At 35.7% G+C, this 72,089-nt stretch overlaps 2 protein-coding genes across 2 annotated transcripts; one reads left to right on the forward strand and one right to left on the reverse strand.

The window, feature by feature from the left end:
• The first annotated feature begins 25,633 nt into the window (after positions 1-25,633).
• LOC131630291 (E3 ubiquitin-protein ligase RSL1-like) lies at positions 25,634-29,451 on the forward strand. Its single transcript, XM_058901084.1, has 5 exons — positions 25,634-25,782; positions 27,173-27,252; positions 27,707-28,384; positions 28,485-28,577; positions 28,894-29,451. Exons 3-4 carry the CDS (start codon positions 27,741-27,743, stop codon positions 28,552-28,554), a joined length of 714 nt encoding a protein of 237 aa, XP_058757067.1. The 5' UTR covers positions 25,634-25,782; positions 27,173-27,252; positions 27,707-27,740; the 3' UTR covers positions 28,555-28,577; positions 28,894-29,451.
• A 6,575-nt stretch (positions 29,452-36,026) lies between these two features.
• LOC131630268 (uncharacterized) lies at positions 36,027-37,625 on the reverse strand. Its single transcript, XM_058901060.1, has one exon. The coding sequence runs from the start codon at positions 37,284-37,286 to the stop codon at positions 36,141-36,143; it is 1,146 nt and encodes a 381-aa protein (XP_058757043.1). The 5' UTR covers positions 37,287-37,625; the 3' UTR covers positions 36,027-36,140.
• Positions 37,626-72,089: the final 34,464 nt, after the last annotated feature.

A 72,089-nucleotide genomic window follows, 5' to 3' on the forward strand; every position in this document is an offset into this window, starting at 1 on the left:
AGCCTTCACCGGGAAGACATTCTCAATCCTAGGCCATATTCCTATAATATATATATATATAGTTTAACTGTTCTAAGGTTTATACTCAAACGTAGTTCTAAACTAATATATATGCACAGTTTATATTTGACAGTAATTTAAATAAAGACTGTAAATTGAAAGCTTGTAAAGCCTAACCTGGATGGAGTGGAGGCCATTGAAGAAGTATGTACAGAGCCTCAACAGTAATTTTGTTGTTTTGTTGATAACAGTTGAATATATATGATAAACAGTTAATGGTTTTTGAAAACAGAAGAAGTGAAGATGGACAAAGGTCACATAGGTATCTGAAGAGTTTCACCGGGAATATTGCCCTTCAAATACCAGAAGAATGTTTTGAAAACAGAAAGAAGATTTTGAAAATACAGTTTTGAAAACAAGCTAAGAAGAGAAGGTGTTTGGGACTTACACTCTATTAGAGGCCCAGTACTTTACAGTACTGGTGTAAAAGCAATTTGAAAAAAAATGATTTGGAATGATGCAAGGTTTTGTTGTTTGAAAACCCTAATCATCCGTTTAATCAGAGATTGAAAACAATTTTGAATATTGACAAAAGTCAACTTAATTAAGGCAAAGATGAAATCTATACCCAATTAAGACCTAAATAATTAGGGTTTTATCATAAAATTCTTCACAAAGTAATTAGGTTTAAACAAAATGAATATATATATTTTAAAGTATTTAAGAAAACATTTAAAACATACTATTTTAAACCTAATTAAAATACATGAAATAAATAATATTTTTTATGATTTTTTTGATTATTCACAAAGTAGGTATATTAAATAGCAAGTGTGTGAAAAATGAAGTGAAAATGATTTAATTTGATAAGTTTATTAATTGTGTGAAGTTTATATAAAAAAAAGAATAAAAATGGATGCTAAAAAATTGGTTTGGCCCTAGAGAGGTTCGAACCCACGCCCTTCATGATCACATTTCAAAACTTAACCAACTGAGCTGCGCGCGCAGCTTGTTAACTATATACCCTCAATATATTATATTTTTAGATAAGCCAGGAAATTCAAATTTTACGCGCGCCATGTTCATCTTCTTCCTCGAGCTTCAGATTTTCAAATTCCTAACTCTCTGGTTTCTCAACTAAATGGCATGATGTAAACATCAATCTCACTCGTTTTTGGACAAGGAACATGATTATGGGCTCAGAATTCATTTATTCTAAGTGTAACTAACGAATTTCATTATGAACACGAAGAACACATAAACCCTAATTTTAAAATTAAATGATGCACAAGATGAATAAATGAATGATGATAGAGGGTTTTCAATCCTCTGATGATGCTGAACAAGATAGAATCGAGCTTTACCACTAAGAGTACTTAAATTAAAGAGGTGGAGTTCAGAAACTTACCTCTGAAAATGGAGGTCGTGAGGATGATGGAGAGCACCTGGGCTTGAATGAATGATCTCAATAGCTTCCCTGAGACTCAATGATGCTAACTGAATGCTTATTACAACCTGAATCCTTCTGAATTGTTCTATGGACCTCCCTCGATTTCAGCTTCAAGTGAACATGGAGGGTGTTGATTCTTGAGTTACAGATGAGCTGCAGCCATCTGGTTAGCTTCACTATGACCTGAGGAGTGTGCCTGGATGATTGGCTTGGCTCAGAACCTCCTGAATTACTCCATGGACCTCCAACTGCAAATGCTCCAAAGTGAGAGCAACAATGGTGTTCCTCCACTTACAGAAGTGATCCAGGTGCTTGGATCACCTCAAATGACCTCCCTTGAGATGTTAGAATGTTCACTTCCCAAAGATGAGCTCTGGTTTGAAGAAATCGATTCTTCTTGCCAAAGAACTTTGAAAAACAATGAACATGAGAAGAGAAAGAGAAAGCAAGGAATATGGTTGCTTTGGTGTGTTTTTGAATGAGGAATGCATCTGTATTTATAGGCAAATGGATCAGTATAGCTGCAGAGGAGTGAGCTTCCTTAGTGAAGTTGATTTGCTTTCTTAGCCATGAAGGAAGTTTGCAAGTATCTCTTATGCAATGATGAGAATTTTGATTCCATTTGATCAATCCCCTAGCCCTCGATTTTGTTTAATCTTAGGGGACAATTCTGAGCCAGAAATGAGCTCTAATTGGTTGGTGAGAAGATTCCTTGGGTGATTCATCAATTTGCCATAAATTCACAAATGTAATCATTACATAATCACATGTTCTTGTTTTTAGAATCTTCTTCAATTCTTATGGCATGGTGAAAATGAATGCATGGCATGGTTTCAGATGTGTTATGGGTCGTGTAGCATCCATAAGAGAGGTTATTTGCACAAAATTTGCAAAGTCCAAAAGTGTCCATGACCTATAATTTTACTTCATGAGGCCAACTTTGAACAAGCATAACTCTTAGCTCAAATTGAATTTGGAGAAGGTTGAACACAATTTGGAAAGCCCTAAACATCTACTTTAAATCATTAGTTTATGTCTTCTTCAGAATCATTTGGGAAATTTGTGAAAAATGAGCCCAAAGTTGGATGAAAACTAGGTTAAAACACTTAGAAAAATTTCTAAGTGTTTATGACCTAAACTTCAAAATTTCCAAAACTTCATAAATGGTTGATCTTTTGAAAAAAGTTCCTTTGTAAGATGTTGTTTTATTTTGCAAGATCTACAACTTTCATGTTGGAAGTTTTTTGAGTTGTGTAGGTGAAATTTTGAGTTCTCACTATGCCCTCAAAAACCCTAATTCCCGACTTTTTGCTCCTTGATGAATTTCTTTGAATTTCTTTGGTCAAATGACTTTAATATCCATATATTGATGATATTGATCCTTGAAAGTCATTTTTTGACCAAAAACCTTAAAAGTCAATGATGATCCTTCACAGTTGACTTTTCCCTGACAAAGTGAATTTTTGGGCTTTTGTGTAGAAACAATATCTTCTCCTCAAATGAATGATGTAAATGGATTATATTGAGGTAGTAGAGATTTTTGAATCATGTCTTGAGTTTTGGATTCATGCCCTGATTAAAAGTCAACTATCTTGGTGAATTAGGTCAAAAACCCTAATTGTCGACCAGAGGACAATGATGACTGTAGACTTTGAACTGAGATGTAATGTCCAGTGGATCTTGTCATATGAGTTATTTGAAGATGATTGATGTCTTTGAATGGTTCCCTGGGGCTTTTTAGGGTTTCCCAAAAGTGATCCCTGATTTTAGTCCTTGATAGGCTCCAAACCCTAGTCTGTTGATCTGAGTAATCCTGTGCTTAGATGACTGGGTGTCTTAATCAATCATAGGTGTAATAATGAGGCTTTTGAGTCTTATGATTGTATTAGAGACTAATCCCTCTATTGATTGATCCTTTGCCTGAGTTTTCTTGTCTTTGAATACCCTCGATTGAATGTCAGGCTGCTTTGGGTACTTGCTTTGACTTGATGAAAATCCTGAAGATATGTCATCTCAGGGGGGTCAAAAATTAGGGTATGACAGTTAGAACAAGATTTGTTCTGAGCAATTATCTTAGTTTTGATGATAACAATAATATGAATTTTGCTTAAGATAATATGGTACTCTAATCCAATGCAATTTCCTTTTCAGGAAATATATAAAGAGTATGCATAATTCAGCGCTCAGAAGCTTTGTCTCAAAGGGTTCAGCATGCAACATCAGAACATGGTCTGGCAAGACATCAGAAGATGGTCGAAGCAGAATCAGAACATGGGTCTATGGAAGCATCAGAAGAACATGAGATCAGAAGCACTGAAGTTCTGATGGTATCACGCACAGAAGCACTTCAAGGTCAGAAGATCAGAAGATGCTTTGCACCAAGCTGTTTGACTCTGATGATATTCAAACGTTGTATTCACAAACATCAGATCAGAAGGAAGTACAAGTGGCAAGCTACGCTGACTGACAAAAGGAACGTTAAAAGCTACTCTAGGCAACGTCAGTAGACACAGCGTGAACAAGGCTCGAGGTAGTTGACAAAAGCGAATAACATTAAATGCGATGCTGTACGGAACACGCAAAGCATTAAATGCACTCAACGGTCATCTTCTCCAACGCCTATAAATATGAAGTTCTGATGAGAAGCAAGGTTAACGATTCTACACAAAACAACGCCTATTAACTTGCTGAAACTCTGTTCTACTCAAAGCTTAGAATCTTCATCTTCATCAAAGCTCACTACATTGCTGTTGTAATATATTAGTGAGATTAAGCTTAAACGTTAAGAGAAATATCACAGTTTGTGATTATAGCTTTTAAGAAGCATTTGTAATACTCTTAGAATTGATTACATTAAGTTGTAAGGAACTAGAGTGATCGTGTGGATCAGAATACTCTAGGAAGTCTTAGAGGTTATCTAAGCAGGTTGTAACTAGAGTGATCGTGTGGATCAGAATACTCTAGAAAGTCTTAGAGGGTATCTAAGCAGTTGTTCCTGGAGTGATCAGTGTGTGATCAGAAGACTCTGGAAGACTTAGTTGCTGACTAAGTGGAGAACCATTGTAATCCGTGCGATTAGTGGATTAAATCCTCAGTTGAGGTAAATCATCTCTGCGGGGGTGGACTGGAGTAGTTTAGTTAACAACGAACCAGGATAAAAATAACTGTGCAATTTATTTTTATCTGTCAAGTTTTTAAAGCTACACTTATTCAAACCCCCCCCCTTTCTAAGTGTTTTTCTATCCTTCAATTGGCATCAGAGCGCCGGTTCTAAGGTGCAAGCACTTAACCGTGTTTAGAAAAGATTCGGGAAGAGAAAAACGCTTCAGTAAAAGATGGTTGATGAATCTGCAAAGTCTACACCTGCATCTACATCTGGCTCTGCTGAGCAACACAACGGTAACAATGGTTATACTAGACCGCCGGTATTTGATGGTGAAAACTTTGAATACTGGAAAGATAAACTGGAAAGTTACTTTCTTGGTCTAGATGGTGATCTATGGGATCTTCTGATGGATGGTTACAAACATCCAGTAAATGCCAGTGGCGTAAAGCTGACAAGGCAAGAAATGAATGATGATCAGAAGAAGCTTTTCAGGAATCATCATAAATGCAGAACTGTTTTGCTGAATGCTATCTCTCATGCTGAGTATGAGAAGATATCTAACAGGGAAACGGCCTATGACATATATGAGTCCTTGAAAATGACTCATGAAGGAAATGCTCAAGTCAAGGAGACTAAAGCTCTCGCTTTAATCCAGAAGTATGAAGCCTTCAAGATGGAGGATGATGAAGACATTGAAAAGATGTTTTCAAGATTTCAAACTCTTACTGCTGGATTGAGAGTTCTTGACAAGGGATACACCAAGGCTGATCACGTAAAGAAGATCATCAGAAGCTTACCCAGAAGATGGGGTCCTATGGTGACTGCATTCAAGATTGCAAAGAATCTGAATGAAGTATCTCTGGAAGAGCTTATTAGTGCCTTGAGAAGCCATGAAATAGAGCTGGACGCAAATGAGCCTCAAAAGAAAGGTAAGTCTATTGCATTAAAATCCAATATCAAGAAATGCACTAACGCTTTTCAGGCTAGAGAATAAGATCCTGAAGAATCAGAATCTGAAGAAGAAGATGAACTGTCCTTGATCTCCAGAAGGCTAAATCAACTCTGGAAGAACAAGCAAAGGAAGTTCAGAGGCGTCAGAAGTTCAAAGAAATTTGAACGTGGAGAATCTTCTGATGACAGAAGATTTGACAAGAAGAAGGTCATGTGCTATGAATGCAATGAGCCTGGACACTTCAAGAATGAATGTCCAAAACTTCAGAAGGAAAATCCCAAGAAGAAGTTTCATAAGAAGAAAGGTCTTATGGCAACCTGGGATGAGTCAGAAGATGATTCAGACTCTGAAGATGAGCAGGCTAACTGTGCGCTGATGGCGACAGAAGATGACGGATCAGAATCTACATCAGAATCAGATTCTGAAGAGGTATTTTCTGAACTTACTAGAGATGAGTTAGTTTCCGGTCTAACTGAACTTCTGGAATTCAAGTCTCAGATTAGTCTCAAATACAAAGAGCTGAAAAAGCTATTTGAATTTGAAACAAAGAAGCTTGAGTTGGAGAATTCTGAATTAAAAGAAAAACTTTTAAAATTATCCAATAATGTTGGATCTCCTTCCGATTCAGAAAAATCCACTCCTAGTCTAAACCATATTCTGAAAGAATATGATTTAAGTTTCAGGAAGTTCTTATCTAGAAGTATTGGCAGAAGTCAGCTAGCTTCTATGATATATGCTGTGTCTGGAAACAAAAGAGTTGGCATTGGTTTTGAGGGTGAAACCCCATACAAACTTGAACCGGTTGATGAAATGAAACTCACATACAAGCCATTGTATGATCAGTTCAAGTATGGCCACTCCCATGATATTAGGCACACTTCACATGCTCAAAGTTTTCACATAACACACACCAAAAAGCATGTGACACAACCTAGGAAATATCATGAAACTCACATTAAGAATTATCATGCTGTTCCTCCTATTGCTTACAATGTTAAACCCAAGTTCAATCAGAACTTGAGAAAATCTAACAAGAAAGGACCCAAGAGAATGTGGGTACCTAAGGATAAGATTATTCCTATTGCAGATATCCTTGGCTGCAAAAAGGACAAAGCACAACATGTCATGGTACCTGGACTCTGGATGCTCACGACACATGACAGGAAGAAGGTCTATGTTCCAAGACCTGGTGCTTAAGTCTGGAGGAGAAGTCAAGTTTGGAGGAGTTCAGAAGGGCAAGATAATTGGCTCTGGAACTATAAAGTCTGGTAACTCTCCTTCCATTTCTAATGTACTTCTTGTAGAAGGATTAACACATAACCTCTTATCTATCAGTCAATTGAGTGACAATGGTTATGATATAATCTTTAATCAAAAGTCTTGCAAGGCTGTAAATCAGAAGGATGGCTCAATCCTATTTACAGGCAAGAGGAAGAACAACATTTATAAGACAGATCTGCAAGATCTTATGAGTCAGAAGGTGACTTGTCTTATGTCTGTTTCTGAAGAGCAGTGGGTCTGGCACAGAAGATTAGGTCATGCTAGTTTGAGAAAGATTTCTCAGATTAACAAACTGGATCTTGTCAGAGGACTCCCTAATCTGAAATTCAAATCAGATGCTCTTTGTGAAGCATGTCAGAAGGGCAAGTTCTCCAAACCTGCATTCAAGCCCAAGAATGTTGTTTCTACCTCAAGGCCATTAGAACTCTTGCACATTGATCTGTTTGGCCCAGTCAAAACAGCATCTGTCAGAGGGAAGAAATATGGATTAGTCATCGTAGATGATTATAGCCGCTGGACGTGGGTAAAATTCTTGAAACACAAGGATGAGACTCATTCAGTGTTCTTTGATTTCTGCATTCAGATTCAATCTGAAAAAGAGTGTAAAATCATAAAGGTTAGAAGTGATCATGGTGGTGAATTTGAGAACAGATTCTTTGAAGAATTCTTCAAAGAAAATGGTATTGCCCATGATTTCTCTTGTCCTAGAACTCCACAGCAAAATGGAGTTGTAGAACGAAAGAATAGGACTCTGCAAGAAATGGCCAGAACCATGATCAATGAAACCAATATGGCTAAGCATTTCTGGGCAGAAGCAATAAACACTGCATGCTATATTCAGAATAGAATCTCTATCAGACCTATTCTAAATAAGACTCCTTATGAATTGTGGAAGAATAGAAAGCCCAACATTTCATATTTCCATCCTTTTGGATGTGTATGCTTTATTCTGAACACTAAAGATCATCTTGGTAAGTTTGATTCCAAAGCTCAAAAATGTTTCCTTCTTGGATATTCTGAACGCTCAAAAGGCTACAGAGTATACAATACTGAAACATTGATTGTGGAAGAATCAATCAATATCAGGTTTGATGATAAGCTTGGTTCTGAAAAACCAAAGCAGTTTGATAATTTTGCAGATTGGGATATTGATATATCAGAAGTTGCTGAACCAAGAAGCAACGCATCAGAAGCAGAGCTTCTCAGAAGCAAAGAATCTGAAGATCAAGTATCAGCTTCTCTAGAAAATCTAAGCATTTCTGAAGAACCATCTGTCAGAAGATCATCCAGACTCATCTCTGATCATTCAGAAGATGTCATTCTTGGAAAGAAGGATGATCCAATCAGAACAAGAGCATTCCTTAAGAACAATGCAGACTGTCAATTAGGCCTTGTATCTTTGATCGAGCCAACTTCTGTTGATCATGCTCTAGAAGATCCAGACTGGATAATTGCTATGCAAGAAGAACTGAATCAGTTTACAAGGAATGATGTTTGGGATCTTGTTCCTAGACCAGATGGATTCAATATAATAGGTACAAAATGGGTCTTCAGAAACAAGCCCAGAATGAGAAGATGAGAAATTCTTACGTATGGGTATCTTCTGAAATGAAATTTTTGTTAGAACAAGATTTGTTCTTATCAATTATCTTAGTTTTGATGATAACAATAATATGAATTTTGCTTAAGATAATATGGTACTCTAATCCAATGCAATTTCCCTTTCAGGAAATATATAAAGAGTACGCATAATTCAGCGCTCAGAAGTTGTGTCTCAAATGGTTCAGCATGCAACATCAGAACATGGTCTGGCAAGACATCAGAAGATGGTCGAAGCAGAATCAGAACATGGGTCTATGGAAGCATCAGAAGAATATGAGATCAGAAGCACTGAAGATCAGAAGATGGTATCACGCTCAGAAGCACTTCAAGGTCAGAAGATCAGAAGATGCTATGCACCAAGCTGTTTGACTCTGATGATATTCAAACGTCGTATTCACAAACATCAGATCAGAAGGAAGTACACGTGGCAGACTACGCTGACTGACAAAAGGAACGTTAAAGCTACTAAAGGCTACGTCAGTAGACACAGCGTGAACAAGGCTCGAGGTAGTTGACAAAAGCGTATAACATTAAATGCAAAGCTGTACGGAACACGCAAAGCATTAAATGCATTCAACGGTCATCTTCTCAACGCCTATAAATATGAAGTTCTGATGAGAAGCAAGGTTAACGATTCTGCACCAAAACAACTTATATCAAACTTGCTGAAACGCTGTTCAAATCTAAACTCAGAATCTTCATCTTCATCAAAGCTCACTACATTGCTGTTGTAATATCTTAGTGAGATTAAGCTTAAACGATTAAGAGAAATATCACAGTTGTGATTATCGCTTTTAAGAAGCATTTGTAAACTCTTGAATTGATTACATTAAGTTGTAAGGAACTAGAGTGATCAGTGTGATCAGTATACTCTAGGAAGTCTTAGCAGTTGGCTGAGCAGTTTGGAAGTCTTAGGAGTGAACTAAGCCTAGAGTGATCGTGTTGATCAGTAGACTCTAGAAAAGTCTTAGGAGTGAACTAAGCAGTTGTTCCTGGAGTGATCAGGTTGTGATCAGAAGACTCTGGAAGACTTAGTTGCGGCTAAGTGGAAAACCATTGTAATCCGTGCGATTAGTGGATTAAATCCTCAGTTGAGGTAAATCATCTCTGCGGGGGTGGACTGGAGTAGCTTCGTTAACAGCGAACCAGGATAAAAATAATTGTGCAATTTATTTTTATCGCCCAAGTTTTTAAAGTCACACTTATTCAATCCCCCCCTTTCTAAGTGTTTTTCTATCCTTCAATTGGTATCAGAGCGCCGGTTCTAAGGTGCAAGCACTTAACCGTGTTTAGAAAAGATTCAGGAAGAGAAAAACGCTTCATTTAAAAGATGGTTGATGAAAGTGAAAGGACTACACCTACACCTGCATCTACATCTGGCTCTGCTGAGCAATACAACGGTAACAATGGTTATACTAGACCGCCGGTATTTGATGGTGAAAACTTTGAATACTGGAAAGATAAACTGGAAAGTTACTTTCTGGGTCTAGATGGTGATCTATGGGATCTTCTGATGGATGGTTACAAACATCCTGTAAATGCCAGAGGTGTAAAGCTGTCAAGGCAAGAAATGAATGATGATCAAAAGAAGCTTTTCAGGAATCATCATAAATGTAGAACTGTTTTGCTGAATGCTATCTCTCATGCTGAGTATGAGAAGATATCTAACAGGGAAACGGCCTATGACATATATGAGTCCTTGAAAATGACTCATGAAGGAAACGCTCAAGTCAAGGAGACCAAAGCTCTAGCGTTAATCCAGAAGTATGAAGCCTTCAAGATGGAGGATGATGAAGACATTGAAAAGATGTTTTCGAGATTTCAAACTCTGACTGCTGGATTGAGAGTTCTTGACAAAGGATACACCAAGGCTGATCATGTAAAGAAGATCATCAGAAGCTTACCCAGAAGATGGGGTCCGATGGTGACTGCATTCAAGATTGCGAAGAATCTGAATGAAGTTTCTCTGGAAGAGCTTATCAGTGCCTTGAGAAGTCATGAGATTGAGCTGGACGCAAATGAGCCTCAAAAGAAAGGTAAGTCTATTGCATTAAAATCAAATATCAAGAAATGCACTAACGCTTTTCAGGCCAGAGAAGAAGATCCTGAAGAATCAGAATCTGAAGAAGAAGATGAACTGTCCATGATTTCCAGAAGGCTAAATCAACTCTGGAAGACCAAGCAAAGGAAGTTCAGAGGCTTCAGAAGTTCAAGGAAATTTGAACGTGGAGAATCTTCTGATGAAAGAAGATTTGACAAGAAGAAGGTCATGTGCTATGAATGCAATGAGCCTGGACACTACAAGAATGAATGTCCAAATCTTCAGAAGGAAAGTCCCAAGAAAAAGTTTCATAAGAAGAAAGGTCTTATGGCAACCTGGGATGAGTCAGAAGATGATTCAGAAGATGAGCAGGCCAACTGTGCGCTGATGGCGACAGAAGATGACGGATCAGAATCTACATCAGAATCAGATTCTGAAGAGGTATTTTCTGAACTTACTAGAGATGAGTTAGTTTCCGGATTAACTGAACTTCTGGAACTCAAGTCTCAGATTAGTCTCAAATACAAAAAGCTGAAAAAGCAATTTGAATTTGAAACAAAGAAGCTTGAGTTGGAGAATTCTGAATTAAAAGAAAAACTTTTAAAATTATCCAATAATGTTGGATCTCCTTCTGATTCAGAAAAATCCACTCCCAGTCTAAACCATATTCTGAAAGAATATGATTTAAGTTTCAGAAAGTTCTTATCTAGAAGTATTGGCAGAAGTCAGCTAGCTTCTATGATATATGCTGCGTCTGGAAACAAAAGAGTTGGCATTGGTTATGAGGGTGAAACCCCATACAAACTTGAACCTGTTGATGAAATGAAACTCACATACAAGCCATTGTATGATCAGTTCAAGTATGGCCACTCTCATGATATTAGGCACACTTCACATGCACAAAGTTTTCACATTACACACACTAAGAAGCATGTGACACAACCTAGGAAATATCATGAAACTCACATTAAGAATTATCATGCTGTTCCTCCTATTGCTTACAATGCTAAATCCAAGTTCAAACAGAACTTGAGAAAATCTAACAAGAAAGGACCCAAAAAGATGTGGGTACCTAAGGATAAGATTATTCCTATTGCAGATATCCTTGGCTGCAAGAAGGACAAAGCACAACATGTCATGGTACCTGGACTCTGGATGCTCGCGACACATGACAGGAAGAAGGTCTATGTTCCAAGACCTGGTGCTTAAGTCTGGAGGAGAAGTCAAGTTCGGAGGAGATCAGAAGGGCAAGATAATTGGCTCTGGAACTATAAAGTCTGGTAACTCTCCTTCCATCTCTAATGTACTTCTTGTAGAAGGATTAACACATAACCTCTTATCTATCAGTCAATTGAGTGACAATGGTTATGATATAATCTTTAATCAAGAGTCTTGCAAGGCTGTAAATCAGAAGGATGGCTCAATCCTATTTACAGGCAAGAGGAAGAACAACATTTATAAGACAGATCTGCAAGATCTTATGAGTCAGAAGGTGACTTGTCTTATGTCTGTTTCTGAAGAGCAGTGGGTCTGGCACAGGAGATTAGGTCATGCTAGTTTGAGAAAGATCTCTCAGATTAACAAACTAAATCTTGTCAGAGGACTCCCTAATCTGAAATTCAAATCAGATGCTCTTTGTGAAGCATGTCAGAAGGGCAAGTTCTCCAAACCTGCATTCAAGTCTAAGAATGTTGTTTCTACCTCAAGGCCATTAGAACTCTTGCACATTGATCTGTTTGGACCAGTCAAAACAGCATCTGTCAGAGGAAAGAAATATGGATTAGTCATCGTAGATGATTATAGCCGCTGGACTTGGGTAAAATTCTTGAAACACAAGGATGAGACTCATTCAGTGTTCTTTGATTTCTGCATTCAGATTCAATCTGAAAAAGAGTGTAAAATCATAAAGGTCAGAAGTGATCATGGTGGTGAATTTGAGAACAGATCCTTTGAAGAATTCTTCAAAGAGAATGGTATTGCCCATGATTTCTCTTGTCCTAGAACTCCACAGCAAAATGGGGTTGTAGAACGAAAGAATAGGACTCTTCAAGAAATGGCCAGAACCATGATCAATGAAACCAATATGGCTAAGCATTTCTGGGCAGAAGCAATAAACACTGCATGCTATATTCAGAATAGAATCTCTATCAGACCTATTCTAAATAAGACTCCCTTTGAATTGTGGAAGAATAGAAAGCCCAACATTTCATATTTCCATCCTTTTGGATGTGTATGCTTTATTCTGAACACTAAAGATCATCTTGGTAAGTTTGATTCCAAAGCACAAAAATGTTTCCTTCTTGGATATTCTGAACGCTCAAAAGGCTACAGAGTATACAATACTGAAACATTGGTTGTAGAAGAATCAATCAACATCAGGTTTGATGATAAGCTTGGTTCTGAAAAACCAAAGCAGGTTGATAATTTTGCAGGTTATGATATTGATATATCAGAAGTTGTTGAGCCAAGAAGCAATGCATCAGAAGCAGAGCTTCTCAGAAGCAAGGAATCTGAAGACCAAGTATCAGCTTCTCTGGAGGATCTAAGCATATCTGAAGAACCATCTGCCAGAAGATCATCCAGACTCATCTCTGGTCATTCAGAAGATGTCATTCTTGGAAAGAAGGATGATCCAATCAGAACAAGAGCATTCCTTAAGAACAATGCAGATTGTCAATTAGGTCTTGTATCTTTGATCGAGCCAACTTCTGTTGATCATGCTCTAGAAGATCCAGACTGGATAATTGCTATGCAAGAAGAACTAAATCAGTTTACAAGGAATGATGTTTGGGATCTTGTTCCTAGACCAGATGGATTCAATATAATTGGTACAAAATGGGTCTTCAGAAACAAGCTCAGAATGAGAAGATGAGAAATTCTTACGTATGAGTATCCTTTGATATGAAATTTTTTTAAGAAGCTCTGATAGATATCAATTAGAAATTGTGATTCAGTTATTACTAACGTTTCAGTGTCTAAGTTGATTCAGAATCTCTCTAAAAGCAAAACAGCTGTAACTGGCTATCCAGATGGTAAACACGTGTTCACTATTCCTGGACAAGCGTGCGTGCAGTTGAGGGGACGTCTACTTAGGTAACTGTGCAAATCACGTCTTTTGTCATTATTATCTCTCCTCATGTCACGTAACATTAAATGCTTTTCATCATTTACTCTCTTTCAGTTTTTTATATATTCTCTTCAATCGTTTCTTTTCCCTCTCATATTTCTCTCTCTCTGCATTCGGTTTCTTTTTCATCTCTCTCTCTTTTCATATCATAAACCCTAGCAGTTTCCATTATCTAAAAGTTCATCATGAATCCATCGTCAAGCTCTGGGAATCAAGACAATGATAGGAAACAAAAGAGAAAAGCATCTGCTGAACCAGAAACCAAATCTAAAAGAGTTAGGATCTCCTATGACCCTCTCAAAGTGTATCAACCCTTTGACGGTTCCCGTCAATCACCTCCCTCTTCAAAGACCTCCACCACCTCTTCCTCCTCATTCATCCTCTCGGAACCACCTTCTTCACCATCTGATATCTCCTCTCCTTTAACCCTTCCATCAGATATTTCTTCATCCCTCTCATATCCTTTTCCCACCAGAACACCTAATCCCTATAGTGTTGTTCTTCCCGACTCAAGGTTCACTGTCAACCCTCCAACCCCTACCACTCAAACATATCTGGAGCTTTTACATGCTGATGTAAATGGCTGGTTGGAGATTCTAGGTGCTGCTCACCTTAATCATCTGGATGAGTATGCTACAAACAACCTCTGGAATACCTTTCGTCAGGATTTTCTGGATAAGGCTACAGACACTCAGAGAAGGATTATGTCTGAAGCTCCTGGTGTTCGTGGTCTCCGGTTGGAAGTTGGTGAGAGCAGCCATCACTGTCTCATCAGGAACAGAAGCGTTCTTGAAGAGAAGGTACCTGCAGATGAGTTGGAAGAAGAAAATCCCTGTAGAGATATCGTGGTGTGGAAACCCCGGTCTTCTGTGCTCTGGTTTCCTGTGCTGACTGGAGATTTTCAGTGGCTGTTCAACTGGTTCAGAATGAACCCTTCTGAAAAAGCACCTCACATGGTCTTTCCAGTAGTGGTTTATCGTGCTGAAGTTGCTGGTCCTACTCCTCCAACAAACCTAGCAGCTATTCTTCAAGCATTGGAAGATGGAACTTCTGAGCTGCCTGAACCAGAATATGCTAAGGCTCCTTCTGAGTCAGACTCAGATGAGGAAATGGGAGATGCACAAGCTGAAGATCTTCCAGAAGATCACCCTGCTGAGATTGCTGTCCCTCTGGGCAGAAATACTGGTGCTTCTTCTTCTGGTGAAACCTCAGCTCTGATGGAGACCTTGGAAACTCTTCATCAGAATCAAGCTATGCTGGCTTCTCGTTTGGACGCGCAAGAAGCAGCCAATGCTGAGTTTCGTTCCTTCATGACAAGGCAAGCTACAAGCACTGACGGGATTCATGATGTTCTGGCGCGGATTTTGCGTAGGCTAGGATCTTAGTCTTTTGGTCTTTGTAGTTTCCTTTCCTTGTTGCATCTGTTTTCCTGCATTCTTCTTGTAATCATCTTTTGATTATCAATGAAAAAGTTTCTTTGTTTCACATTCCAGTGTTTCTATTTGTCTTATGCATCTGAATCTTTTTAAATATTCTTTTTGATGTTATGACAAAAAGGGGGAGAAAGATAAATGATAAATGATTTGATTAAATCTATCAGTTGCTGGGTAACAAGGCTCCCACACATTCACTAACAAGAACTGCAAGTTCTATATGGTTTAAGTGTTTTGCAGGTACAGAGAAGTGAAGTGAATCTTCAGAAGCAAACACAAGAAGCAGAAATCAGAAGCAAGAAAGAAGAATGAATCAGAAGCACTGATAATAGAATTTGAATATCATTGTCTATCCTGTTCTGACAAAATTCTATTTGCTTTGATACATATAATGTTATGGCTCTGATACATTATTTGCTCTGATACACGTTTTTAGCCTAAATGCTCTGATACATTTGGCTCTAATACATATCATGTATTTGAATATACATTTTATGTTCTAACTCGTTCATGCTGACTTTTGTCGTTTAGTTTTTGTTCTGTAACATTTCAGGATGTAGAGATGCTCTGATGATGCTCTGGTACATTCAACAATGTTCTGATACAAATCTAGCATGAAGTGATGTTGGTAGACATTCAAAGTTCTGAAGCTATCCGAGGGAAGCAGAAATCAGAAGATGTGAATGTTCTAAAAGATCCAGAAATTCAAGTTCTGAAGCTGTCCTGAATGGAAGCAGAAGTCAGAAGCTGTGAATGTTCTGAAGATCAAAGAAATTCAAGTTCTGAAGCTGTCCAATGGAAGCAGAAGTCAGAAGCTATGAATTCTCTGAAGGCAGAAGCTTATATGATCGTCTCTACCGAAATAATCAGGGAAGTCTTTTATCAAAGTTCTTCGAGTATTTATTTCAGGGGGAGATTATTTATCTCAGGGGGAGATTGTTAATCTCAGGGGGAGACATATTCATATGCTTATGCTATAGCTGTGTAATTTGTCTTTTGCCGTCTACTCTTTCTGATCGCAAATTCATATCATTTATATATGTTTTTGTCATCATCAAAAAGGGGGAGATTGTTAGAACAAGATTTGTTCTTATCAATTATCTTAGTTTTGATGATAACAATAATATGAATTTTGCTTAAGATAATATGGTACTCTAATCCAATGCAATTTCCCTTTCAGGAAATATATAAAGAGTACGCATAATTCAGCGCTCAGAAGTTGTGTCTCAAATGGTTCAGCATGCAACATCAGAACATGGTCTGGCAAGACATCAGAAGATGGTCGAAGCAGAATCAGAACATGGGTCTATGGAAGCATCAGAAGAATATGAGATCAGAAGCACTGAAGATCAGAAGATGGTATCACGCTCAGAAGCACTTCAAGGTCAGAAGATCAGAAGATGCTATGCACCAAGCTGTTTGACTCTGATGATATTCAAACGTCGTATTCACAAACATCAGATCAGAAGGAAGTACACGTGGCAGACTACGCTGACTGACAAAAGGAACGTTAAAGCTACTAAAGGCTACGTCAGTAGACACAGCGTGAACAAGGCTCGAGGTAGTTGACAAAAGCGTATAACATTAAATGCAAAGCTGTACGGAACACGCAAAGCATTAAATGCATTCAACGGTCATCTTCTCAACGCCTATAAATATGAAGTTCTGATGAGAAGCAAGGTTAACGATTCTGCACCAAAACAACTTATATCAAACTTGCTGAAACGCTGTTCAAATCTAAACTCAGAATCTTCATCTTCATCAAAGCTCACTACATTGCTGTTGTAATATCTTAGTGAGATTAAGCTTAAACGATTAAGAGAAATATCACAGTTGTGATTATCGCTTTTAAGAAGCATTTGTAAACTCTTGAATTGATTACATTAAGTTGTAAGGAACTAGAGTGATCAGTGTGATCAGTATACTCTAGGAAGTCTTAGCAGTTGGCTGAGCAGTTTGGAAGTCTTAGGAGTGAACTAAGCCTAGAGTGATCGTGTTGATCAGTAGACTCTAGAAAAGTCTTAGGAGTGAACTAAGCAGTTGTTCCTGGAGTGATCAGGTTGTGATCAGAAGACTCTGGAAGACTTAGTTGCGGCTAAGTGGAAAACCATTGTAATCCGTGCGATTAGTGGATTAAATCCTCAGTTGAGGTAAATCATCTCTGCGGGGGTGGACTGGAGTAGCTTCGTTAACAGCGAACCAGGATAAAAATAATTGTGCAATTTATTTTTATCGCCCAAGTTTTTAAAGTCACACTTATTCAATCCCCCCCTTTCTAAGTGTTTTTCTATCCTTCAATTTTTTTTAAGAAGTTCTGATTGAAATCAATTAGAATTGTGATTCAGTTATTACTAACGTTTCATTGTCTAAGTTGATTCAGAATCTCTTTAAAAGCAAAACAGCTGTAACTGGCTATCCAGATGGTAAACACGTGTTCACTATTCCTGGACAAGCGTGCGTGCAGTTGAGGGGACGTCTACTTAGGTAACTGTGCAAATCACGTCTTTTGTCATTATTATCTCTCCTCACGTCACGTAACATTAAATGCTTTTCATCATTTACTTTCTTTCAGTTTTCTTTTTATATTCTTCAAACGTTTCTTTTCCCTCTTATATTTCTCTCACTTTGCATTCAGTTTCTTTTTCGTTCTCTCTCTTCCCATTCATATCATAAACCCTAGCAGTTTCCAATATCTGCAACTTCATCATGAATCCATCGTCAAGCTCTGGGAATCAAGATAATGATCGGAAACAAAAGAGAAAGGCAACTGCTGAACCAGAAACCAAACCAAAAAGAGTAAGGATCACTCCCTCTTCAAAGACCTCCACCACCTCTTCCTCCTCATTCATCCTCTCGGAACCACCTTCTTCACCATCTGATATCTCCTCTCCTTCAACCCATCCATCAGATATTTCTTCATCTCTCTCACACCCTTTTCCCACCAGAACACCTAATCCCTATAGTGTTGTTCTTCCCGACTCCAGGTTCACTGTCAACCCTCCAACCCCTACCACTCAATCATATCTGGAGCTTTTACATTCTGATGTAAATGGCTGGTTGGAGATTCTGGGTGCTGCTCACCTTAACCATCTGGATGAGTATGCTACAAGCAACCTTTGGGATACCTTTCGTCAGGATTTTCTGGTTAGGGCTACAGACACTCAGAGAAGGATCATGTCTGAAGCTCCTGGTATTCGTGGTCTTCGGTTGGAAGCTGGTGAAAGCAGCTATCACCATCTCATCAGGAACAGAAGTGTTCTTGAGAAGAAGATACCTGCAGATGAGTTGGAAGAAGAAAATCTCTGCAGAGACATCGTGGTGTGGAAACCATGGTTTCCTGTGCTGACTGGAGATTTTCAGTGGCTGTTTAACTGGTTCAGAATGAACCCTTCTGAAAAAGCACCTCACATGGTCTTTCCAGTAGTGGTTTATCCTGCTGAAGTTGCTGGTCCTACTCCTCCAACAAACCTAGCAGCTATTCTTCAAGCGTTGGAAGCTGGAACTTCTGAGCTGCCTGAACCAGAATATGCTAAGGCGACTTCTGAGTCAGACTCAGATGAGGAAATGGAAGATGCACAAGCTGAAGATCTTCCAGAAGATCACCCTGCTGAGATTGCTGTCCCTTTTGGCAGAAATACTGGTGCCTCCTCTTCTGGTGAAACCTCAGCTCTGATGGAGACCTTGGAAGCTCTTCATCAGAATCAAGCTATGCTGGCTTCTCGTTTGGACGCGCAAGAAGTAGCCAATGCTGAGTTTCGCTCCTTCATGGCAAGGCAAGCTACAAGCACTGACGGGATTCATGATGTTCTGGCGCGGATTTTGCGTAGGCTAGGATCTTAGTCCTTTGGTCTTTGTAGTTTTCTTTCCTTGTTGCATCTGTTTTCCTGCATTCCTCTCATGTAATATCTTTTGATTATAAATGAAAAAGTTTCTTTGTTTTTACATTCCTGTGATTTTATTTGTCGTTTTATTCATCTGAATCTTTTGAAATATTCTTTTTGATGTTATGACAAAAAGGGGGAGAAGATAAATGATAAATGATTTGATTTAGTCAGTTGCTTTTACTAACAAGAACTGCAAGTTCTATATGGTTTAAGTGTTTTGCAGGTATAAAGAAGTGAAGAGAATCTTCAAAGCAAACACAAGAAGAAAAACCATAAGAAGTGTTATTCTGTAAACAGAATAAGCTCATGGAAACTGAAGCAAGCTGAGTGCTGTCAAGCTTCAGAAATCAGAAGCAAGAAAGAAGAATGAATCAGAAGCACTGATAATAGAATTTGATCCATATTTGTCTATTTGCTCTAACAAAATTCTATTTGCTCTGATACATTATTTTAGCCTATATGGCTCTGATACATATCATGTGTTCGAATATACATTTTATGTTCTGACTCGTTCATGCTGACTTTTGTCGTTTAGTTTTTGTTCTGTAACATTTCAGGATGTAGAGATGCTCTGATGATGCTCTGGTACATTCAACAATGTTCTGATACAAATCTAGCATGAAGTGATGTTGGTAGAAATTCAAAGCTCTGAAGCTATCCGAGGGAAGCAGAAATCAGAAGCTGTGAATGTTTTGAAGATCAAAGAAATTCAAGTTCTGAAGCTGTCCTAAATGGAAGCAGAAATCAGAAGCTGTGAATGTTCTGAAGATCAGAGAAATTCAAGTTCTGAAGCTGTCCTAGATGGAAGCAGGAATCAGAAGCTGTGAGTGTTCTAAGGATCTAAAGAAATTCTAGTTCTGAAGCTGTCCAATGGAAGCAGAAGTCAGAAGCTATGAATTCTCTGAAGACAGAAGCTTATATGATCGTCTCTACCGAAATAATCAGGGAAGTCTTTTATTAAAGTTCTTCGAGTATTTATTTCAGGGGGAGATTATTTATCTCAGGGGGAGATTGTTAATCTCAGGGGGAGACATATTCATATGCTTATGCTATAGCTGTGTAATTTGTCTTTTGCCGTCTGCTCTTTCTGATCGCAAATTCATATCATTTATATATGTTTTTGTCATCATCAAAAAGGGGGAGATTGTTAGAACAAGATTTGTTCTGAGCAATTATCTTAGTTTTGATGATAACAATAATATGAATTTTGCTTAAGATAATATGGTACTCTAATCCAATGCAATTTCCTTTTCAGGAAATATATAAAGAGTATGCATAATTCAGCGCTCAGAAGCTTTGTCTCAAAGGGTTCAGCATGCAACATCAGAACATGGTCTGGCAAGACATCAGAAGATGGTCGAAGCAGAATCAGAACATGGGTCTATGGAAGCATCAGAAGAACATGAGATCAGAAGCACTGAAGTTCTGATGGTATCACGCACAGAAGCACTTCAAGGTCAGAAGATCAGAAGATGCTTTGCACCAAGCTGTTTGACTCTGATGATATTCAAACGTTGTATTCACAAACATCAGATCAGAAGGAAGTACAAGTGGCAAGCTACGCTGACTGACAAAAGGAACGTTAAAAGCTACTCTAGGCAACGTCAGTAGACACAGCGTGAACAAGGCTCGAGGTAGTTGACAAAAGCGAATAACATTAAATGCGATGCTGTACGGAACACGCAAAGCATTAAATGCACTCAACGGTCATCTTCTCCAACGCCTATAAATATGAAGTTCTGATGAGAAGCAAGGTTAACGATTCTACACAAAACAACGCCTATTAACTTGCTGAAACTCTGTTCTACTCAAAGCTTAGAATCTTCATCTTCATCAAAGCTCACTACATTGCTGTTGTAATATATTAGTGAGATTAAGCTTAAACGTTAAGAGAAATATCACAGTTTGTGATTATAGCTTTTAAGAAGCATTTGTAATACTCTTAGAATTGATTACATTAAGTTGTAAGGAACTAGAGTGATCGTGTGGATCAGAATACTCTAGGAAGTCTTAGAGGTTATCTAAGCAGGTTGTAACTAGAGTGATCGTGTGGATCAGAATACTCTAGAAAGTCTTAGAGGGTATCTAAGCAGTTGTTCCTGGAGTGATCAGTGTGTGATCAGAAGACTCTGGAAGACTTAGTTGCTGACTAAGTGGAGAACCATTGTAATCCGTGCGATTAGTGGATTAAATCCTCAGTTGAGGTAAATCATCTCTGCGGGGGTGGACTGGAGTAGTTTAGTTAACAACGAACCAGGATAAAAATAACTGTGCAATTTATTTTTATCTGTCAAGTTTTTAAAGCTACACTTATTCAAACCCCCCCCCTTTCTAAGTGTTTTTCTATCCTTCAGGAGTCCATATGTCGAAACCGTATAGGTTAGGACGCAACCCCTGAGTTTCTCGACCCATGTAGCAGTACACACGTTCGAATGATCTTGCCAGCATTTCATCATAGACTGCCCCACATCTGGGGCATAGTGCAACTTCAGTGTTCCCTTTGTGGCATCTGACCAAAAATCCTACTAAGCTTTCCTCCATCCTTGGGTACACTTGTAGTAGGGGACTTGGTTCTCTCCCTGGGTGTTCCCATCTTTCGCGTCGAGCCCTTTCGAAGTTAGCTTCGACCCTTCGATTCAGCATGATCGAACACCTTGGACACATCCATTGTTTTCCACCATTCCTCTCATGGCAATTCCAAAGGTAGTCTTTGAGGCTTTCACCTTTTGGAGGAGCTTCGATGCCCCCATTTTGCCTCGTCAGCCATGTCTCTAATTCGCCAAATTCAGACACTGGACGTCTGGCGCTGACCATGTTAACAACTGCTGGAGGAACTTCAGAGATTTGGATTTTCTGGAGTTTCATTCTGAGGTCTTCAGTGGCCTCACTGTTCTCTCCCTTCGACCCTTCAGGTATCTCTATCTTGGAAGATTCTTCAACATCAGTATTGAAGACTATATCATTATTTAGGCTCTCAGTAGCCTGCTTTCCATTGAACATTGTTTTGGTTTCCGCAACTTCGACTTCAGATGCCTCCACCATGTTGATATCTTCTAGCTCACAGAGGCTAGCGTCAGCAATGTTCAGGGGATTGGTATCAACCTTCATGTGACTCTTGGTCTTGTCAGCAAACTTCAACCTTCCATCTTTGATAGCATTTTGAATTAGATCCCTGAAAAGAAAACATTGTGAAGTTTTATGGCCTAAAAACCCATGATATTTACAAAAACCTCTTTTCTTCCGTTGTTCCAACGGAGGAATTTTGGAATTTGGAGGCAGTATCATTTGGCCATCTTTTACCAGTAAATCAAATATTTCATCACACTTGGTAACGTCGAATGTATAAGTTTTCTTAGGGAACCTATCATTCTTATCGTTTTCTACTGGATTTTTTCCATTTGCAGGATTTAGCAATTTGCAGGCATAAGGTGGCGCTTCTTTCAACTCAGCTAAGTCTATTTCGACTTCTTCAAGGTTATACGAGTCATTGAAAGACTCATCATCAGCGTCTTCGGCTTCGACGTACGCTACCCTTTCCTTTTTATAACTTTTATTTGCTCTAACCTTTTCTGCCTTCAAGCGTTCGACCTGTCGAACCCTATCTGCCAACTGGGCCATATCCCTAAGGTATTGGGTATCTAGTTTCTTTCTAATTGAATAATCTAGACCACCCGCAGCCATTTCGACTAGTTCATGCTCTGGGACTGTTGTAAAACACCTTGATTTCAACAGACGGAACCTATTCAAGTAATCATCAATTGGTTCTGTGAACTTTCTTTTAATACTGACCAATTCTTTCAGACTTATCTTAGTTTGGCCTATGTAGAATTGTTCATGGAACAGCCTTTCTAAGTGTGCCCATGCATCTATTGAATTTGGTGGCAGGGTAGTGAACCAAATGAAAGCATTCTTTGTTAGCGAACTAGGGAAATATTTGATCCTTAGATCTTCGTTTCCTGCTAAGTCCCCTGCTTCTGTCAAATATCTAGCAATATGTTCCACCGTTGACTCGTTAGTTTCGCCTGAAAACTTTGTAAATTTGGGTACCTTAGTGCCCCTAGGTAACTCTGTCTGCATGATATAATCTGATATGGGGGATGTATAATTTGGACGTCGAAGTCCAGTACTAAGGCCATTATTGGCCATAACCCTTTCTATCATGGCAGTTAAGTTATTTTCTGTAGCCAGATTTTCTCTTCTGACTCTTTGGACAATCTCATCTGGATGCTCGTCCCTACCCACGATCCTTAATCTGGGTCTCTCTTCTTCCGTTTCCTGTCGAACGGGAACGGTTCTTTGATTTGAAGCCTCTAAGTTAATTACTGGAGTTCCTTCGGTCATTTCTGTTCTTCGTGAGGGGCCTACATCTCTAGTGGCTGTCCTAGATGGTGGAACCACATCTTGTATACGTTCCAAAATGGGCCTCTCTTCTTGATTCGAAGGCTGTTTGTCTTTCCTTCTTGGTTGTGGCACTCCCATGAAATCTGCCATTCGATTCATTTGGGATGATATCTTTTGGAAAGTCTCCACATTATCCCGATTTGTATTAGCAATATTTGTCGCTAGTGGGTTCAAAATTGAAGCCAATTCTTTGGCCAAGACCCCTAACATATCATGGTTGCTTGCATCCATTTCTTGCCGAAATGCTGCTTGGTTATTTGTGGTAAAATGGGGCATCTGGGTAGAAAAACTAGTGTTGTGTGGACTTCGACCAACTGAACCAACATTCGGTGAAAACGTCGCATTGTTAGTTGTGGCATATGTGGGCCCTGCCCCTCGTACGCCTGTTCCAAATGGATATGGCATTCCGTATGGATTATTTGGCCTCCACTCGAAAGTAGAATTCGTGCCTTGACCAAACAAGTTATTTGCAGCATTTGTCGAGGAAAACGGTATTTCCTCTGCGCTTGTGGATGAAGGTGCGGTTGTCGATACTGAAACTGGAATAGTCCCTGAAGGTCCTGTATTATTTTCAGGCATAGCCTGGGAATTATCTGCAGGTCTCGATCCATTTGGACCCGGTGTATCCCGTGTTCCCTGACTAGAAGTCGAATTTGCCGCTCCTGATCCTGAACCTTGTGGGGGACCTTGGTCACCCCCTGCACTGGTCGTAACGACCATTTTCTTGTTGTACCTTCGTTTGGGAATCGGTTGTGCACTGTTCGTTAACTTACCGTTCCTAAGGTTCATACAAGGTTTTCATATTGTCTAGACAAAAATAAAACAATTGATTAAAAACAATCTGCTTGACACTGTCCCACTGGGCGTGCCAATTTGTTTACGGTGATTTCCGGTAAACAACCGCTAGTCTTCCAAACTATAATAAATATGATTTGGTTACTCGCAGGATCGACTAGATTGATCCTAGGACACATAGTCAAAAAGATTGTTATCAATGGTCATTCGAACCATAGTCATGATTCGTCTTCGTTAATAAGAATTGTTTCGAATAAAACGAGTAATCTTGACAATCACTTGGTTATACGTAAGTATAATTTCAGTGAAAGGATAAGTAAAATAACATATGAAACGAAAGTATTGTTAAAGCGTAAAGAATCTTAAAATGCAGGAATATTAAATACTTCAAAAGTAAATGACATGAAAGTAAAAATACAGAAATGTAAATGGCAAGAAGTAAATGAAATGCAATAATACTGAAAGATATTTGAAAACGAAAGAGAATACACATGTATTAAAATGGTGGTGTCATACGTACATTTTCTCAGCGAACTCTTTCTCTTAACACTTGATACTTGAGTAATATGTGAGTGATTTGTACAAAATGAACACACAGAATCCTAACATTAAGACTCCTATTTATACTAATTTCGACCTTAACGGCCCTACGCTAATCTAATGCCACGTTTCTCATAAGAACTCCAGGGACGCCATCTGTTATTTAGACAGTTACGAAACCGTCTTCGAATTTCAAATCTTCCCGCCTGAGTCCTTCTTCGACGCGTGGCAGTGTATTTAAAAACATTACGAAAACACGCTAAGTAGTAATACTTGAACATATTTCATAAATTTTGTCTAAGTCCTCGAAGACATACACTTCTACTAGCTTCAGTATTCATTATCTTCATAACGAACTTAGAAGTCTTCATTCTCGAAGCATGACCATCAGGAGCCATTCTTTTATTTTTAAGGGATGGTCATCAGTAACCATCTTTCCTTCGAATTTTTACTTCTTCGAAGAACCAAATTTGTAAAACGAAATCTTCAGCTAACAGGAAGATGAAGAAGTCTGTTTGAATTTTTTCCAAGCTAAACATAAATAGAGCTTGTGAGGCTATGGACCAAATGGAAGGATTTATGGGAAGTTGGAGAAGTGATTCAATTCCAAGGTGGCTTTTCATATCTCAATACAAAATTACTTTTTCAATACAAAAAATGACATTTATTTATTATAATACACCAATAATATAATATAATAACTATTATAATAAGAAAAAATAAAAAAAAATAAAAATGAAATATACCAATCAAAATGTGACACATAATACAACATTTATTGCCAAATAAATATTGTTGAGTTTTTCATCAAAATGACCAATTAAACCATGAAATATGAACAGTTTTAGTTATTTAATCAGAGGGCTTAAAGTGTAATTATAAGGTATTTTACTTTTTATATATTATAATAGATTTTAAAATTCTTTGCTCACCGAAAAAAAAAATTCTATTTTATAATTAATTATAAAACACAATAGGAAATAAAAGCCTCCTTTTATTTGATTGAAATAGAAAGCTTCTCCACTAAGCATTACGGCATGAGTTCATACAAACTTCACTCTCCACCATTCCTCTAACCGTCCCTTCTCTTCTCGTTTCAAGCCACCACCACCGCGAACCCGATCCGCCACCGGAAACTCCCGATCACCACCGTGAGCTCATGCACCACCGGTTGGGTCCCATTTCCTCTCATTCTCTCCTTATTTCTCTGTTAATGACTGTTCTTGCACTTCGTTCTTTCACGATTTTAACGTTTTACTTACTCTTTTCTTTAGCTTCTTTATCTGTGTTTTCTGTTGTTTCTTCGCTTGAGTTTAGGTTTCATTGATTCAACATTTCAGCTACTCTGATGCTTAATAATAGTTTTGATTTTAGTTCATATCCTGATTTGAGCGGAAGCTACATTCTTGATAAAATTATCAAGATTTTAGAATCATAAATTAATACATTTTATCATGAAGATTATAGAAAATAATAACTATCACATAGATGTTGATATTTTCGTATTTTTCTTGGCAACATTAGTTCAGATAGGTATATTATGGACAATAATGCATATATAGAGGAAAGAACATTAATGGAGTAGGTACACAAATTTTACTAATGATTCAAATTAGGGTTTCATCCTCTCCCAAACCCTTTCTAAATAAAAAAGACAACTACTAAGCCCGAATACAGACACGACACTGACAGTGACGCATCGACGTTAGTAATAATTCGCATCGACGTTAGTAATAATTTTTTTAAGTCATGTAGCCTAGTGACTGAAGTTCACTTTTTAAAGATGAACAAGTGGAATGTCAGAGGCTTGAACCCGCAACCTGTATCTGATGTCCTTGCATAGCTACCAACTGAGTTCACATTGATAATAATTTGAAAAAAATAAATAAATTGAATGTAATCACAAGTAGCCGTTTCGTATAGGTATTCGACACAGACACACTTTTTTAAGGTGTCAGGTGCTACAAAACTAAACTACTTCTATCTCTAGTTTAAAATCTAAAATATATTAGTATAGTAAATTTTTCTTAAGATATCTCAAAATGGTCAATTTATTCTCTAACATCTCAGTGGTATTGACTAAATTGATTGATTGATTTAGATATTAGATTAAAGAGAAGATGATAGTTTAGTGATTAAGTAATTGTTTATTCTTTTCATTTATAGTTTTTATTATTATGAGCCCAAAAGCAGACTCAGATAGAGGGAGCAGTGCACAGTGATAAACTAATGAAATAAAATTGAAAAGAGAGAATCTGGTGGGACCATAATATCCACATAAGGAGAATAAAGTTGAAAACAGATGGTGGGCCATCAGATATCTACAAAAGACAAAGAAGACCCAAAAGTAGGACTCTGTCATTGTCTATGTTGACCAAAACAAAAACAAAAACAAAAGAAAACTCAGTGTCATGTGTGTGTCTGTAATATCATTTTGAGTGCTAGTTGGTTGCATTGCATTTTATTCTTAGTATGAGTTTGGATCAATACTCCATCTTCTTATTTTGTTGTGTTTTTTAGTCAAATTAAACTAATGACTTCATTGTTGGTGTTGTTGAAGGCAGGAGAGAAATCAACAGCACAGCTGTAAAGCCAACATTTCATGTCCTCTTCTTTACAAACTTCATTAGCACAAAAAAGGTATCATGCTTTTGCTTTCCCACTCTAAGTATGCATTACTGTTAAAATTTGTTGCATTGCACATTGTGTTTATACTTTTTGTGTTTGCGACTTTTTAGAACCAATCTGTCAACTAGTGTTATGGTGACTTTTGTTTTTGGTTTTTGTTTCTTGTTTCAATCTCAAATTGATTCTAGTCAGGGAGTCTAGTACTATGAACCAGTTTTTGTTCTGTTTTTCTGTTGTATCGGTTGTATGGCAGGGGATTGATGTTTTTAGCAGTAAAAACTAAAGTATTTTCTTGTTGTCTCGATTCAAATCCGATAGATACACCCATATGATCATGTAGTAACTCGTCACAGAAAAGAAGGGCTAGATGCATAGAAAATATTTGTACAAATTGTATTAATAACAATAATAATGCCAACTTGGTCTTGTTTCTTTCTTAATTGGAAGTTTTTATGAGATATTCCAGGAACAAGTGCAGAATTAACCAAGTGGATTGAATCATGAAGCTCTCACTCTTCGGAAAAAAAGATTCGTCGAAACAACTTTCCTCCCATACCCATGCAGAAAACAAAACATGTGGTATATGCTTTGATCAGAAAACAGATTCTGATATGTTCAAAATAAGGTCCAAACTTTTCCAAAGAAGAAAGTGCAAGCACCTCTTTTGTGTTGATTGCATATGCAAGTATGTAGCTGTACAAATAAATGATAATGCTTATAAGGTGATGTGTCCAGGTCCAAATTGTTGTGTGAAGTTTAAGCCAAAACATTTGCGACACATTTTGCCAAAACAACTTATTGCTAAATGGGAGAATTTAATTTACAAGTCTTTGGCTCCGACGGAGCCAAAGACTTACTGCCCTTATCAGAATTGTTCTGTTTTGTTGGTGAAAGGTAATGACATAAGAGGAGATTTTGCCAACAGTTCTAAGTGCCCTTCGTGTCACAGAAACTTTTGCGCCCGGTGCAAAGTTCCATGGCATTCAGGAATGAATTGTCAGAATTTCCAACAAATGAAAAGGAACGACAAAAATGATTTGGATAACAAGTTTTTGGAGTTGGCCAGAATAGCGAAGTGGAAAAGATGTCCAAATTGCTCAATGTATGTCAAGAGAAGTAGTGGATGTAGTTACATGAAATGCAGGTTTATTTTATTGTTAATCCTCTCGATAATCCTTAATCATTGTAGCATACATATGTTTAAATTTGCTATTGATTATATTAACTATAATCTCTCTTTCTAGGTGTGGATGCAAATTCTGCTACAAGTGTGGGAAGAAACGGCAATATGCACATTCATGCGGTAGTAGATAGTTTATTATCCTACTGTTTCAGAGGTAATTCATCTTGCATGTATAAATATATATTTTTTATAAGAAATGAAATATTTTGAATTTCATGATGATCAATTTTTTTCACCGAATGGTCTGACATTGAACGCATGACAACCCGAAAGAAGTGAAACAACTTCTCTGCATGCAGCAGCAGTAAGTGATAATGAAGTGTGGAACTCTACTGATATGTGAAACACATGTTCTAGTTTTTCATTAGTTACATGAGTCAAGAATCAAAGTAGTGAAGGTGTGTTTATGGTTTAGAAATCTATAGGTGATGATGAGTCATGAATGCTTTTTATTTTTCACATTGTTGCAGCTTGCAGGATCCAAAATGTTCGTTCCACGTATTTGTCAGCCATTTCTGGATCGACTGCTGATACAGTAGTAGCTAATTCAATAAGAAGTCAATTGATTGGTTTCTCCTTGGCTGTATGGTTTATGAATCTCTTAATACAGTTTTTCTATAAAATAAAAAAATTGGGATATAGATTATTAGTTAAATATGAGGATTAAATATATACTTCTATTGGATGATTAGTTTTCGACCAATACTAAATTTTCGCAGTTGTTTGTATGAGAAGTTTCAAGGAATTAGCTGCCATTGGTACTTTTGTTCTGTGATACTCCGTTGGAACGAGATGCTTAGCTTCATATGTTAATATGAGGCTAAGATATATGTGTTTATATTTAATGGGGATTGATCTTGGTTTGCTAATACAAATTCTACCGTTGAGTTCTTGGTGTTAGAACCATCATTTCAATCTTTTTTGGTAATGAAATTTCTTAATACTGTTCTATGTGATTTTGAAATGGATAAAAGACATAATTTGTTAGATATGTCATTGGTGTGCACAATTTTGATGCAAGGGAAGTCCTTAGGGAGAAATCCTTGGGATAACTTTTCTCATGATGTGGTTAAATCTGTATTTAAAGAGTGTATCCATTCTCTCTATGACATCATTAATAATATTATTTATATACTTTTTTTCAGAAATTGATTTTAACTACAAAGTTTTTCAAAAGTTCTTGATAAGTCGTAAAACCTCACATGAACTATGCATAGTGCATTTTTTGAGCCATTTGACATTTGTATTGAATTTGTTCAAACAAAAAGATAAATCGAGGAGAGTTGATAAGTGGCAAAATTACTTAAGATACATAAATATTTATTAACTTAATTCACAAGTAATAAATGGAACCCCTCCCCCTAATTTATAAAAAAAACAAGATACCCCTAATTTATCAAAAAAACAAGATAAAGTACTTGGATGAATATGTTAATTGCGTATTCATAAAATATAGATAAAATAAACAAAGAAAATCACAATGCAATAAACAAAGATCTAGCCAGGCAAAATAGAGGTTCGCCTAGTGGAACAAGGGAAAACAAAGTAAAACCTTCCATAAATGTTCTTGCCACGCAGAGACAAGGTCTCTCTAAGCGAGCAATGACAGTTCAAAGGTTTCTTTAGAGCCAAGTTACTTAATAAAGAAGAAAGACATTCGCTAAGCGAGACACCAACCTCTCTATGCGAAGCAAGGTGGTTAAAGATTGCTTAAAGGCCAAGTTACTTGATGAGGAAGTTAGGGTTGGCTTGATGGGTGAACTAACAACCTCGGTAAGCGAGCTATGGAGGTTTAATGACTTATTGGCTAAGTTTCTTCTAAGTTAAGGAAGGGTTCTCTCTCTAAGAGAGATTGGAATGCTCACCAAGCAGAGGTATAGAGGCAAAGTCCACTTTAGGATGAGCTGGACATGACTTAGATGGGAAGAAAAATAGGCTCATTATTGAGCACAATGCCTCGCTAAGCAAGGGTGCCTCAAAATTAATTCTATAAATTGTAGTCCAAGACAGTCAATAAGAAATAATACATTTGGTGGATGAGACTTTTATATATATATATATATATATATATATATATATATATATATATATATATATATATATATATATATATATATAGGGCGACAGCTCGGGACCGTTGTAACACTCTGATTTTTATTTAAATTATTTAATTAATTGAATTGTGTATCATAAACTGAAAAATAATATGTTTGAATGATTTGTATATTTAATTAAATGATTAGATAATTAAATTAGTATTAAAATATTAAAAAATAGAGGTGTTTGGTGGAATTTAGAAATAATACAAAAATAAAGGAATAATGAGGTGAGAAGTAAAGTAAGTTGGGTCAAAGTAATATAATTTAAAAAGATTATATTAGATTTTAGAATAAAAAGGGGATTAGGAGAGCCTAATTGTGTCATTACATGAAAAAGAGATTTTGAAGAAAGAGACCAGGAGAACAGGGGTTCAGAGAGGGAGATAATCCATTGTTAGAGCTTGAAGGTGCTTTTAGTGGAAACTTAAGGTAAGGGGCGATGATTACTCTAAACATAATGTCAATTGCATGATTGGGTAGGGAGAAGTCCTTAATCTCTATTAGGTTTCTTCTTATTTTTCTTCCATTGATGAATGATTGATGATATGGATGGAGCTGCTGTGATAACATGAATTATCATATGTAATTCTGTGATTTTCGTGTACTAATTTTATCATGGAAATTGTATGCGATTGGTATGTGATGGATGTATAAGTTGGTGTTTATATGTGTATTATGATCATGATGAATAAATTACCTAAAGTCATGATTAATCAAAGAAAATACATGTTAATCGATAGATAATTGTTGTTTTGATGATAAAATGTATTTTCTTAATGTTGCTGATCGATTTGAGGGCGGGGAATGAAAAATCGGAGTTCTGAATTGAACACTATAATAGAAGCGCAATTCTACTTCTACTGACAGGGTGACGAGCATCACCCGCATGACGCCCAGATCGTCATACCCTTTGAAGACGCTGACGAATGTCAGCTGTCTGACGGGGTGATCGTCATGGTCTATAGGCAAGTGTGGCGCCTTGCTGGTCATCACAAGAGTGACAGGATTGAGAAAAAGGGGATGACGGATGTCACCCAGGTGACGACTTTCCTGTCATCGTGTCAATGGTTTCATTGTTAACTTCTAGTGCAGTTTTATGTACCGTTTTATCATGCGGTTGATGTTAACTGTTGTTGGGTGTATTTTGGTGACATTAATTAATTAAATGCATGATTAAATTGTGCGAGTTGATGATGCAATTATGTTGTTGTGTGATAATTATGAGATAATCATATAATTGGGATTTATGATGTGCAGTTCAGATGTGGGAACTACTTTGCTATTGTTGTGCGGGATTATTTACAGTTAGATGTGAGACTGTAAAATTCATTATTGAGTTGTTGTTGTTGTGCATTATATTATACATGCATCATATGTTGTCGTTGTTGTAAAAGAGGCGAGTCACGAGTCCATATGAGGGGACTAATAACTTGTCTAGAGCTTAGATGAGGGGGCTCGAGGTTCAGATGTTAGGACCTGGTTCGTATGAAGAATCTTTGTTGAGTTGGTACCACATGCATGAGTTGAGTCGTTGTTTGCATTGAATTACACAAAGGTTGTGTAAATGAGTGCTTTAATGTTGTTGTGCAATTAAGTTGTTTTGGCTAACGCAGGTGAGTTATGCCAATTGATGTAATTGAAATGTATGAAAGATGATATCTTTGTTTTAGGTTACCTTTGCATTTCTTTTGCACCATTATATATTTTAAGCGTATTCTCACCCCTTTGTTGTTTGTGGTGTTCTATGGTCTTTCTTGGGGTACAGACGAGCAGGTAAATGACTAAATGCATTAGAAGTGAAGGACAACGTTAAGGCTATTCTTCCTTTTCCCATTTTCATGTGTTTTAGATTTCGTTACTTTGATATGTAACACCGGGCGGACGAACATTTATGATTTATGTTTATTATGTGTTGTTGTTGCGAGAGTTAGATGTTATGACTCCTGATATTTTATGTTGATTTGATGTTGGAGGCATTTTGCCATAACTCAGTTTAACTTTAAAAGGAGTATTATTATGAAACTTATTTAATTGATGAGTTACTTTATTAATTAATTCCACTCCGATGAACCTATGTAAAGACGAGCATGTGATGACATGCATTTTATGATATGATATGTTTTATTTAAAAATTGTTATAGAACACGTTTATGATGAGATTATGTGACATCTTAAATGTGAATGTTTGAGTACGTCGATGCTTCTACATGTCTCACTAATAGTCTTGTTGGTTAGTCGGAATCACATTGGAATAAGTTATTCTAATGTGGCGTTGGAGTTTGTCAAGATGAGCACCTCAGTTTATGTGGCTTTGGGCCTAACCACGGGACATGTTTTATAGTTTGAGTTATAATATTTTGAGAATTTCTTTCCTGACCCCCCTATGGGGGTGACCTCCAGTGAAATTTCAAACTTGCCCCTGCTTCGGAGATGTATCTCCGAAGTAATTTTTTTTAAAATTTTTCCAGACTTCGAAAATGCATCTCCGAAATGCATGAAAATTCGGTTTTAACAATCAGGTATTATTTCAGAAGTACATTTTCGAAATAATCTGAGAAAATTTCTTATCACAAAATTTCAACCCCTTTTCATCTCCTTCCTCGTCACTACCAATGCGAATAACATCAGCATCTTCATGCAACACAAAAGACTCTTCATTTGGCTTCCCTTTTTTAGAGCTCAAACCCATAACACTTTTTATACCCTTAGATTTCAATGAACACGAGCCAGGAAATGAAATATCACCATTATCATCACCATCAGCATAAACACAACCCTCAAAACTGTTCATTTCACAATCTCCTAACCCTTCTTCACCACCAATATCAACAATATCTCCACTTTGTTCCTCATTTTTGACATCAATGTCGTCAACCTCATCAACATCACCATCAACATTTTCTACTTGTTTAACACATGCCTCATAAAGTTTCTTATCAAAATACTGCAACCCCTCTTGATCTCCTTCCTTGTCACTGTCAATGCAAATAACATCTTCATGCAACACAAAAGGCTCTTCATTTGGCTTTCTTTTTTTTAGAGCTCAAACCCATATCACTTTTTATACGCTTAGATTTCAACGAACACGCACATGAGCCATGAAATGGAATACTACTGAAGAGTGAAACATTCCTACTTCGAGTACGACTTGAAACACCAGCCATTGTGACAAACACAAGAACAATAACAAAAGAAAAAAAAATTAGCTTTGTATGGGTTTAATTGGTATCAGTTTACCTTTGCTTGCATTAGTGGAGAGAGAGAGAGAGAGAGAGAGAGAGAGAGAGAGAGAGGAATAAGACAGAGCGTTAGGAATGTGATTTGATGAGATACTTTAAGAATGAAAGAGAGAAAGGCATGTTGGTAAGAGTACTAAAAAGAACATAGAGAGAGAAGGAAGTATGACGCCAAAGAAGAAGAAGAGGAATCAATCAATCACTCTACACCAAACAAATTGTACGCCCGATTCAAACCGACCGACCGTTGGTTATTTTGTGCAATCAATCGTGTTGGAGTGGGTGTCGGGTTAATTTAGTTGTTTAATTTGGATATTATATGGTTGTTTCAGTCGGACTCGGATAATTATTTTAGATCCGTCAAAATCCGAATCTAACCGAACTCATCGTCAATTACCCGTGTTTAACAATATGTAATTTTAATTTTATGTAATGTGATATTTGTAATCTTCATGCTTTAAATAAATTGAATCGTTGTTGTTTGTTATTTTTTTCTGTATCAGACATTATTTCGGAAGTACATTTCCGAATTCTTCTAAGGAGGTGAATTCGGAAATGCACTTCCGAATTCACCTATTTTTCTGAAAAATCACTTTATTTCGAAAGTGCATTTTCGAAATCATATTTTTTCTCATAAAAAGGTGACTTCGAAAATGTATTTTCGAAGTTTAGGGACATTTTGAGGTTTTTGCCGCGGGTGACCAAGAAAGTAGGAGGTCAGGAAAAAAATTCTCTAATATTTTTTTAATGAGTGATCCTCTTTGTATTGGCCGCTTAATTTCATATTATTTCAGAAAGTCATGTGGCTAATTATGAAAGAGTCATCACTCAAATAAAAATAACCTTTTAAAGTTAGATTTATGTTAAGAACCGCTAGAAAGCACTGCTACTGATTCTGAAAGAGTCACCCTTAAAAAAATAGTAACTTTTTAGGGTTGATTTATGTTAAGAACAAGTAGAAAGCATTGCTGCTAATTATGACTGCGTCACCACTCAAATAAAAATAACTTCTTAGGGTTGATTTCGGTTAAAACGTTGCCTATATTAGTTTGTAAATGCAATAGGGTGTTTGCCTATGATTTTCATATCTATTTGTTTTTGCATTTACAAGCATCCAAACGCACGTATATGTCAAAGTTAGGATTTGAAGCTTTACAAAACCAAATTGAAAATGCATTGAGACATTAAATGAGTCTTAAACCTGTAGCCAAGCAGATTAATAGATTTACTTGTACAAATGCAAATAATTTGGAGTACCCTTACACTCTTTTTAGAACAATGCATGTCAATGTTTTAAAGTTTTGATCACAGCTTAATATCTACTAGATTTATGTCTACTAGTCGAGCGATACTAAAACAAAACAAAATGTTTTCCTTATAAAAAATTATGTAAGTAAAAGTCATTAACAATCAAAGCATCTTAAGCCACTTGAGAAAGTGGTTTTTTCTTTTCAGCCTCCAACTTTCTATTCTACCGTTGAATTTGATTAAATAGTCACCCGCATATAGGGGTGGCAAACGGGCATGCCCGCCCCGTTTAGGCTCGCCCCGCAAAAGCCCGCGAAAAAACGTGGTGGGGCGGGGCGGGCTTTTTTAAGAATGCGGGTCTAAAATCTTGTCCCGCCCCACAAAAAAATGAAGGCGAGGAAAGCCCGCGGGCATTCGGCTTTTTAGGCCTAAAAATAGTAAAATTTTATGAAAAAACAAATGCCCACAAAAAAACGGGGCGGGGCGGGGCGGGGCGGACACATTAAAGAGAGCGGGCCTAAAACCTTGCCCCGCCCCGCAAAAAAGTGCGGGTAAAACGGGCTTTCCCCCGCGGACCGGACCCGTTTTGCCACCCCTACCCACATATTTACATCCAAAACAAACTCTATCATATCAAAACTCCCCTACCCACATATTTACATCCAAAACAAACTCTATCATATCAAAACTAAATAGTCACCCGCATATTTTCATCCAAAACACATTCTATCATATCAAAACTCAAGTCCATTCGAAGTTCACTTAAATCTAATTCCACAAGGAACAAGTAAGATTCAACTAATGGGTCAAATCTACTACCATTGAACCTAACAAATACTAGCCTCTAACTTAATGCAAATAGAATCACATGATTAACTATAAGCTCAATTAAGAAAACCATAAGTTTAGCAAAAGGTAACCTTAATCACACACAATCAAGTGATTCACCTCAAAAACACACACACAAACTATAACATATGGCTTATATCAATTTAATCAACAAGTTCTATGCACATAAACTTTCTCAAAAAGACATACATTCCTTAACTATAAAATACCACTTAACCAAAATTAAAATTACAACCCATCATCACTTGACCATTCGATCAAGCTCATAATCATCCTCACCGTTCATCACACACTATACACAATCACAAAACAAGGAAGCACAGCCCTAGGATTAAAAACCACCAACTCACTCTCTCCATGCGCCATCACCGAATCAAAACCCCCATCAGTTTTATCCATCTCATCATCCGAATCGGACCCAACCCGACCCGCAATAACCCGACAAACAAGCATGGCCCGCTTCACATTCATGAAGCGAAATTCACGTTCGATGTCATCGGGAATTGACATGTTTGCCCTCCAGCTTGTTGACAGCGTGGAAATTCCATCTAATTTTTGTGAAAATCCTGATTTAATAATTCCGCAGATATTACAAAATTGCTGAGAACAAATTGAAGAATCCCCGTTATGTCCTAACTCGCATAGAAACGTGGAACAGTGGAAACGCATGAGTTCGTTACCATCGGCGATGCAGCGTTCGTCGCGGCGGCGCGTGTTACGCGTGGCTTTGGATTTTACGGATTCGCGATATTCTTCGAATTTGGAGAGGATTTTCTGGCTGTTGTGGATCTTTAGGATTCGGTGAATAGTTGGAAATGGAAACTCGTTTGCTTCGGGCCAACCCGATTTGAATATGATTTGGACTATATTGTGACCCGGGTCGGATCCGGTGAGTTCCGATACGGCGTGGTTTGTGGATTGGTGACTCTCGAGGAGGTTTGGTTTCTGGAAAATCTCGCCGCAGACGGTGCATGGGTAGATGTCGTTGCGGAGGGGGAAGAAGAGGTTATTGTTGTCGGCGGAGATTTCTGATTCGGGTTGTTTCTTGCGTGGGGGATCCGTGAAACTCGGGTCGGATTGAACCAGTGAGATGAGAGTCTGTTGGGAGGCTTTTGCGGTGGTTGATGTGGATTGAGGTGATGCATGTGTGGTGGCGGCAGTGATGGCGGTTTTGCAGGATTTAGCGGAGAAGAGGTGTTTGACGAAATGCCAAGACGAAGAAAGGGCTTTGTGGGTTTTGAATTTAGGGTGGGAAGGTGAAGAGGGTTGTGATAAAGGTAAGATTTTTCGTTTCTTGGATGGTAACAAATGGCGGGTGTCGTGTTTTTGTTTTCCGGTGATGGCGGCGGTGGTGAACATGAAGCAGCCAAGGTGGAGAATGAGGATGAAAAGATAGCAAAACTTGTTGAAGAAAGTAGCAATGGATGCCATAAGTTGAGTGAGTTCCAAACCAAAAATCAATCTTTTTTAAGTTTCTTAGTAAAAGGTGCTAGCTATGAGTGTTGCCATGGGAGATTATGGAAATGGGTTGATTAGATTGTGGTTCATTTCATTGGCATGCATTGATTTGTGAGAGAATGATGATAAAGTACAATGATGATGATGAAAAAGAAAGAAAAGAGAAAGAAAGAATGGGAAAAGAAGATTGATAGATAGGTAAGGTAGTGAGGTTTTTAGGGGGACATTAGAAGAAGAATAAAGGTAAAGAATATAAAGAGTAGTTGGAACGCAACTTCATAGCGTTAAGTAAGCAATTTACATTGATCTTTTTGTTTCGTTTTGGGTCAATGTATATGTATATCTAATAATGTAATGTATATGTACAAGTAGAGTGTAATGTACTCTACAAATGGATTATTATAAGATGAGGAATGAGTGAGAGAGTTAATAAAGAGAGTGTTTGGTTGATGATGCATCATCCTCTTTAACCGCATGTAACGGTATTTCATTACTTTGATAGTTTGATATGCTAATTTTTCCTTAAATTTAGGATTGAAAATGATGAAGAAAGTATGAAACAAGAAATCAGCTCAAATTTACCTATATCGTTTGGAACCATCGCAACAAAAGATTTAAGAACTCTTGAAGCAAGAAATTAGTTCAAGTTGGTTGATTATTTGATTAAAACAATTAAGAAAAAAGTTTTTGGAGTCTACTCACTTTATTAGAGGACGAACTACTTGACTAGAATTTTTTTTTTGAATTTTATCGATTAGATAGTTTCCCTAATCGATTAGATGACGTTGAATTGAGTACATAATTAATTATGAAAGTCTCTTACTTATTGGTAACGGCTCTCCATCAAAACCCTTTTAATTTCGGCACAAATAATCGATTATTTGCATTACCCTATCAATTAGCTAATCGATTAGGTCATTTATTTTGTCCATGGATTGTTTTTAAAATTACACAATTTCTTGGCCTATAAATAAATAGCCTCTCATTCATTTCAAACCATTTAGAAAACATGAAAACCTCACCTTTTGTTTCTCCTATAATATCTCTAAAAAATTTCTACCTTTTCACATATTTTATCCATAGTGCTTTGAGAACGTTCTTGAGTTTTGTTAGGATTTTGTTTTAGGTGAAGGATTTATTGTTAATTTACCAAGATTAGTATTTTCTCTTGAGTAAATCATTCTTTCTTAGGTTAATTTGGTTTGGAGCTAAATCATTGTAAAATCTCTTTGAGGAACTAGTATAAGTCTCTATCTGGTTTGTGAGCTCCTCCATTGAAGAAAAGCTCTCTTTCGGGTTCTTGAAGAATACCTAGTAAAAAATCTTCACAATAGTTCATGAGCTCATCTTGGTCCAAATATTTATTGGTTCGATATTAGCATGGCATAAAATCTCACTTAGGTTTTGAGTTCAGTATGTGTAAAAGCTCAATAGGTTTGAGATCAGTCCGATAGAGATCTTAATTCGGTTTGTGGTCAACCCGTGTAAGACTCACTTCAGTTTGGAGGAGAGTCACTCAAAACTTCATCTTGGTTCGAGATCAACATGTACAAAATCTTAGTTTTTCTTAGAGACTAACCACTTGAAGCTCTTTTTGTTGTTTGGTTTGGAGACTAACCGCTTTAAGCCTCAGATTGTTGTTTGGTTGGAAGTTAGCTTGAAACTTCGTTTCCTTGTATAAGAGGGTTCATGGGCTTAACCTTCCAAAAGCTCTCAAGAAATTGAGAATACTCTCAAGATCAATTTTTGGGGAGAGGAGTAGGCCACTTCTTTAAGCAAAGACCTCTATAAATTTCTGGTGTCATCCTCTCTTCCCTGATCACTTTTACTTCCAACTTATTTTTCTTTGATTTTTTGCTACATATTCAAACGCCTTTGATAAAAAGTTTTCAAACTCTGATTTAGAAAATTAATTTGTTTTAAATCAACGATTTTCAAACCTCTATAATTCACCCCCCCCCCTCTTGTGTATGAAGTCACATATTCAATACTTGTTGCAAATTTAATAAAGTTATGCAAAACATGTGTATACTTTGAGTATACTAGAGAAGTCTAATGATTTGTGATGATCTTGATAGTTATTGGATCAAAGTTGATGACATTGATGGTGGTGCTCAACAGTAGTGTTTGATCGAGCAGGTCGTTAGAACTAATGGTGGTGCTAAATGAGCGTATTTATCAAGTTGTTTGTTAGCATTGATGGTGGTGTTCAACATTCATGTTTGACCTATATATCTGTTGGCATTGATGATGGTGTTATCGTGATGGTCATGACGATTTTTGAGTCTATGGTTATTTGATGATCACATCACCCCTGAAGTTGTTTTAGCCAACTCTCATATCAAGCGATCCATAGAGATTTACTTTTTACAAGTGTTTGTTTTTTCCTCCTGAGGTGGAGTTTTCTCACGAATTTTTGAGATTCTAAGGTAAAACACTTGACAAAAACTAAATCAGAAAACTCTGAGGAAATTGTCTAGGGAGTGACCTTTTCATGCATAATGATTATTATTTTATCACTAACATATTTTTGGTTTGTGTTAATTGTGGCTTAAGGAAGTATGCATGAAAGAAGTTAAAAAATCTAGGCAAATGGGTGCATTGATGAAGTTTAGGGGTGTCAAAAGTAATAAATCAAGCCCAAAATCATGCATAGGCTGAAAAATAAAAATAAAAGGTTGGAATCTCCCTAATTAATCTATTAGACTTGAGAATAATCGATTAGACGATATTTAAAATTCAAATTTCAAATTTTTGCTCTACATAATCGATTAACCTTAAGTAATAATTAATTATGATCTTGATCAGTGTGTGTCATCATCGATAAAATCAATTTGACTTGAATGTTTAACCTTTATAATTGATAATCCTCTCCCCATTTCTCTTCATTCCATCTTGTATTCTTCATTTTTGCTATGTCGTTGCTTTTTCGCAAATAGTGTGCAAGTTCTGCTCCCAATTCTCATATATCCTCATGCCATGACACCAAAGAGATTTAGAACTTCATCAGCCTTATGCTACAACTTACTTATCTAAAGTTTTTTCAGCCATGGAGCAAGAGGTTCAACCAAAATTTCTCCACTATTGAGATATTTCCTTCCTACTTCGGAGACAAAAGTATTAAAAGATTGTGAATTCTTTAAATTGTTCAAAAAAGCAAATTTGAAATACTTCATCTGAAATGCATCAGTGGATATTTTTCCAACCGTGGTGAGTATTTTCTTCACCGACCTAAGATATGTAAATGGCATCATGAAGAGTTGTGGAAATATGCATCAGATCTCTTAAAGAGTTGTTTAAATATGCAAGCTTCCATGTTTTGGTCCTCATTATGAAAATATTGTTGTCCGGGATCGAACTTATGACCAACTAAATATTTTCCCTCAGGTGGCAGTTCAAACAAAGAGAAAAATGACACACTTTCCATAACACTCTTTTTTACCTCGTCCAATAAACCGATGTAAAAATCATTTTCTAACTGAGCGGAAATCACTTATTTTTAATAGTGTGGGTGGGCTAATCTATAATGATGTGTCCAAGATATTAGCATCATTTGAAACATGGTTATTGAGCAAAAGGAGGGTAATTAAGGATGTAGATGTTATGAATGTGATTCACAATCCCAATCATCTTCATGCTTATCATATTTCAAATATTATTAAAGTAAAGGGAAAAATGAGTTTACATTTTCAAACATCTGAGTTAACCTAGATTTGAAAATAAGAGTAAATTTAAATTCAAGTACATAAAGAGAATTATGAAGATAAAGTTTATCCGTAAAAACAACAATGCTAGAATATTATGCATAACTATTGTTACCATTGGAAAAATTTATCAAAATATATTTGATTTGTCGTTATAATAAATTTATCAAAATTTATTACGATCTTATGGTGGAACTTTGTAAGTTTGAGATTGGTAAAGATTATTCCACTTCTTTTTAGGAAGCTAGATGGGTGGAGGGTATTATTTTAAGGGATGAATTTCAGGGTCTTTATTTGTTGTCTTGCCTTAAAAATGTGTCGGTTGGTGGGATGGGAGGGTGGAGTAACGGTGAGTGGTGTTGGGGAGATTTTGGTATAAAACATATTTTTTTGACACCCGACATTCTTCATGCAATTTCTTCTCTTCGCTTGAAATTATCGACGGTTGCTTGTGACTTAGAAGTTGGTGACAAAATCAAGGGGGTAAAGGAGGTGAGTTTTCGGTAGCTTCTTGTTACAATTTTTATGCTTCTTTTCGCATTCCTTTTGGTCCTCGTAATAGGAATGATGCGGTTTTGGCCAAGATTTGGAAGATGGAGGTTCCTTTTAAAATAAGGGTTTTTGGGTGGAGGCTTTTTGTGAATAGATTACCTACTAAAGATCTCTTGAAGAATAGAGGTATTTATTTTCCTTTAAACTATTTAAAATGTTTTTTTTTTTGTGAAGTTAAATGGGAGAGTAGAAATCACTCCTTTTTTAATTGTAAAGTGGTGGATATTATTTGGAATGTCATTGCGTTGTGGATTGGTAAACCGGTAGGTAAGGAGGAAGATTGTTTAACGAATTTTTTGGATTGGTATATATATTGTAACTAGTTAGAGACCCGTGCTGTCGCACGGGTGCATTATTTATGGTGTAGTATTTTTTTAATGATATGAAAAAAAAAAGAAATAAAAAGTTTGACCAAATTGTATATATATAATGGAAATTAACCATTAGAAAAAAATTTATTAATAAGATTTTCATAGTCAATTTCATAATGCTTTGCAATTTCAACAACATATATTTTGAGGATGGTAATTTAATTATGATATTGTGTAAATAACTAAAAAAAAATATGTAGTAATTTAGAATCTTAAAATAATAAACATGAATATATTTGGGGGCGACCGTTGTTGAACCGTCGCAAATTTCTTTTAAGAGCAGTTGGGCCTACAACCGTCGTAAAATGTTTCAGATTTTTAAAGATTTTGTCTCTTGAATTAAAATAATGATTGATTAACTAAAATAAATATTGTCTTGTTAGTGACCCGTGAGATAAATACATTTTTCATCATGCTAATTAAATTAAAAAAAATACATTATACAAATAAATCTAAAATGAATTACTTAATTATTAAATAATTATACAAAGAAAAAATGATCCATGAGATGGAAAGAGAATAAAAGGAATTTTAACATTTGAAAAAATAAATAAAATATGTATTATGTTGATAGTGACCCGTAAAAAAGAGAAAGAGAATGAGGTAGCTAGTGTATTATGTTTTTAAAATTAAAAGAATACATTATACAAATAATTTTAAAATGAATTACTTAATTATTAAATAATTAAGCAAAGAAAAAAATTGATCCATGAGACGAAAAAAGAATAAAAAGAATTTTAAAATTTGAAAAAATAAATAAAATATATATTATGTTGATAGTGACCCGTAAACTACAGTCTAATATCATGTAAATTTATTTAATATTGTATAAAATATATTTAAAAATATGCAAAATTAAAATGAATGATTCAATTATAAATGAATGATAATCATAAATATGCAACTATATTATATTTTCAATTGAAATTGTACTTTATAAGGAGAGAGAAAATGAGGTAGTGTATTATGTTGTAGAAAGTTGGTGGGCCAATGAGAGTGAAACACTTGGTGCAAAAGATAAAAAGGTGAAGAGTTATTTTGTTAGTTACCAAAATGTCCATTTTGTAGAGTAAATTTATTTTGAGGAAAGGGCAATTTAGGGAGTTTGGTCAATCTTTTAATATATGTTAGATAGTAGAAGACAAGAAGATTATGGAGGGTAAGTGGGGACTTGTTTGGTTAGCAACTACGTGGTCGATATGGTTATTACAGAACAGTATTTGCTTTCGGAATGACGGTTGGAATGTTGATAATACAGTGTGGAATGTAAAGATGTTAGTTTGGAAGTGGTCCTTTTTGAAAGAAATTACTAACTCCAATTATAGTTTTTATGAATTTACTAAGAATCCCTTGTATTTCCTTTCGTAATGATAATTGGTTGGTAATTTCTCTTTGGTGAGGACTACGTTACCCCATCAAAATTAGGGGTAAATTACCCATCTCTATATGGACAAATAAGATAATGCCATCTGTATTTTTTTTAAATGATTATTATTATTATTTTATTAAATGTTTAATTTATATTTTTATCATAAATTGGGACTACTCTTTGAAGACTGTCGTAGTATATCAATGCCAATAACTCATGTATCTCGCACCGCATATAAAATAATTACACAAAAAAAGGTTAAACACAGTATTTGAAGAGATATACACTTTCAATACCTAGGAATATATTCCCATACAATAAGCAAACTCCTTGGTTATAACATATAACATTTCTTTCTATAAAATCACCCAATTGAAAATAAAGAATTGATAATTAAAGAATTGTCAATATCAGTTTCAGATTGAGAAATAATTGAAGATAATTCGTCGGCAAAAATTTATCCCAAACAGAATTTAATTTTGAACATATCAGGAATGGTTTTTTCTTCTAGTGTGATTGGAATTGTTCTTTTTTCCACATTAATTTTAGAGAAATAAATAATAAATCCCAAATTGTAAAAAAATAAAAGAAAAAGGAAGACAACAACAAAAGAGGGAGCGATAAAATAAGAACTAGGGATGAAGATGAAGTAATAAGAATGAAGAAGATAAAAGTTTTTTCAAAAATATATCAATAAGAAAAAATCAAAAAATATTAATAATCATTATTAAAAATAAATATAATTTTTTTAACATTATGCCACATCACTATGGGTAATTTACCCATCCTTTTTTTTCAAGGCAACCAAGAAAAAACCTTTCTCTTTTTTATTTTGAAGGGTTTTGACCGCTTCTTGATGAAAATTTTATTTAATTTATTTAGTTAATATTTAATTTTTAATTTAATTTATAAATATAATCAATTAATTTTGATTATAAAAAACGCTTGTTAAAATTAAAGAACAACTACAATTATACATGACAAGACGTGTAAAACAAGGATGTCAGGATTGACACATTAAGAATACAACAAATCATACTGCCACCATGTGTGGATCATTAGAAGCTCCATTGGATTTTGATCCTTGCACTGATTTCTTCAACTAGAATCAATAAAAAAACCAAATTTTATGACTCATTAATACTACTTCCAACATATGACAAGGATGTAAGTATCTCACGTGGAAAGTCCTCATTAAGCGCTTAATCCATTTGGATAACTAATTCCATTCACAACATTTCATTTCTCAATGAGAATCCAAAGTACACACATGGTTTGTCTCTGATCTGAGATCTCTTTTTCTAATTAATGAGTGCACATGTGTGTTTACCTTAACTTATTGTTTATATTTATATGAATATGGTTACATTGTATTTATACTACTAATTATAACGATAAGCACTTACTCGCATGCATGTTTAGATTAATTTGTATAGTGTACTATATGCAGTGTTTTTAGAACACAGACAAATGTTCCTGTCTTTAATGGACGTGGAGCACGTGAAATGATATATTAACCATTTATTACTAGTTCTTTTTCTTGGTAGATTTATTTTGTACTAAGAGGGGAGAACTAATTAGAAGAAAGTGTGTATAAAATTTTAATGTATTTTTGGCTAATTATGTATATGGGGAGTAATCCCATATATTATCATGAGAATGATTTTGTTTTGATGGAATTTTCAATTTTGAGATCTACTACTTGTTAATTTTTTTCCTCATAAGAGAAGCACACTCTCAAGACTATTCAAGTTTCCACCACTAAATTAACTCCTAGGGTTTCGCCATTACTTAAATAGTATCACAAAACTGTTAATGTATAAATGAAATATCACGAAATTAGTGTCTAACAAGTCCCGAATAAAATTATTTTAAATGGGAGAATTAATAAAAAAATTAAAAGACTTAATTACTTAGAGGTTAAGTAATGAAATTTCACTTTTTTAGCAACTATGTCTTGTGGCAGTAAAGTTAAAAAAATTGTTGGCAGTCAGTCACAAGAGCAATAAAAGCTGGAAAATGCTGCTAAATAGTTAAAGTGTGAAACCTTAAATCACTTTTGGAAAAACTTCTCTTTGTGAAAGCCTACGGTACAAAATGTGGCCAAAAACTACGACAAAATTACTTCACAAGAGAGTGAACATGAAGACTTAATCAATTTGTTTGTTCACACTTCACATGCAGTTCTGATAATACATTCCACAATCCTCCTCGTGAGTCCTAACTATTTTTTGTTTTCTTAAACAAACTCAAAAATAAAAAAAATAAAAAAATAATCCAATTTCCTATTATCACATTCTTAGTTAATCTATAAATTAGAGGTTAACTTGAATATGATGTAAAATTGTTAGAAGTAGTCTTTTAAATGTCACTTTCCTTTATAACTATCTCATCTACTATATCTTCTGCAGAGACCTTGTGAAAAAGCTTGTAATAATTGTAAAATGTAAGTTTCTTTGACGATTTTTCTTTATACACAAACAAACATACCCTATTGCTCCATTGTGTATTTCTAATCATAACGAAAGTGGGCTCCAATTAGACAAAGATTTCCTTGTGGGACATAGATATTTAGGCTTTGTAACTTTGTGTTTGGCGTGAGTAGGGGTGTAATCGGATCGGTTTGGATCGGTTTTTGGTTGAAAAAAGGTCCGAACCAATGATATTTCCATCGGTTTGGTTTGGTTCGGTTTTCAACATTTTTCAAAAATGGAACCGAACCAAACTAACCGGTTTGGTTCGGTTTGGTTTGGTTTGGTTGATCGGTTTACAATATTTATTTTTTAAAATATTATATTCATCCGTATATTCTCCATTATCGTGTTTTTTGGTGTATTTTATACTATTATTTTTTTAAACATTATATTCATCTGTATATTCTCCATTATCGTATTTTTGGTGTATTTTATACTATTATTTTTTAAAATAATATGTTTCATGCTATATTTGTTCAAACAAATTACATGTTGCTCTTATTCCATACGAAATAGTGACATCATTTCCTTTGCAAGTTTCCTATCAAATATAAAAGTTAACACTTAGTATCAGAAAGTTGGAAAGGGATTTCAAAGCTTAACATATAGAATATAACAAAACACACATTCATTAACATGTTTCACACCTCAAACACACATCAAAACTATTTTGTAACAAGATCTAAATGAGTTTTGATGAAGAAAAAGAAGAAAAAAAAGGTACAAAAATATATGAAAATTAACAAAGAGAACTTGAATACGAAGAAGACGACCATAACATATCATAATGACAGTAGTGAAAGGAACAATAGTTGTGGGCAGCAAGAGCAGCAGTTCTGTGAAAGCATAACTTTAGTGACTTATGGTTTCTATTGTCTATGCTTTAGAGTTTGATTCTAGATGCGTGTTTTGCTTAAAGGAAGGAAGTGTAAACAAAGATGGATAATAGTTGGACCGATAAAAAAATTGAGTTTAATGATGGGTAGAATAAAATATTTAAAGCGTCATTATTTCCATTGGTTCGGTTCATCGGATTGGCGGTTCCTAAAAACTAAATCCGAGAACCGAACCAAACCACATCGGTTTTTATTGGTTTGGTTCGGTTTTTAAACCAAACCAATAATAATCGGTTTAATTTCGGGTTGGTTTGGTTTGGATTGTCGGTTTAATTGGATTTTTTTGACCCGCTTACACCCCTAGGCGTGAGTTCAAGTGATCTTCTATTGGCTAAGTTGATTTAGAAATGTTTTTTTATTTTACTGAAAGCATGCCACCAAATGTGTAATATTTATGTCTTGCATTATTTTCGTTTGGCCATTGTATTCTATTTTGCATATAAAGGCTTTTGAATGCGCTTTTATTTTATTTTTTTTATATAAAGGCTTTTGAATGCGTTTTTTTTTTTTTAAACTTTCATAAGACAAAGTTATAGACTAGGCTTTTTAACAATTATATTGTTTTTATTGGAAAGTTCAATCCTATAAAATTGATTTTAAAAATAAGAGATTTCTAACTTTCACATTATGAAAGATTTTGGGCTAATTGACAGTATTTTGGGGACCAAAGTAAAACGAAACAGTGGTAGTTATGAATTTAATCAAAGATATTATGCGGAGAAAGTGTTTGATAAAGTCAAACACTTACGTTTTAAGGAAGTGAGTACTCCATTTGATCTTAGTGTCAAATTTCAAAAGAATGATGGAAGAAATCTGGCTCAATTGAAATATGCAAATGTAATTTATTGTTTAATGTATTTGAAGTAATGTACTAGACCCGACATAGCATTGGCAGTTGGTAAAATGAGTAGATTTATTAGATATAAAAAAGGTGAACATTAGAAGGTCATCACAAGGATTTTTGGTTATCTATTGAAAATCAAAAAATTTGGCCTCTAGTGTGGTAGGTTTTCTGTCATATTAAAAAGATATACCGATGCGAGTTGGATATCGAGTTTTAGAGATCATAAATCTGAAGGATAGAAAAACACTTAGAAAGGGGGGGTTTGAATAAGTGTAGCTTTAAAAACTTGACAGATAAAAATAAATTGCACAGTTATTTTTATCCTGGTTCGTTGTTAACTAAACTACTCCAGTCCACCCCCGCAGAGATGATTTACCTCAACTGAGGATTTAATCCACTAATCGCACGGATTACAATGGTTCTCCACTTAGTCAGCAACTAAGTCTTCCAGAGTCTTCTGATCACACACTGATCACTCCAGGAACAACTGCTTAGATACCCTCTAAGACTTTCTAGAGTATACTGATCCACACGATCACTCTAGTTACAACCTGCTTAGATAACCTCTAAGACTTCCTAGAGTATTCTGATCCACACGATCACTCTAGTTCCTTACAACTTAATGTAATCAATTCTAAGAGTATTACAATTGCTTCTTAAAAGCTATAATCACAAACTGTGATATTTCTCTTAACGTTTAAGCTTAATCTCACTAATATATTACAACAGCAATGTAGTGAGCTTTGATGAAGATGAAGATTCTGAGCTTTGAGTAGAACAGAGTTTCAGCAAGTTAATATGAGTTGTTTTTTGCAGAATCGTTAGAATCATTAACCTTGCTTCTCATCAGAACTTCATATTTATAGGCGTTGGAGAAGATGACCGTTGAGTGCATTTAATGCTTTGCGTGTTCTGTACAGCATCGCATTTAATGTTATACGCTTTTGTCAACTACCTCGAGCCTTGTTCACGCTGTGTCTACTGACGTAGCCTATAATAGCTTTTAACGTTCCTTTTGTCAGTCAGCGTAGCTTGCCACTTGTACTTCCTTCTGATCTGATGTTTGTGAATACAACGTTTGAATATCATCAGAGTCAAACAGCTTGGTGCAAAACATCTTCTGATCTTCTGACCTTGAAGTGCTTCTGAGCGTGATACCATCAGAACTTCAGTGCTTCTGATCTCATGTTCTTCTGATGCTTCCATAGACCCATGTTCTGATTCTGCTTCGACCATCTTCTGATGTCTTGCCAGACCATGTTCTGATGTTGCATGATGAACCCTTTGAGACAAAGCTTCTGAGCGCTGAATTATGCATACTCTTTATATATTTCCTGAAAAGGAAATTGCATTGGATTAGAGTACCATATTATCTTAAGCAAAATTCATATTATTGTTATCATCAAAACTAAGATAATTGATCAGAACAATTCTTGTTCTAACAATCTCCCCCTTTTTGATGATGACAAAAACATATATAAATGATATGAATTTGCGATCAGAAAGAGCAGACGGCAAAAGACAAATTACACAGCTATAGCATAAGCATATGAATATGTCTCCCCCTGAGATTAACAATCTCCCCCTGAGATAAATAATCTCCCCCTGAAATAAATACTCGAAGAACTTTAATAAAAGACTTCCCTGATTATTTCGGTAGAGACGATCACATAAGCTTTTGTCTTTAGAGAATTCATAGCTTTTGACTTCTGCTTCCATTGGACAGCTTCAGAACTAGAATTTCTTTAGATCCCTAGGACACTCACAGCTTCTGATTCCTGCTTCCATCTAGGACAGCTTCAGAACTTGAATTTCTTTAGATCTTCTGAACATTCACAGCTTCTGACTTCTGCTTCCATCTAGGACAGCTTCAGAACTTGAATTTCTTTGATCTTCAGAACATTCACAGCTTCTGATTTCTGCTTCCATTTAGGACAGCTTCAGAACTTGAGTTTTCTGGATCTTTAGAACATTCACAGCTTCTGATTTCTGCTTCCCTCGGATAGCTTCAGAGCCTTGAATTTCTACCAACATCACTTCATGCTAGATTTGTATCAGAACATTGTTGAATGTACCAGAGCATCATCAGAGCATCTCTACATCCTGAAATGTTACAGAACAAAAACTAAACGACAAAAGTCAGCATGAACGAGTCAGAACATAAAATGTATATTAGAACACATTATATGTATCAGAGCCATATAGGCTAAAATAATGTATCAGAGCAAATAGAATTTTGTCAAAGCAAATAGACAAATATGGATCAAATTCTATTATCTGTGCTTCTGATTCATTCTTCTTTCTTGCTTCTGATTTCTGAAGCTTGACAGCACTCAGCTTGCTTCAGTTTCCATGAGTTTATTCTTTTTAGAGAATAACACTTCTTATGGTTTTGCTTCTTGTGTTTGCTTTGAAGATTCTCTTCACTTCTTTATACCTGCAAAACACTTAAACCATATAGAACTTGCAGTTCTTGTTAGTAAATGTGTGGGAGCTTTACCCAGCAACTGATAGATTAATCAAATCATTTATCATTTATCTTCTCCCCCTTTTTGTCATAACATCAAAAAGAATATTTCAAAAGATTCAGATGAATAAGACGACAAATAAAATCACTGGAGTGTAAAACAAAGAAACTTTTCATTTATAATCAAAAAAGATTACAAGAGAGGAATGCAGGAAAACAGATGCAACAAGGAAAGAAAACTACAAAGACCAAAGGACTAAGATCCTAGCCTACGCAAAATCCGCGCCAGAACATCATGAATCCCGTCAGTGCTTGTAGCTTGCCTTGCCATGAAGGAGCGAAACTCAGCATTGGCTACTTCTTGCGCGTCCAAACGAGAAGCCAGCATAGCTTGATTCTGATGAAGAGCTTCCAAGGTCTCCATCAGAGCTGAGGTTTCACCAGAAGAGGAGGCACCAGTATTTCTGCCAAAAGGGACAGCAATCTCAGCAGGGTGATCTTCTGGAAGATCTTCAGCTTGTGCATCTTCCATTTCCTCATCTGAGTCTGACTCAGAAGTCGCCTTAGCATATTCTGGTTCAGGCAGCTCAGAAGTTCCAGCTTCCAACGCTTGAAGAATAGCTGCTAGGTTTGTTGGAGGAGTAGGACCAGCAACTTCAGCAGGATAAACCACTACTGGAAAAACCATGTGAGGTGCTTTTTCAGAAGGGTTCATTCTGAACCAGTTAAACAGCCACTGAAAATCTCCAGTCAGCACAGGAAACCATGGTTTCCACACCACGATGTCTCTGCAGAGATTTTCTTCTTCCAACTCATCTGCAGGTATCTTCTTCTCAAGAACACTTCTGTTCCTGATGAGATGGTGATAGCTGCTTTCACCAGCTTCCAACCGAAGACCACGAATACCAGGAGCTTCAGACATGATCCTTCTCTGAGTGTCTGTAGCCCTAACCAGAAAATCCTGACGAAAGGTATCCCAAAGGTTGCTTGTAGCATACTCATCCAGATGGTTAAGGTGCACAGCACCCAGAATCTCCAACCAGCCATTTACATCAGAATGTAAAAGCTCCAGAAATGATTGAGTGGTAGGGGTTGGAGGGTTGACAGTGAACCTGGAGTCGGGAAGAACGACACTATAGGGATTAGGTGTTCTGGTGGGAAAAGGGTGTGAGAGAGATGAAGAAATATCTGATGGATGGGTTGAAGGAGAGGAGATATCAGATGGTGAAGAAGGTGGTTCCGAGAGGATGAATGAGGAGAAGGAGGTGGTGGAGATCTTTGAAGAGGGAGTGATCCTTACTCTTTTTGGTTTGGTTTCTGGTTCAGCAGTTGCCTTTCTCTTTTGTTTCCGATCATTATCTTGATTCCCAGAGCTTGACGATGGATTCATGATGAAGTTGCAGATATTGGAAACTGCTAGGGTTTAAGATATGAATGTAAAGAGAGAACGAAAAAAGAAACTGAATGCAAAGTGAGAGAAATATAAGAGGGAAAAGAAACGTTTGAAGAATATAAAAAGAAAACTGAAAGAGAGTAAATGATGAAAAGCATTTAATGTTACGTGACGTGAGGAGAGATAATAATGACAAAAGACGTGATTTGCACAGTTACCTAAGTAGACGTCCCCTCAACTGCACGCACGCTTGTCCAGGAATAGTGAACACGTGTTTACCATCTGGATAGCCAGTTACAGCTGTTTTGCTTTTAGAGAGATTCTGAATCAACTTAGACAATGAAACGTTAGTAATAACTGAGTCACAATTTCTAATTGATTTCAATCAGAACTTCTTAAAAAAAATTTCATTTCAGAAGATACCCATACATAAGAACTTCTCATCTTCTCATTCTGGGCTTGTTTCTGAAGACCCATTTTGTGCCTATTATATTGAATCCATCTGGTCTAGGAACAAGATCCCAAACATCATTCCTTGTAAACTGATTCAGTTCTTCTTGCATAGCAATTATCCAGTCTGGATCTTCTAGAGCATGATCAACAGAAGTTGGCTCGATCAAAGATACAAGACCTAATTGACAGTATGCATTGTTCTTAAGGAATGCTCTTGTTCTGATTGGATCATCCTTCTTTCCAAGAATGACATCTTCTGAATGTCCAGAGATGAGTCTGGATGATCTTCTGACAGATGGTTCTTCAGAAATGCTTAGATTCTCCAGAGAAGCTGATACTTGATCTTCAGATTCTTTGCTTCTGAGAAGCTCTGCTTCTGATGCGTTGCTTCTTGGCTCAACAACTTCTGATATATCAATATCCCAATCTGCAAAATTATCAAACTGCTTTGGTTTTTCAGAACCAAGCTTATCATCAAACCTGATATTGATTGATTCTTCTACAATCAATGTTTCAGTATTGTATACTCTGTAGCCTTTTGAGCGTTCAGAATATCCAAGAAGGAAACATTTTTGTGCTTTGGAATCAAACTTACCAAGATGATCTTTAGTGTTCAGATTAAAGCACACACATCCAAAAGGATGGAAATATGAAATGTTGGGCTTTCTATTCTTCCACAATTCATAAGGAGTCTTATTTAGAATAGGTCTGATAGATATTCTATTCTGAATATAGCATGCAGTGTTTATTGCTTCTGCCCAGAAATGCTTAGCCATATTGGTTTCATTGATCATGGTTCTGGCCATTTCTTGCAGAGTCCTATTCTTTCGTTCTACAACCCCATTTTGCTGTGGAGTTCTAGGACAAGAGAAATCATGGGCAATACCATTTTCTTTGAAGAATTCTTCAAAGGATGTGTTCTCAAATTCACCACCATGATCACTTCTGACCTTTATGATTTTACACTCTTTTTCAGATTGAATCTGAATGCAGAAATCAAAGAACACTGAATGAGACTCATCCTTGTGTTTCAAGAATTTTACCCATGTCCAGCGGCTATAATCATCTACGATGACTAATCCATATTTCTTCCCTCTGACAGATGCTGTTTTGACTGGGCCAAACAGATCAATGTGCAAGAGTTCTAATGGCCTTGAGGTAGAAACAACATTCTTGGACTTGAATGCAGGTTTGGAGAACTTGCCCTTCTGACATGCTTCACAAAGAGCATCTGATTTGAATTTCAGATTAGGGAGTCCTCTGACAAGATCCAGTTTGTTAATCTGAGAAATCTTTCTCAAACTAGCATGACCTAATCTTCTGTGCCAGACCCACTGCTCTTCAGAAACAGACATAAGACAAGTCACCTTCTGACTCATAAGATCTTGCAGATCTGTCTTATAAATGTTGTTCTTCCTCTTGCCTGTAAATAGGATTGAGCCATCCTTCTGATTTACAGCCTTGCAAGACTCTTGATTAAAGATTATATCATAACCATTGTCACTCAATTTGACTGATAGATAAGAGGTTATGTGTTAATCCTTCTACAAGAAGTACATTAGAAATGGAGGGAGAGTTACCAGACTTTATAGTTCCAGAGCCAATTATCTTGCCCTTCTGATCTCCTCCAAACTTGACTTCTCCTTCAGACTTAAGCACCAGGTCTTGGAACATAGACCTTCTTCCTGTCATGTGTCGTGAGCATCCAGAGTCCAGGTACCACGAGATGTTGTGCTTTGTCCTTTTTGCAGCCAAGGATATCTGCAATAGGAATAATCTTATCCTTAGGTACCCACATCTTTTTGGGTCCTTTCTTGTTAGATTTTCTCAAGTTCTGATTGAACTTGGGTTTAACATTGTAAGCAATAGGAGGAACAGCATGATAATTTTTAATGTGAGTTTCATGATATTTCCTAGGTTGTGTCACATGCTTTTTGGTGTGTGTTATGTGAAAACTTTGAGCATGTGAAGTGTGCCTAATATCATGGGAGTGGCCATACTTGAACTGATCATACAATGGCTTGTATGTGAATTTCATTTCATCAACAGGTTCAAGTTTGTATGGGGTTTCACCCTCAAAACCAATGCCGACTCTTTTGTTTCCAGACACAGCATATATCATAGAAGCTAGCTGACTTCTGCCAATACTTCTAGATAAGAACTTCCTGAAACTTAAATCATATTCTTTCAGAATATGGTTTAGACTAGGAGTGGATTTTTCTGAATCAGAAGGAGATCCAACATTATTGGATAATTTTAAAAGTTTTTCTTTTAATTCAGAATTCTCCAACTCAAGCTTCTTTGTTTCAAATTCAAATAGCTTTTTCAGCTTTTTGTATTTAAGACTGATCTGAGACTTGAGTTCCAGAAGTTCAGTTAGACCGGAAACTAACTCATCTCTAGTAAGTTCAGAAAATACCTCTTCAGAATCTGATTCTGATGTAGATTCTGATCCGTCATCTTCTGTCGCCATCAGCGCACAGTTAGCCTGCTCATCTTCAGAGTCTGAGTCATCTTCTGACTCATCCCAGGTTGCCATAAGACCTTTCTTCTTATGAAACTTCTTCTTGGGATTTTCCTTCTGAAGTTTTGGACATTCATTCTTGAAGTGTCCAGGCTCATTGCATTCATAGCACATGACCTTCTTCTTGTCAAATCTTCTGTCATCAGAAGATTCTCCACGTTCAAATTTCTTTGAACTTCTGACGCTTCTGAACTTCCTTTGCTTGTTCTTCCAGAGTTGATTCAGCCTTCTGGAGATCAAGGACAGTTCATCTTCTTCTTCAGATTCTGATTCTTCAGGATCTTCTTCTCTAGCCTGAAAAGCGTTAGTGCATTTCTTGATATTGGATTTTAATGCAATAGACTTACCTTTCTTTTGAGGCTCATTTGCGTCCAGCTCTATTTCATGACTTCTCAAGGCACTGATAAGCTCTTCCAGAGAAACTTCATTCAGATTCTTTGCAATCTTGAATGCAGTCACCATAGGACCCCATCTTCTGGGTAAGCTTCTGATGATCTTCTTTACGTGATCAGCCTTGGTGTATCCCTTGTCAAGAACTCTCAATCCAGCAGTAAGAGTTTGAAATCTTGAAAACATCTTTTCAATGTCTTCATCATCCTCCATCTTGAAGGCTTCATACTTCTGGATTAAAGCTAGAGCTTTAGTCTCCTTGACTTGAGCATTTCCTTCATGAGTCATTTTCAAAGACTCATATATGTCATAGGCCGTTTCCCTGTTAGATATCTTCTCATACTCAGCATGAGAGATAGCATTCAGCAAAACAGTTCTGCATTTATGATGATTCCTGAAAAGCTTTTTCTGATCATCATTCATTTCTTGCCTTGTCAGCTTTACGCCACTGGCATTTACTGGATGTTTGTAACCATCCATCAGAAGATCCCATAGATCACCATCTAGACCAAGAAAGTAACTTTCCAGTTTATCTTTCCAGTATTCAAAGTTTTCACCATCAAATACCGGCGGTCTAGTATAACCATTGTTACTGTTGTGTTGCTCAGCAGAGCCAGATGTAGATGCAGGTGTAGACTTTTCACTTTCATCAACCATCTTTTACTGAAGCGTTTTTCTCTTCCTGAATCTTTTCTAAACACGGTTAAGTGCTTGCACCTTAGAACCGGCGCTCTGATGCCAATTGAAGGATAGAAAAACACTTAGAAAGGGGGGGTTTGAATAAGTGTAGCTTTAAAAACTTGACAGATAAAAATAAATTGCACAGTTATTTTTATCCTGGTTCGTTGTTAACTAAACTACTCCAGTCCACCCCCGCAGAGATGATTTACCTCAACTGAGGATTTAATCCACTAATCGCACGGATTACAATGGTTCTCCACTTAGTCAGCAACTAAGTCTTCCAGAGTCTTCTGATCACACACTGATCACTCCAGGAACAACTGCTTAGATACCCTCTAAGACTTTCTAGAGTATACTGATCCACACGATCACTCTAGTTACAACCTGCTTAGATAACCTCTAAGACTTCCTAGAGTATTCTGATCCACACGATCACTCTAGTTCCTTACAACTTAATGTAATCAATTCTAAGAGTATTACAATTGCTTCTTAAAAGCTATAATCACAAACTGTGATATTTCTCTTAACGTTTAAGCTTAATCTCACTAATATATTACAACAGCAATGTAGTGAGCTTTGATGAAGATGAAGATTCTGAGCTTTGAGTAGAACAGAGTTTCAGCAAGTTAATATGAGTTGTTTTTTGCAGAATCGTTAGAATCATTAACCTTGCTTCTCATCAGAACTTCATATTTATAGGCGTTGGAGAAGATGACCGTTGAGTGCATTTAATGCTTTGCGTGTTCCGTACAGCATCACATTTAATGTTATACGCTTTTGTCAACTACCTCGAGCCTTGTTCACGCTGTGTCTACTGACGTAGCCTATAATAGCTTTTAACGTTCCTTTTGTCAGTCAGCGTAGCTTGCCACTTGTACTTCCTTCTGATCTGATGTTTGTGAATACAACGTTTGAATATCATCAGAGTCAAACAGCTTGGTGCAAAACATCTTCTGATCTTCTGACCTTGAAGTGCTTCTGAGCGTGATACCATCAGAACTTCAGTGCTTCTGATCTCATGTTCTTCTGATGCTTCCATAGACCCATGTTCTGATTCTGCTTCGACCATCTTCTGATGTCTTGCCAGACCATGTTCTGATGTTGCATGCTGAACCCTTTGAGACAAAGCTTCTGAGCGCTGAATTATGCATACTCTTTATATATTTCCTGAAAAGGAAATTGCATTGGATTAGAGTACCATATTATCTTAAGCAAAATTCATATTATTGTTATCATCAAAACTAAGATAATTGATCAGAATAATTCTTGTTCTAACAAAATCTACAACTGGATAGATATTTACACTAGCTGGAGTGCATTTTTTTGGAAGAACAAGAATCAAACATGTATCCATCTCTCAACCATGGAATTAGAGTTCATGACTCCTACTTCCGCTGGTCAAGAAGTTCAATGGTTGAGAGACCTTTTGTTGAAAGTTTCATTTGTTAAAGACAATTTTTCAAAGGTGGTTCATACATTGCGATAGTCAAGCCACTTTAACTAGAGCATACAACAAAGTGTATAATAGAAAGTCTAAGGTGTTCATACATTGCGATAGTCAAGCCACTTTAACTAGAGCATACAACAAAGTGTATAATGGAAAGTCTAATACATAGGTCTTAGACATTCTTTTGTGAGAAATTTTACTAAGGATGAAATCATTTTACTCAAATATATACGCTCAAAGATTCATTTACTAAACCACTAGCCAGAGACTTAGTAAAGATTACCTCGAGAGGTTTGAGATTGAATCTCCTTGAATTAGAGTTCCAACAATGGAAGCAACTCAATCTAACATTAAGAAAACACTAACCTTTGATTCAATAGGTAATAACAAATCGTTGATTTGGATATTTGTGCAACATTATGTAATAATGCTGACTATTGCATTTGGAGGGTTGATTTTTTTTAAACTCTTAATGAAGCTCAATGTTGAGAATATGTCTCTCAAGTAAAGTATATACAATATGAACTTCACCTATGTGAATTTCGAGATGGTGTTATCTCAAAGTAAGAGTTGGAGTTTCTTTCACGATAAATTCATAAGATAGCAAAATCACATGACCATAAATAGTGCTAGGTGAGAGATATAGGGGTGCAATGCAACACTGATCTAATCACAAAGATAATAGGTTCAAAGTTTTACTACCTGAAATTCTAATTCAATTTTATGTTATCTTTATTAAGGTTAACTTCTTTGTTTCCTTTTCTAAAATTGATCTTGCCATTATTAGAATAAGTGGAGGATCATTATAATTATTAATTAATATAGAGATTAATTAAATATTTGACCATTGGTGTGTTCCAATAATACATGACACTTTACAAGTGAGTAAAAAGTTGCAATACTTAGTAAATAGTTTGTAAAGAGTTGCAACACTTGGTAAAATGATGTGTTTTATCAAGGGTTATAATACTTAGTAAAGAATTGCAACACTTGGTGAAAGAGTATGTTTTATCAAGGATCGCAATACTTTGTAAAGAGTCGTAACACATGATAAAAGAGTGTGTTTTATTAAGAGTCGCAATATTGTGAAACATCTATTTTATTTCAAACTTAAAATACAAAAATAAAAAAATTGTGAGGTTAATAGAGATGAAGATGACATGATATTGAGAGATGAAAATGACATTATTTTTTGAGAGATGAAAAGAGAAGAAAATAGATAAAAATAAATAAAAATTCTAGTTAAGAAAATGTGAATCACTAAGACATAGGCATGACAATAAAATCCATACCCGCGGGTACTCACCCGAATCCGCCCCGAAGTTGACGGAGAAAATCCGCTTTGACTGGGTTTTGGTTCGGGTTTGGATTTTTCCCGATTATAAAATATGGGGACGGGTCGGATAATGGGGACACTAGTACCCACCCCGAACCCGCCCCGTTTATTTCAACATGTACATTATTATTTATATTTCATAATTTATATTAATAAATATGTGGCTGATGTTTTGATAATTTGATTTGTATTTATTATTTTAAATATTTAAAATGTATGTATGAAATTTTTTGAGATTGTTTTATTTTATTATTTATAATGTAATTTGATTTTTGAAAAAGTAAATATTTTTATTAAAAAAATTAATTTTACGAAATAGATGGTGGCCGGGCGGGGATACCTGAACCCAACCCGAATCCGTTTGAAACGGGTTTGAGTTTTAATTCTCCATCCCCGTTTAGGTTTGGGGCGGGAAACGGGGATTAATTGGGGATTCGAGTTTGAGTTTGGGGAACGTAAAAACCGTCCCCGACCTGCCATGTTGTCATGCCTACTAAGACATGACTATAATAGATAGAGCCGTAAAATATACTACATGAACTGTGACGGGTCTGAGTTTTTTGTGGGTCGGACCAAAAAGCTTTGATTTGAAATGGGCTACAATTTTTTTGTATAAATTTGATACCTTATGATCTATGGTTTATTAGGTCAGCCCAATTTATTTTTAATCTCTATTTTCTATTTTAAAAAGATTATTTATAACAAAAAAAATTACTAAAAGACCTTCTAGCCTTATATAAATTATAAATTAAAAAAAAAAGGCACTAAACTACCTTCATTTGAAAAAAAAAAATTATATAAAGAAATATACTTCATTAAAATATTTTATTATCAATCAATATTATTATCAATCAATAAGGAACATATATCTCTCGTCGATTCACGTTTTTAATTTTAAAATACAAACATGATAAGCTGATTGATAAAGTTTTATTAGATAATAATATAAAATTATCTTACACCCAAAATGCATATTATATATATATATATATATATATATATATATATATATATATATATATATATATATATATATATATATATATATATATATATATATATATATATATATATATATAGAGTTTAATTGCTATGCACTGTCAGTGTAAATTTTTTTACACTATCAATATATCACAACCACTCAATTATATTACTTTTAAAAAAATTAAAATAAAAGTCAAACACTTCCAACAGATTAACGGTTATGATTCACTGACGGTGTAAAACTTCTTTACACTGTCAGTGTATTCCAATTAAATTCTATATATATATATATATATATATATATAACTTTTCTCAATCATATCTTACACCCATAATGATTGATATAGTATTTTCATAATCATATTAACTTTAATTAATAGTAACACACATTTAGGTGTACTTTTCTCTTAGAACCTCTAATGTATTGTGAAGATGAAGCATTAAGATGCTTCACTCAGCAGTATCAATATATCGTACATTCAATCTTATTATTGCTAAATGCCTCCACCCTGCATGTGCTTTAATTAATGGTAACACACAACCGTTATGTATGAAATGAAAACGTAACAAAAATTGTTGCCGACAATAGTTATCAAGACATGGGAAGCAAAAAAATTGTGGTTACGCATCAACAAGAATTAAATTTTGTGGAAGAAGTTAAACTTTCAGAACGCGTTAATCAATGTTTGAATCCAACTCCGAGGGCTATTAAGAAATGGAAACTGTTACTAAATAGTGAAAGTGTGAAACCTTAAAGGCACTTTTGGAAGAAAAAAAGCTTCTTTTTTATGAATGCCAGCGATACAAAACGTGGACAAAAACTACAACAAAATTACTTCACAACAGAGTGAACATGAAGACTTTATGAACTTGTTTCTTCACATGCACTTCTGATAATATATCGCACAATCTTCCTCACGAGTCCTTCTAACTTACTAAACATTGAAATAACACGACCCAATAATTACGCGACGATATCAATAATAATTTATAGAAGTAAATAAATTAAATTTAATCGTAAATATCGATGTGTCATTATGCACTACAGACACAAACACATATATTTTCAATAGAGTCGGAGTTACAGAACTTCTAACTCTAAATTGTTTTCTTAAAAAAACCTCAAATTATAAACTTCTTACTAATAATTATTTTCTTAAAAAACCTCAAATTAAAAAATTATTTTAAACCAATTTCCTACATTCATATTCAATTAATCTCCAAATTAGAACATGAATATGATGCCTAATTGTTAGAAAGTATAGTATTTTACATGTCACTTTCCGCTGTAACTACCTCATCTACTATATCTTCTGCAGAGACCTTGTAAAAAAGCTTGTAATAATTGTAAAATGTAAGTTTCTTCGACGATTTTCCTTTATACACAAACAAACATACCCTATTGCTCCATTGTGTATTTCTAATCATAATGAAAGTGGGCTCCAATTAGACAAGGATTTCATCATGGGCCATATATATCATTTAGGCTTTGTAGTTTTGTGGTTGGTGTGGGTCCAAGTGATCTTCTATTTCCTAAGTTAATCCATATATGTCTTTTGTTTATTGAAAGCATGCCACCTAATGTGTAATATTTGTGTCTTGCATTATTTTGGTTTGGCCATTGTATTCTATTGCATATAGACTTTTGAATGTTTTTTTCTCTCTTTCTTTACTCTCATCAAGGTAAATTATAGACTAGGCTTTTAAACAATTATATTGTTCTTATTGCAAAACTCTGTATAATCGGTCTGTAAAAATGAAGATTTTTCTCGTTCATTAATATATTTTAAGGTCATATCTCATTTGAGGTGAGTTTTTAAGACACCTTTCGCACTCAATACTATTAAATTTAGTGTGTGAATATAAATTGTATGTAGTCAAATAGAAGAAAGTTAATAGTAGGTGGTCTAAGAGATTTTGGAAAGTTTCTAATATTATTTTAGAATTTAGCTAGGTTGTGTCTAACGCAAACTTATAAATTTTACATGTAAGATGAATATTGTCCTTATTTATAGATCATATCTCATATGACGTGAGATTCCTTAAGAAATTTTGATGAGTGAATTTGTAGGAGTTATGCAAGCTGTTGATTGCTTTGAGTTGGAACCGACATAAAATATATGCAAACACTTTGACACTTAAGTCAATAAGCAAAGGAGAATTGAGAAATTTTGAGATAGATATTGTGTATCCCTTAAGCTTTTAGGGATCTAAGTACTGTAACTTTTAAACCCTTTTCTTTGAAATCGGTGGTGAAGAAGAATACCAAATGTGTATGTACTTGTCAAAAAGTACAAATGTGCATGGTATTCCTATATGGGTAGTAAATGAGTGTGGTTAGGGCTTGCTCGCGACAACGAGAGGCCATGTCTGGTGATGTTTATCGGGTTTACGTTGGTAAGAGATAAAGTTGCATATATCTAAGGAGAGAATATGCATGTCTCTAACACACGCAGGGGAGCATCCACAATACAGTTATTTTGGTTGCTTGTCTTACCGCTTTCGTTTAATATCATTTATTGAGTCTCCCCCATGATGACACATCTTTGAATCAAGGTTGAAATCGATTTATTCTTCTTCTTAGCTTGCATAAATTAATGGTTATATTTGAATTTGATCATGATGCTTTTAGTCAATTACATGAGTCGGTGGAATAAAAAGCATATGTGTTTTTTATTCAAGTTAGGTGCAAAGAAAAATCTCAACGTTCTTTTAAAACCATACAAATTTGAAATTTTCTGTTTGATACAAATCAATCAGATCAAGCACACATTTGATTCAAATCAAATCGAACAGAGGAAAATCAGGGATTTTTTTAACACTTTCATTCGAATAAAAGTTTACACTTGATTCGAATCAAGCTCCTCCTAGTCACCACTGCTTGACTTGATTCAAATTGGACTTTACACTTGATTCGAATCAGACCATTTTTCAATATTTTTCATTAGGGTCTTGCAGTTGATTCGAATCAGGATTTACACTTGATTCGAATCACAGGGTCTTTGATACGAGTCAGACATTGTTCTTGATACGAATCAAACATGAAATGGGTAAAAAATTAGATTTCTTTTTATTCCACTTAACTTGCTCATTTGACTCAAACCATGTATTGTTCTTGATTCGAATCTAACCAACTTTTATCGCTTATTTTTGTGCTTAATCTCAAGCACATATAAAGCCTTTTGTCAACATGTTTCATGTAATGAATCTCATAATCATTTTTTGATTTTATGTGAAATCAACTTCCTCTCACTTTTAAAAAGTTCAAAACCCTTGAATTCAGTTTCTTTATTCTTCAACCTTTGTTTTGATTTCAGATCTTGATAATGAGATATTTGTGATTGATTGAGGGAGACATTGTCTTGAAACTAATCATTCTTGAAGATTGGATAAAGATTTTCAAGTTCTTGCAAGATTAAGGAGTAATCATTATTAAAATTCTTGCCCCCCACATGAGGAGTAAGGGAAAAAGTGCTTCCACAAAAGATAATTTTTCCTTACAAATGACAAAGATATAATAATCGCCTAAAACAAAAATAATAACAACAAAACAAATAAAAATCTATGAGAAGATAGTGCTTCTAGAGCTTTCATGTTGAGACTTCATTCTCCTATCTTCTCACTCTTATAAGGAGAAGTCTCTTCATCTTTTGGAAACGCTTTAGGTGGCTTGACTCTCTGGCCCATGCATTTGGCGTTCACGCCTAGAGTTCATATTCCTTTCAACTTCATACTCTCAATGTTGCATTTTTTGTGATTTATTGGTCTCCTTGGATGACTCCAACCGCCCATCAGAGAATAAGTATTTTGTGCAGAAATATAAAATAGACAATACGGTTCCCAACTGATTAAAAGTTAGTCTCCCTATGATCATACTATAAGAAGAGGGGAGTCTATAACCAAATATCTGACCTTGATTTTCTTTGTTGGTTCCCCCACTTTGAAAGTGGTCTTCATCGTTATGTAACCTTTCACTTGTACTTGCTCCCCATAAAAACCTAACCAGCGTCCCCATTACAGATTTTATGTCATCTGGGTCGAGGCGAAGCCTCTTGAATGCATCCTGGTAGGGGATGTCAGCAGTGCTTCCTTGATCTACCAAGACTTTTTTGATTTCCTAATCATCATATCTAACGGTGATAACCATAGGGTCGTCAATGTGGGGATATACACCTGCTACATCCTTTTCTTATAAAAAGAGATTTTGACATCAGGTGCCTTGGTCTTTCCTTCCTTTGGATTTATGGGCAGATACTCTATAGATAATATCCGGCGAGCATATCTTCATCGGGCAGAACTGGTCTCTCACCCCCTATCAAATCTTCTTGCAATATTATTGATGTGGCACACAATTTTTTCCATCTTATTTGCATCCTTTCCTTTCCTAGGCTCGAGGCTCTTATAATTGCAGTGGTCCCAAGAGTTGGCCCCACCTAGCCTTTAGAAGGAGTCGCCTTTGACATATTTTTGGAGCTTGCCCTCCTGGATCAGGTGCTCAATATGTTTTTTAAGTTGGTAGAAATATTTTGTATGTTGTCCCTTGACCTTATGGAATTTACACCATCTTTCTATGTCGACTTTCTGCAAACTAGTGTACGATTTTCTTCACTAAGTCTTGGTAGATAGCAATGGAAGCTCGGTGTAGGCACATATTGATAAGTGCCAAAATATAGTTATTTTGTGTTTATAAATAGTGGCACTTATCGATAATTTTTGTTAATACCGTTTGAATAATTCCCCGTTTTTGTGTAAATTCGTATACTTTGAGTTTTGTTACGTTTTCGTGTAAATATGTACCGATTGATAGTTTTGTTGTATTTTTGGAGGTTTTATTGCGTTATCGGAGCCTCGAGGAATAAAGTGTCGAAGACACGGCTGCGGACGCGTTTTGAAGTAATAACTGTTGTCCTGGTGTAGCTCGCGTCACGCCGGAATAGGGCGCGTCGTGCGCTGTAGGAGCAAAAGAATAAATTTTGGCAGAACTGAGGGCGCGTTGCGCGCTAGGGCGGTTTGGTAAATTTATAAAGGGCGCGTCGCGCCGAAGTAGAGCGCGCCACGCCCGCTGCGATATTCAGTTTTTGTATAAATAGTTCAGAACAATTTTTTTTTTTAGGTTTTTATCATCCATTTCCCCCTTGGAGTGGCTCTAATCCATTTTTGATAGTTTAAAGGCTTAGGAAACACCATTGGATGCTACATCATGTGGATTGGCTATGGATTTGTCTCGATTGCCTTGACACGGTGAGAGTTTCCGGTTCATCTTCTTTCTTCCCTATGTTTCATTCCAAAGGTGGGTTTTGTATGTATATTTCCACTCTTATTGTATGTACAATTGTCGATCTTGGGATCGTTTATATATTCGCTTTACAAATCATCATTGTTATTGTTCTTGATCTTTTTGCTTAAATGCTTTGGATTTGTGTTGTTGCAGAAATGGACACCGTAGATCTTGATTAGGAATGATAACTGCTAGTTTCTAGATTTCAGAAATGGATTTAGGGCTAATAATCGTAATGGGTAACGAATTTAATGCCTCTGTGTTATTTGTGTCGGTTGAGACATCGCTGATGTGAATAGTACGGTTGAGCTTTCGTCGGTGTTGTAGAAATGGACACTGATGTGGCGTCTCGATTGATGCCTGGTGATTTTGATGCGTATTGTGAGTGTGTTACGATAAGATCTTCCGATTTAAGTATTCGACGGGTAGAATGAAATGCAATTCCATAACTATTTCTCTTAGACTATTGAGATTGTTTATTCGCTTTTATTTACTTTTCCGCACCCAATCATGAAACTTAGAACGCGAGATAGTCGAACGACAGTTTTTCTCACCAATCTCTGTGGACTACGATACGATATAACCTATATCACCCGGTAATAAATAATACCTATTACTTTTTGCTTGCCGCTTTACCGCTCCAACACATATACCATCGTAGGGATGCATCCATGAAAGTTCCAAATAAAAGCTTACATTTTTGGGAATCGAGCGCTCTGATGATGTTCATATGTGTTGATGGAGGCGACATGCTCGTAAAGGTCGCTACGCCCATAAAAATTTGACAAGGAGGGAGGCTTGAAACCTTCAGGAACACGTGTCTCCCATATCTCGTTTGAGAGGGGTTGGGGATCCAACACCTCCACCTATTATATGGAGGTAACCATCTGCTAGCGATGTTGAATGTTGAGGACAATGTCTTCCAAAGTTTGATTTTGGCAATGCAGCTCGTCCATGGCATGAGATATTTACGTTATGGCGTTAGAATCGCTACTACCTCATGTATCCTCCTTCGTGAGGGATTGTAACCTCATGAAACCATGATTGGGAATGATAATGGTTAGGAGTGGAGACTTTGGTGAGTATCAAGTGGTGGAATAATGGAAGGTGTGGTGTAAGTCAATTTTACCGGGGCCCCAGGGTAGAAGGCGTTATACTTGATAAAAAGACAGATGTGTGTCACTCCTATGCTGGTAGAGATGGCTAGAGGCCTTAGAGTTTGTGGTGGTTTAGGACAAGCTCACGGAGGTGAGAAGACATGTTTCGAGGTGTTTTTTGTGAGGTTAGAGCAAGATCACGAAGGTGATAAGTTATGTATTTTTAAGGTATTTCGTGGTGAATTCAGAATATATCTCTTAACCATAAAATTGAGATAGTTATGGAGGCCTATGGGTAAGGATTTTAGGGAATCTTAAGATGCAGTAATCGCTTCACCTTAACTAGGAAACCTACTAACTGCCCACTTCTTAGATAATCGTGATCACGACTTCTTCCACACGTGGTTATGGACTACATACTCGCTTCATTCATGTTTTCCTTTAAGGCAAGCTGCTTGAGTGGGGACCATGCATATGCGTAATATTCTAGGGAGGATGTCTAATGGGGTTGACCCCATATTGCTCTAATTTGAATCTTTACAAATATATCACTACAAAAACTTTGAGACTCTACCTTACCCAATACTAAATAGAATCAGCGAATTAAGTTGAACCTAGATGACTGGTTTTGAAGGAGTTCTTCAAGTTATTGACAGCTTTAAGGGAGTGTTTGTTTCATGAATTCCAAATTTATTTTCAGAAATGTAACTTAAACTATTTACATTCTCATGTTTGTTTCAAGTGTTTATAAATTATGACCGAGAACTTTTTATTCCTTAGAGTTTTATTTACACTAGTTTTTTATTTTTATTTTTCAATCCCTTGTAATAGGGCAAGAATCTTTTATTCATATGGGAATAAGAGATTATCACCAATATTTTCCATATCTATTTATTTAAATTTTTTATTTTTTATTTTAATTTTTTAAATAAAATATTTTTTTATATTTGTGGAAACTTAAATTATTTATCAAAACAAAGGTAAGGAATAAATTTTTGATAATAATGTTCTCTAAAATAATATTCTTAAAATTATAGTTTTAGTCCTTGAAACAAACATACCCTAAAAGTTTCAGACTTACTATTTTTTATACACAAAACAATAATTTTTTAAAAGTTTTATTTAAAAACAAATCTAATTAAATTAATTAGTTTAAAAAATAGTTACAGACAAACAAATATAGCTTTAATTTTTTATTTAAAACCTTAGTAGCTGATAGCATAGATAGGAGACACCCAAACAGTTTCGGCTAACACAAACCTTCCTTCATGTATGAGATAAATTAGTCCACAATACAAACATATATATGTTCATATGAATAATTGACACTTTGTAGTTTCTGTATGTATTTTGCTCAATTTTAATTCTCAATTATGATAAATAAATAAAGGGATAAGTTTTTTTCTATTGGTTGTCTATCCTTATAGTGGATAACAAACAATGCAACTAAAATTTTGGTAAACCCACTAGTGCATCTGACTTTGACCACATGGTTGACTGAGAGCAAAAAAGCAACTCCACCATAAGCACTTAAAAAGAGCTTTCATTAATTGCTTCTTCACTCTAATGGCCCAACACCACAACTAAGCTTTCATTTTCTTTATGGTTTCCTAGATTAGGAGAAAGATACCGACAATGTGATCACACAACTTATCACAAATCATTAACAACCTTCTCTTCTCTTTTGTTGGTGTAGAAAAATACGTATGATAGAGGAGTATAATGATATTTATAATATTAGTTATTAATGTTATTGAATTCTAGTTGTATTTGGGCCTTTAATAGTTGTTGGGCTTTTAGGTTTAATATCCATTTAGAGTAGTATATATTGTAGTCTCATAGAGACATTTAGAATCAATCAATGAAAAATCAAAGTTTATTTTATCTTTTATTCTCTTAGCTTGTAGTGTTCTTCCCCTTTAGTTAGAAAACCCTAATTTTATAGTCTTGATAGGAATCTTCCTATCAATTGGTGCTTTCATTTTCGATCTCATCCTCCCAACTTAAATGGTCATTCCGGTGTTTAACGGCGAGGATGATGCTTATGGGTGGGTGCTTGACATCGACAAATTCTTTGCTGAAACAGAAATATCATCATCGTCAAAACTGTTAATGGCTGTCTCAGCATTGCAAGGTCCTCCTCTACAATGGTGGCTTCAATGGTCTCACCTTCATCTAATGGAAAGTTGGGAATCGTTTATTCATCCTTTTCTTTGGCACTTCAAACCTGAATGGCGGAATATTTTACCAATATTAGATGAGGAAACCGAACCAAGTTATGAATCAGTGGAGTCTGCAAAAGCTACTTCCTTTCTTGACGATTCCATTGATGGAAAATTTCAAGATACTATCCCTAAAAGTGTTGAAGAAGACTTAAAAGAATCTTCAGATCTGTGTAGAACACAATCAGAAGAACCCACTTTGTATGGAACCCAATCGCCACCGTTCGCGGAGGAGTCGGATTTGGAGTTGAAGCCTTCTTCCCCTTCTCCACCACCATCAAAGCCAACATATTTTAGCTCTTATGTTGCTGACGAGTTATTTTTGTTGGTCACAGACGCAATTAGATCTAGCACAGGAGTGGAAGCTTTAAGCCCTAATAGCGTCCCATATGACCTAGGACCACCCAAATCTTTCCTCACAGCCACAACCAAGATTTCTGTAAGGTATTCTGCTGTAAGATTATTTGCTAATTTCATTTTGACTGAGTCCTATTTAACGCATCTCAGGGGGCTGGAGCTCAAGAAGATTATTCCGATTTTCACATATCTACTGCAAACTGTCATTTCGGTTTTTGACCCTGGATTGAACCATATGCGAGATTGTTGTGTTGGTGCTAGTGTAACATTGACTAGAAACACCTTTCTCATTACCAATTCAATCTATAAGATCATTTGGGATTTTATTTTGTTTTATTTTGTTGATGCAATCCCTGCAACTGTTGAGAAGGACATAAAAGAGTCATTAGAATTGTGTGGAACACAACAAGAGAAACATAATATGTATGAACCCCAACCAACTTGTGAATTCATGAAATCTTCCGAAGAGTGTTCCTTTGTCGAAGATTTTGTCGTTGATCGTGTCTTTAATGGTGGTGACCAAAGAACTCTAAATCTTTCATCCATTGTGAAGCAGAAATGGATTCAAGTTCCTTCTCCCGTGTCATCTTCATTTTCAACCCATGCAAAAATTGCAAATCATGTATATGTAAGGATTCTTATTGTTGAGCCTGGTTTCAATGATGGAGATTTTCACGTTGTTGTTAATTTCAAAATTCCTCCGAAACCTCCTGATCCTGTTTTTGTTCTGGAAAATTTCATCATGCGTCCACCACTTCTTTCTAAGATTGTTACTCCTAAATCGCCATTGTTCAAGACGTGTTGGTCGAAACAATTATTTCAATTTTACATGATGAAGGAGGTTGTATCTGTCAGTTTAGAAGCAGCTTATACTTCAAATGAAAATGGATCTCGGCGCCATCAGATTTCCAAGGGTAGCACTTTTAGTTCTCATAATAATGTTGCACATGGAACACATGTTGCTGGAAATGTTAGTTCTATCAAAGGGCATGTAACATCTTATACAGGACCTGCATTAACTCCAGAGGCTTATAGACGTCGTCGTGAGATCACTGTTACTGGAGATAATGTTCTTCCACCTAGCTATGATGTTTTGAATGGGAAGTTCACATGGAATGTTCATAATTTCAGTTTGCTTAAGAATATGGTTAAGACACCGAAGACAATGAGTTTGGTTTTTCCTGCTGGGACAATGACCATAAAATTAACAACCTTCTCTTCTCTTTTGTTGGTGTAGAAAAATACGTACCCTTCTTATTTTTGTTTTTAAGTCCACGTTATAAGATTATTATTAATTTTACGGTGCACTGTTCTTATTCTCAACGAAAAGAAAAGAGAGCATATTATTCTTATAGAAAGGAAAAATATTATTATTGATTAAGCAAAATCTGAATTATAAAGAACTTTATATAATTTGTTAGTTAAGTAATTAATCCAACTAACTTACTAATTAGTTATTTAGTTTTTTAAGTACTAATCACTAATTACTAACAACATATGATTATGGATTAACAACTCCTATTGATCCATATATATATATATATATATATATATATATATATATATATATATATATATATATATATATATGTTTTTAGAGGCCCGGGACAAATAATAAAATGGACCCTAACAAAAAATTGAACAATTAATCAAACTAGGAATCGTCTCATACAATTATTTTTCATAATTTTTGTGTGTAAAATTTGTTTATTTATTGAGTTTTTATCATATATGAGAACTATTGGATCAATCATATTTGTCTGTTCACATGGATAAAAAATATATAAATGTAAAAATAATATTCACCTGCATGTACAAATATTTTTAGTACAAAATATATATTAATATATGTTTTTTCTGATATATATCTTTAAATAATACTTAAATTTTTAGTATGCATTTTTAAAAGAATACTTAAAATAATTTTCCTATAGTTATATAGAAGTATAAATAAAAAGGTGTGAAATAGTGGAACAGTAGAGTAGAAGGTTGGATTTGACGGTTTGAAACAATTAATTGAAAAAAATGTGAACAGGATTCGAGCACACTCAGTATTGGTATATGAGAAAATTCATTTCCATTTGGCTACTTCAAATTATTCATTATTGAGCTGAACAATAACTATATCTAGTATAACCTTAACATATTTTGTATTTTTAACACACCAAATCTATAATTTGAGGCCCCTAGAATTTTGAGGCCCTGGGCTGTGGGCCTGCTTGCCCTGGCCCAGAGCCGACCCTATATATATATATATATATATGAATATTAGTTGTTCTCTTAACAACATAAAGCTATCAATCTTCAAAGTTTTTGTTAAGTCATCTACAAGTTGCAATTTTATGAAGTTGAATCTAATTTCTATATGTTTTATCACTCCACGTGAGATTGAATTATTGGTTAGATGTATGGTTGATATGTTATCAATCATAAGCTTCAATGACTCCACGTGAGATTGAATTATTGGTTAGATATATGGTTGATATTTTATCGATCATAAGCTTCAATGATCGTTGTGATTTACATTAGAAGGAAATGTGCCAGCAATATGTTCAACTTCACGAGATGTTAAAGTTGTGTCAAATTGTTTCTTAGTATATTAGAATATAACAACATAATTATACTCGAAAACATAACCTTATGTGTTCCCTCTATCGATTATGTCATCACACCAATCAAAATCTAAGTAATGATCAATCATGCTTTCTTCTTCTCCACAACACTTGAAAATAACAAATCAAGTCTCATAGTTCCCTTTAGATACACAAATATTATAGTTGCACCCATTAGATGTGATTTTATAGGCTCACTCATGAATTTGCTAATAATACCTAATGTATAACAGATGTTAGTTCTGCTATTGCATAAATACCTTAATGAGCTCATAATTTGCTTATACATGGTTGCCTATACCTTCTCTTAATCTAATTCATCACTGAAATTAATTTAGATAAGTAATCACTTATGTTTTGTTCTTCTTCCATCTGCACCAACTCATACTCCCCTCTAAAAGATTGACAATTCATTTACTTTATCTTTTTTCCATTTTACATTGTGCTTTTCTAGTATATCTCATGCTTTATTTGATATTGTCACCTTTAGGATCTTTTTAAAACGATAAGCATCCACATTTTGTTTAATTTAGAACAAAGCTTTGTAATCCTTCTTCTTTGATTTTTTGAACGTCGCTCTTTGTGTCGGCCAAGTGACTTTAAACACGAGAATGAAAGGAATTGTGATAGATGTTCTTAATTTTTTTACAGAAATGATTGGTTTTACTTGGTCTATTTTAAGAAAGGATATGAAGTAGATCATTCTCTTTTAAAAAAGAATACGAAGCAGATCATTAACCGAAAAACATAAATAACAGGTAAATAAAAGAGAAGAGATAGAAAAATACAAACTAAGATTTATACTTTATCGACCTTGAACCACGCGGTCTACTCTATTCACTAAGAGTTTCTCCTTGAGAGTTCCACTATCAATTTTAGAATTTACCATAGGATCAACCCACTTGACTGTGCAACCACATTTCACGGCCTTTGTCGTTATGGCCGTTACATCATTACGATCATTCGTTGTCTTGTGTTTCTATCTTGTCTCAACTGCATAAATCATATCCTAAATTTGTTGTATGACTAAAAGTTGAACCAAACTCCTACCTCAAAGTCGATTCGGCATCCTAGTTGGATGATCTTTCCCACACAACATATTGTGGCAAGTTAGTCAATATGACTTGGGGTTGGTTTCACCTCACTTATGTCAGTTAAAGTACTCTCTGAGGGATCGTCATGCTCTAGAGGAAATGGGTAGGAGTCGGTTAATAATAAGCGTACTGGGCCATTATAAACATATTTGTCTAGAGTCCCTCAAGTAAGAGGCATGTAAGAGCAAAGTGATTAAGTAAGATATATAACAGTTTACAGTCTCTCGAGCA

Source organism: Vicia villosa, unplaced genomic scaffold, assembly GCF_029867415.1.
Source record: "Vicia villosa cultivar HV-30 ecotype Madison, WI unplaced genomic scaffold, Vvil1.0 ctg.000666F_1_1, whole genome shotgun sequence".
Classification (NCBI taxonomy): domain Eukaryota; kingdom Viridiplantae; phylum Streptophyta; class Magnoliopsida; order Fabales; family Fabaceae; genus Vicia; species Vicia villosa.

Coding starts and splice junctions, on each gene's coding strand:
- LOC131630291 (XM_058901084.1), top strand. CDS start 27,741: ATGAAGCTCTCACTCTTCGGAAAAAAAGATTCGTCGAAACAACTTTCC. Junction 28,385..28,484: donor TGTAGTTACATGAAATGCAG/GTTTATTTTATT, acceptor CTCTCTTTCTAG/GTGTGGATGCAAATTCTGCT.
- LOC131630268 (XM_058901060.1), bottom strand. CDS start 37,286: ATGGCATCCATTGCTACTTTCTTCAACAAGTTTTGCTATCTTTTCATC.